This window comes from Rattus norvegicus, chromosome 7, assembly GCF_021556685.1.
Source record: "Rattus norvegicus strain SHRSP/BbbUtx chromosome 7, alternate assembly SHRSP_T2T, whole genome shotgun sequence".
NCBI classification, from domain to species: domain Eukaryota; kingdom Metazoa; phylum Chordata; class Mammalia; order Rodentia; family Muridae; genus Rattus; species Rattus norvegicus.
In genome coordinates, this window is record NC_141540.1 from 64,172,143 (window position 1) to 64,244,231 (window position 72,089).

Sequence of the window (72,089 nt, forward strand, 5' to 3'; positions counted from 1 at the left end):
TTCACGAGAGTGGTTCTAATCCACTAAGATTCAATGAAAGTCTCAAAGGAGCATCATAGGGTGCGTTTAGAGTTCGGCTTGTATCAAGGAGACCGCCTGGTGCGGTCCTTGCGGCTGAAAATTGCTGCAATTCAGATCTGAGGGACTAAGCAGTTAGACTGGGAAAACGGGTTCTGCTTCTCCAAGGAAGACTGTGTCCATGCAGAACAGGGAGAGGATAAGGTCAGGATTTGGTCCCCCTGACCACTATCTGGCAGCCTCTCCCCTTGGGTAGGAGGTGGGATCACTAGAGTCATCCAGAAGCCCCGCCCACCCTACTGGGGAGGATGTTTGGGTCTCCGGAGCCGCTGAGAATAAAGGAAGGATCCGGGACTCTGCTCTTGCTTGTGGCTAGCAGAGCTGCGGCTCTCCCCAACTTTCCAATCATTGCTGTGATCATGGTATAGTCTGCTGCCTGCTCTACCCAAAACGCTTTCCAGTGAGAAGACAGCTGTGATAGGTAATCAGCCTAGGGGAAGATCGCATCCTCTAACCAGAATAGCACAGGGTCCGTAAGGAGGGAGAAAGTCCAGGAAACCATCGATATCTCGGGGCATTAAAAAGATATGGCTTTCTCTACACAGCTAACTTGAAAATGCACAGTACTGAACCAAGAAAAATGAATATAAAAGATCCTAAGACGTTCTAATCCTTCCCCCTAGAGTATCAAATAAATCAAAAGGGAAAACAAAGTGCCTTTGGCTCCCAGGTTCCATAAACCCACTTTCGGTCTTCTACAGAGTGGCACAGTGCTCTAAGATAGAGGAGGCTCTTGTCGCAGTGGAACATGCCCAAAGTAGAAAACACTGGTGCACATGTTCTGGCCAATCAGGAGTGCTGGAGCGCGGAAAGGGGGGTGGGGAGGAAGGGGGCAGGGGAATAGGGGTGAGGGTTGCTGGTATGACACTGAAATTTTGACTTCATTTTCTAAACTTAAAAGCACACTTTTTAATAATATTTTAAAATATTGTATTTATTTTATATGTATGGGTGTTCTGCCTGCATGTATGTATACCCCATGTGTGGATTGTCCTCATAAGCCGGAAGACAGCATTGGATTCCCTGGGACAGGATTTACAGATAGCTGTGAGCTGTGATGGGTACTGGAAATCAAACTTGGGTCCTCTGGAAGAGCAGTCAGTGCTTTTAACCACCGAGCCATCTCTCCAGCCCTAATAATATGATTTTGTGGTGGCTTGGGGTACGAATAAACAAAAGGCTTTGATAACACCACCAGGACTGTGAACTGTGTTACACAAATGAGAAAACCAAGTGTCAGGGTGTTGGCTGGGGTTTATCAAGCAGCAGATGTCGAGATAATGAATTGAGAAACTGATTTGCTGAGGACAGGAACCGGAGTAAGCAGACTGGGCAGAATCAATGCAATCTAGCCACTGCAATGAGAAGAAGGGAGAGCAGTTGCGACAGAAGCTTAGCTGGACTTAGTAGGTACCCACAAGGCACAGTGGCCTATTGGAGAAACCTCAAGGCTTGTTTGCCTACACATTCTTCAGGCCACACCGTTAGTAAAGCTCAGCCTTCGGGCAGCATGGCTGGGTAGATGCAGGAGGGTCAAGAAGGAAGCAGGTGACAGCCCTACAGCGGGAGATATGAGGAGTATCTATGGCTGCTGCTCTAAGGCAGTGGATTGAGTGGACTTCCCACATGCTCCGCTCATTTGGTGGTGATTCCAATCCAGACAGTCTGAACCCAAATTTTATATGTTTCTCGCTATGTTAAGCAGATCTTTTATAGGTGATGGTGTAGAGCTATTTGAAACTTAGCTTCTGGGTTTAAAGGGGGAAAACATTAAGGCTTCCTTTTAATTTGCTGTGGTCAGCTTCCTTCCAAGTCAGGGAATTTTGCCAGCTCCGGGCTATTCCAATGTAAAAGCTTATCCAGGTTTCTGGGCATGAGCTTGTGCCAAAAGAAAAGATGATAACTTTGGAAAGTAACCAAGGTTCTCTGTGCCATGGGCATCTCTGAAATAGGACGTGCATTCTTTTTGGAGATACAGTGTCAAGCCCCATAAAGCGTCTTTTGGAAGCCCGGGGTTATAGAAAATGAACAGAAACACCAGCTTCCAGCAACGAAAAAGATACGCTTTCTGCCTCGCTCTTGCTGTTCCCTCTCCCTGCCAGAGAAGCAGTTTTGTAGCACAATGACCCTCTCAACTGTGCTGTGAGAAAGTGTGTTAAGCAGATGGCGTCCTCTGAGGAATCCTCCCAGTCCAGAAGTATATACAGAGCACTGTGTATACTTGTGTATACTGTGTAGGCACTAGACATGGAGCGGTGTCATGGGGCGGAAGGCTTCCTGATGCCACCAAGATCACTTCCTAGTGGGAGGAGAATAACAATAAATCACCAACAAACACTGCTGGGTCGAGGCGCCTGTGATGATTGCAAAGCAGAGAGGACTGAGTGGAATGAGAAAAGGAGATGCTACCAATGCCGTGGTGGGAGGGGAGCTCTGAGCATGAAAAGGTAACAATGGAAGCAGCTGTGTGGTAAAGCAGGGGAAGGCGGCCAAGGCAGAGAGGAAGTTGAAGAGGGAAGTTAAGGACAAGCATCTTTCTCTAGACATAAGGCACGAAGATCTGTATGGATGCAGCCTGCAGAGTCCTGCAATATAGCAGGAAAGGCCGACTCAGGTGGGGCCTTGCAAACCAGGGTAAAGACTGGGCTCTATTCAAGGTGCAGCAAGAAGCCACTGGAGAGCTTTAAGCAGAACCGTGCTAAATAGGAGGCACTCATTGTCCAGCTGTGGAGACTATGCACTGAGGGAGAGAGAGCAGAAGTAGAGAGGCTGTCTGAAGGAGATGACAGTGACTCTGGGGCAGAGGAAAGTGACAGTGGAGAAGGTGGTGGGCAGTGATTCGATTTTCAAAGGTCTTCATCTGCCCACACAGAAACCTGTAGAGATCTAATGCTATCTTCCCAGGATGGAGGTTGATATACTAATACCTTGGCCTTGACCACAGAATGTCTGCAGATGCAACTTAGGCCAGAGTGGAGCAAGGAAAGAGAAGGAAGAAAACAGTATATCTATACCTTGGCACTGCAGGATGCAGGGAGGCCTAGCTGGGTTTGGTAATCGATGCCAGAATACGGAGTAGGAGGTAGGAAATCATAGCATGTCTTATGTTAGTCTAGGGTTGTGTGGATCAATTTCAAAAATAAAATAAATAATAAATATTTTAGAGACTTGATCTCTTAACCCCAAAAACAAAAGCATAATACACACTCATACACACTACACTCACCACTCACACACACATACACACTAATACACACACTCACACATATATACACATACACTCATGCACACACACATATACACACATACGTACACACATATACTCACACATATACGTACACACATATACTCACACACATGCATACACTCACACACAAATATACATGCATACACATATTCACACATGTGTACATGCAAACACATACATACATTCACACACATACATACACACACACATTCACACTCATATATACACTTGCATACACACACACACACACACACACACACACACACAATATGTTCAAGCATCTTCCATAAATAAGACCATGTCCTTCTAGTAATGGGTCAATGGTAGATAACATTTCCACAGTTCTCCCTGTGTGGCTAGCACTGAGCTCTTTGTTTCTATTGCCTTACTTAGCTTTATAGCAACTCTACAATATAAGGTTATTATTCCCACTACATAGAGGAGGAAACTGAGGCACAGAGAGCCTACATTATAGAATATGATTGTTTTCCCTTTGAAGGTTATCTCCTTCTAGATAAAGGTTGGAGTTCAGTGACCCCAGAGACAGTGAATCCTTGCCCAATAAGCATGGGGTCCCACCTGTGGCTCTTAAGCTGAGGTTCTCATTGTTATTAGTGCCACAGACAGAGCCATGGCTCCACCCCATCTCCTACAAGAAGCTGAAAACTTCTCATTCTTCTTAGGGATTTCTGTTCTGGCAAACCTGGGATTCATAGCTTCAACAAAGAAAAGAATCCAATGCTAAGACATGAACTGGAGTTGGAGATCTGTTAAAAGATTAAAAAAATGACTTTATGAGTAAAGGTGCTTACTGCCAAACCTGGTGGTCTGAGTTCGATTCCCCAGACCCACACAGTGAAAGAATACCAAATCCTGCAAGTTGACCTCTGCCCTCCACATAGGCAGTATAGCATACAGGTATCCACATACTCTCATTTGCAGAGACACACCAATAAGTGTCAAGTTTCTTAAAAGATATTTTTAATGTAACTTGGGCACACAGATTATTAGCAAGAAGAGTACTCAGGGACAGAAGGAGATACACCAAATGTAAATATGGGCTTCTGGGGGAAGCATTCCCACTAGGATTCTTTATATATGATCTTGGTAGCTGCTCTCAAGATAAGCTTAAGAGGTTGCTGAGAAGACCCTTCTCTTAACATTGTTCAAAGTACGTAGCTTACAACAAGGTTAAAAGTTAAAGCGTTTCCTTCCAAAAACAATGTTGCAAGGCGGATTTATGAGGGAAGTGTTTACATTTAGGAATGAGAAGGAAGAACCAGAAAATCAATGTTATACATCGTTTTGGCCTTAAAGTAAGTACAACCAATTTATTTACCGTCCTTGGCAAGATGTCTTTTGGAACACATAAAATGTTCTATGAACATCTTGGTCTTTGTAAGTGGGATCTGAAGTTCCCCTACTTCTTAACAGAAAATGCATACGAGAGCCTGAGATGTAGGCTTTGTTTATTTGCTTTTGTTCTGACAAGCTGTCCTTCCACATCACAATCTGTATCTGGGCACATCACTGTGGAGTGAGCTTTCCCACTGTGTGCCTGACTGATCTATGGTTACAAGAAAAACCAGATTGAAGAAGGTGCCCAGGCCTCAACCATCAGATATCACTGGTCCACCCACTCCACACCCAGCTTGACAGCCAAGGAATGACCTGGTAGCAAATACAGTCAGCAACTGTATACTCTGCTTGAACTAGACTAGGTGCTGGAGGACCCTGGGGACAAAGTCACTCCATGATTTCAAAATTGCACAAGTTAGAGGGGGAATCCCAATAAGCAGACTGACTAAAGTTCACTAAGAGAAGTGGGAGCTTCATGGAACTAAGAATGTAGAAGGAGGCTGGTAAGGCAGATGGGGAAAAATGGAGTTAAGAGAGGGGGAGGGTGATTCCACCGGTCTCAGAGAAGGAACATGGGGTGCGTCTATGGCATTCAGAAACACTAAGAAGAAAGCATCCCGCTATGTTTCTGTAAGAAGCCCCACCTTCCTGTCAGGCTGAGAAGCAGAGGCTACCTGTTGATGAAGCTGTCTTAGCATGGAGGGACACTGTGGCCTGATCTCTGTTCCACCTGGGAAGAAATGAGCTAATGGCAGAGAATGCCAGGAGTGTGTTCCCTGGAAGCTCCCGGCCTGACTGACTGCTCTGAAAAATGTTCCATTGAGTAGTAGTCAGTCGAGAGCTGTTCTGTGCCCTCTTGTCAACCATGGATGTCCGGGGAAGCGGAGTGGAAAAGATGAGCAGCTGAGGACTTCAGGACCCTGATCCTGCTGGTCCTGCACCTACCCTACTCTCCGAGCTAGGAGAAAGACCAGTGAGTCCTCGAGGTGGGAGTTAGTCAGATGAGGGGCCAAAACCAGTTTGCTTTGTTTTGAGTCGCACCTCTGAGTCACAAGGCAGGTGTCAAACAAGGCTTTCCAAAGATGGTACCTAAAATCATTGTACTGAGGAAGATTGAAGGAGCCTCAAGAGTCTTTTTTTTCTTCTCAGCACACTAGTATGAGTTTTCTGTTGCCACTTTGGAAACAGCAGAGAGATTTAGGGATGGTGGGGAAGAACAGCTCTCTCTGGTAAAAATGGCTATCCTTGGCCCTAAGACTGAGCACATGTCTACCTTTCTGTTGAGTAAGAACTCTTCGTCATGCTAATATGGACTCTTCTGCTTAAATTAGAAATACAGTAATGTCTCAGCATCCTCTGGAGAAGGATCCCAAGACCTGGAGAGACTGTCAGGCTCTCTAGATGTTCAATCCTCTATGTAAAATGGTACAGTGTTTGCAAATAGCACATTCTCATGTAGACTCATGGGTTCACTCATGCAGTCATGGTCACTGCATTACGTAATTATGGGGAAATTACGAGGAAAAAAGCCTGTGTGTGTTCACTACAGATGCATTGTCCCTGAAGTATATCAGTCCTCACTGGGCTACCACACAGATGAGGACATACAGGCCCAGCTACCCTGTGTAACTGTACCCAATTAATGCTACTCGGTCTGATCCTGGCAGTAGTGGCAGTGACTGCAGTGGTGGTGGCAGCAGTGGCAGCTGAGGTGGTGACAGGACAGTGCTCAACATTCTGGGTTCCTGAATGAAACACACACACACACACACACACACACACACACACACACACACACACACACTTTCTATTTTGATCTTCCTAAAACAGCTCAATGGCTGGGCCACTTTCTAACCTCGACATGGCTAATCCACTTCCCTCTGATATCCCCGAGTTATTTCTTACTAAAATCTATATTCCGTCTTTGCTGTCCTGGACCCAGTCAGGCAGACCTATCACACTGTGCTCTCCTGGCTTCTACACCGTGGCTACATTCTCTTCCCTGTGCCTCTCAAACGTGGCATTTCTGTTCTCCTCTCGGCACCTGGGATCTCTCCTCCTCCCTCCTCCCTCCCCCCTCCTCCCCCCTTTCTCCTTCCCCCTCCCTCCTCCCTCCTGCCCCCTCCCTCCTCCTTCGATCCCTTGCTTGGAGAAAACTAAAAGTCCCACCTTTGTCTCCCTGCCTAGCCTGATTTACCAATCAGAACCAACTGTGGGCAGGGTACCTCAGTGTCTGTTAGGGACACTGCAAACAGGTTTTGGGGGAACATAATTAACATAAAAATACAAATAGCTACAACCCTGCCCACCCTTTGTTCCTGCCTCTTCGTTGGCTTCATCTGTGGACTTTCTTACGTATTGAAGACTCTACTTTGCTATATCAGCTGTACTAGATTGGACCTTTATCATCTCTACCTTTTGAAGAAGCCGTACAGGAGAAGGAGGAGGCACGGCTGTGGCTTGCCTAGCATAGGTGAGCCCCAAGCTTGCCCCATGCTCTCGCCCCAGCACTTTTCCCTCCCTACCACACACACACACACACACACACACACACACACACACACACACACACACACACACCAAAGATTAACAATTCCATGCTGTGGAAAACAAGAAAAGCCTTCATAAGCAATATTATAAAATAAATTACCAGTCTATATTACTCCCAATTATTTGTCACTAACCCATTGTAAGCTGTTTTTATATGACTTGAAGTCATCTATTATTTTCCCCAACTTTCCCAGAACCGTTTGTTATTTTGTCCATCCCTCAAATAATCTGAAAGATATCCTTATCGTATGCTAAATATTTTATACTCTTGGGTGTGGTCGGTTATGTTACCACACCCTGGCCAAGTATTACAGAACACTCCCTGTGGAAGCGGTCTGGCAAGGATCAAACATCTGTTAGCCTGGGGTGTGGCCACTTGGCCAGCGGTGGTCAGTGAAACCCAGCAGGAATGACAAACATCTCCTATAACCAGATGCTTTAGGGGCTCAAGTGGCTTGCCCGCTTCCTTTCCCTCTGGAACGCCATGGCATTTCTGGATGGAGGTTACTCCATCAGCATTGGCACCAGGATGAGGACAGTATGGAAAAGAAGTCAGATGCCCCACAAAGACTACCCTGTTTGAACAAAATCCTTCTGGCTTATGATAAACTATTGAGCTCAAAAGGCTTTTCTCTCACAAGAAAACCCATAAAAACCTAATCTATCTTGACTATGTTTCTGTTCCCTCTTTAGTAGGAACAAGGGGCTTGATTTAATTTTCATGTTTTGAGTCCTGGGGAATTGAACCTAACAAGTTCTCTACACTGAGTTAGATCCCCTCACCCTTATTTTTTATTTGGAGATGGGGTTCACTGCGTTGACCAAGCTGACTCAGGCAAGGCTTAAATTTAAAATCCTCCTGCCTCATCCTTATGACTTGCTGGGATCATAGGTCTATAACACCAGGCTGGCCTTCATGAGCCTTATTCTTATTTAATAACCACACCCACCTAAAATCAAAAGTAGCCACAAGTCCTTGTTTTCGAAAACAAGCCCAGAGGTGATCCAAAATGTTGCTGCAAGGGTTTTCAATGTTTAGTATTTTCTTTCTTCATCCAGTATTTTGGAATGCAGAGAGCGAGCCATGGGGACTGGAAAGGCAGGGAAAGAGCAGCAGAGCAGCTCTAATATTGTGTAACAACACTCGCTGGGGGGTTCTAGTGTTATTCTTTTCCCCCCACCAGGACAAGAGCCTTAACCACAGACTGAGTTGCCAGAGCTCACCGTGAGACCGTTCTGTCTGTGATGTTCACACCTGCCATCCCTCTGTGTGGGCCCGACTTAAATCTCCACATCACATTTATCTACCTCTGCCTGGGAGTGACTTGTTTGTGCCCAAGAGGACAAGTATAAATCTGTAATCTAGAATATCAGATAGATGCCTTGGAGGTCCAGGAAAACCCACATCGAGACTCTTCATGACCTCACATGTAGTCATGAATGAGAAATGATGGATTCTGGTTAAAAATCGCATGTGTACATGACGAGACCCGATGCTGTTCTTCTGCCCGGATTATGACATTGAATGGTGGCCAAACTTTGGCTTGCTCTTTGAGCCCAAAGTCAGAGAAAATGTTATCTTTTCCACTGGCATTTCTACTCTACCCTGCCTCCCCCAGCCACCTCCACACAGCTCATCAGAGATTCACAGACATATAAATCAGAGTTGGCTCTGTGTATGGAAGGATAGAGAACTGGACACCACCCAAACGGAGATGTCATTCCCAGAACGATTAGTCACCAGCAGCACACATTCCGTGCAGCGTCAGGAGCAAGAGCCTCCTGAAGTCAGTGCAGTCAAGAACCAGAGTGGTGAGGGAGAGAGAAAACACGGGTGAAGAGTCTCGCCCAGGGCCACAGAGTGGGAACTCTCCACACTGGGTATAGAAAGTCTGCAGGGGAAGCAGGGTGGGGTATCAAAGACTCAGCTAGGTACACAGAAAGGGTGGTGGGAAACAGAACAACAAGCCGATCTGGACCGAAGCTGGAGTGTTCTCTTCATCCTCTACTGGGAAGACATCTAAGGGCATATGCTGTGTCTGGTGATTATATGTTAGAGTTATGAGATGGCTCTCACTGGGAGATCCATAACAAGGCTTGGATCTGCAGTCTGTGAAAAATATCTCACATTTGTGATGGGTTTTCACCCTCCTCGTGACTATGAAAGGCAAGGAGGGAGCACGTTTCGCCCATAAGGAAACTGAGGCACAGCTGGGTAACAAGGCTGGGAGGTGACAACTGCTTTATCAGTGACAATGATTCTGGGGCCCTTCCTCTAGACCCTGGTGCCTAATTTGTAAGGTCCTTCAAGAAAGACAGACAGACAGACAGAAGGGAGGGAGGGAGGGAGGGAGGGAGGAAAGAAAGGAGGAAGGGAGGGAAGGAGGAAGGAAGGAAGGAGGGAGGGAGGAGGAAGGAAGGATGAGAGAAAAGAAAGAAGGAAGGAAAGAAAGAAAGGGAGGGAGGGAGAGAGGAAGGAAGGAAGGAGGGAGGGAGAGAGGAAGGAAGGAAGGAGGGAGGGAGGGAGGGAGAGAGAAGGAAGGGAGGAAGGAAGGAAGGAAGGAAGGAAGGAAGGAGGGAGGGAGAGAAAAGGAAGGGAGGGAAGAAGGAAGGAAGGAAGGAGGGAGGGAGGGAGAGAAAAGGAAGGAAGGAAGGAAGAAAGGAAGGAAGGAAGGAGGGAGGGAGGGAGAGAAAAGGAAGGGAGGGAGGAAGGAAGGAAGGAAGGCAGGCAGGCAGGCAGGCAGGCTGTGAATGGCTGATAGTCAATCCAACCAAGAAGGATCAGCCTGAGTCCAGTCTGAAGCTAGGCTCTTAGCAGCAGTGAGATGTCACTGCACACTAGGCTGGAAGGAGCCAGGCTTGGCACCTTAACCAACTTAGGCCACTCAGAGTTTATCAGCAATTAAAAGACAATGTAAAGAATGGAGAAGGTCACTGGGCCCAGGCTCCGAAGGGACAACATTCTCAAGCAATTCTTCTTTGACCCTGGAGAGATTCTTCACCGTGCATGTGAGATTTAAAATGCAATTCAGTTTAAACTGTTTTAACCTGGGGTCCAGTTCACCAGACTTCTCAGCACAGCCGACTGGTTGTTTTTGCCAGTGAGACAGAATACCTGGCTAAAAGACACTTATGGGAAGAAGGCTTCCCTTTGGCTCAAGACTTAGGGGGGACACTTCACCGTGACAGAGTGGGCATGGAGACATGAGCAGAGCAGGCAGTTTACACCCCTTGTATCTTGGACCAACAGGAAGCAGAGAGTAGACAGGAAGAGGGGCCAAGCTATAAAACCTCAGAGGCTACCCCCTGTGACCCATTTCTTCTAGCAAGCCTGCACCTCTTATAAGTTCTCCAATCTCTTAAATCACCAGCCAGAAACCATCAGATCAAACACATGAGACCGTGGAAGGTGCATCCCAGTCAACCCATTGCACCAGGCCTCCCTACCTAGCACCATGCACAGAAATGGAACCTTCTTCCCTTTGTGTTGTTTCACTATGTAGTCCTCATTAGACCACAAAAGCAGCAGTAAGGTACCAGAGCTTTCTCAGCCACACTCTGGGTCTTGAGCTCACCTTGTGTCAAACACTACATCTTGCCTTAGCCAACACAATCCATTGATTGTTTCCTGTGTGGCTTTTCTTTCTCCAATCAAAATTTGGAGCACTCTTTTTTTCTTTTGAACTACATTATCCTTAGATTCACCTTGGGGTGACCTTAGATGACCATGTAAAAACTTCCAGAGAAAGCCACACTTAGGTGCTTAAGGGACATGACTAGGCTGGCGTGAAGCCAATGAGATTGTGAAACCTCTGGTAAATCAATAAACTCTGAATGCTGAGACATTGCCAACTGCACTCAAGCCCACCAGCACCGGCTAATTGACTCCTACTGCAGATTAGGTCAGCCCTCATGCCACCTCTCTTTAGACTCTATTTGGACTCCATTTGGCAATACCCGTAATACCAGATAGGCCGGTTAGTAACACTCAGGAAGAGTGCTAATGAGATTTAAGCTGGCACAGGGAGCTATCAAAGAGAAACCATCACTTTAAACCTTAATCCTGTCCTTGCTTGGAAGAAAAGAGACTTGCTGGCCTGCCTTCTGCTGAGGCAAGGCTGAGAACAGTGGCCATAAAAGAGCGATAACAAGAAGGTTGCAGACATCGCTGGCAGGGCCCTGGAGTCCGCCAGCTGCCTGCCTGATGGCTCAGCAGAACCACAGGAAAGGAGATCCATCCCCCATGGACACTGAGGGAGGCAAATGATTTGCACACGTGCCTGGAAGACGTCATACGGAGGCCTTCTCCGCTCTAGGTGGGACCAAGCGTGGGGAGCCAAGAGCGTGTATTACGAGTCTCTGATGTCTACTTCAGCACGGCTACAGGTGTCCTTAATGAGATTTCCATTCAGATGTATTAGATTAACTTTACCAAAAAATAATCACTCACTTAGTTCAGTGTGGGAAGAAACTCTGATTCAGATCTGAGATTATCTACAGGTAAAAAAGCGTTAACCATCACATGGTTACCTAACCAACCACTGTATATAAGCAAAACAAAATGCCAGTGACTTTGTGATTCCTGATTTTAACATAAGTAGTATTGTGGCTGAAACTAAAGTGGTTTGTTTTGTTTGTTTGTTTGTTTGTTTGTTTGTTTGTTTTTGATATGATATGGAGAGGGAAGATGAGGCAAAGGACATGGATTCAGACTTAGGCTGTAAGCCTTTTTACCTCAGGTAGACGGATCAGCTCATTCGACAGGCAGGTAAGAACTGACGGAAGGAAGGCCTTTTGTCTTCAGATATATTTATGCACCAAGAAAAATCCCTACACCGGGATGCCAGAGGCTCAGGTGTGAGGCCATGCAGCCTCCTGGCTTAGATAAGCAAACCTAGAAAATACGCAATTCTGAAAGTCGGCGAGGTCTAGATTTCAAGTCAAAAATCACCTATGTAGAGCTATTTTCTTTATTTTTCATTCCCTTCCTAAAACTTGGAGTCAAGTTTATCTCTTGAATCGCTGTTCAAAGTGCAAACCCAGAGCACTGATTTATCTAAAGTCTGAATGCGTCAAAAGTTCAAATAGTCAGTTTTCACAAAGTGGCCTGCAGTTTTTAGCAATAGGCACTGTGCAGTACAATCTCTAGTTTACCTTCCAAATCACAAAGAGGGAAAACTAGCCTCTGCTTGGGGTCATGTTATGAATGTGTTTGTTCTTTTTCTTTTTTTTTTTTCTTTCTTTTTTTTCGGAGCTGGGGACCGAACCCAGGGCCTTGTGCTTGCTAGGCAAGCGCTCTACCACTGAGCTAAATCCCCAACTGCCGCCATGTTTGTTCTCTTGCTCTATTCTAAAGAACTTTCAGGGAAGTCCGAGAGAGTCAAAGGAGCTCAGAAAGGACGAAGCATCCTCCCTCACACTAAACACCATCCCACCCAACTCTGAACCTCAGCAGTGAACTCCTGTGGTTTGTGCTGACTTTCACTTGTACTCACATGACTTCCATCCCCCTTGTCATCCAGAAAAGGCTCATCCCCATCCCCACCCCACCCCCATCCCCACCTCCACCCTCACCCCCATCTCTACTCCCCACCCCCACCTGCACCCCCACTCCCACCTTGGGGAAATTAGATTGCTACCATGCCAGCACACGTAGAGAGAGATGGGTCAGTTTTATTTCTTCTTATCTTGAAACAACTGATCCAATTTGCATGGAAAGTTTTCTTAAATCTAAAGACATATCCTTGGTTTTACTTAGGGAACCCTGTGCCGACATTTGATATGTATCACTTCCTAGAGAGAATAGAGACATCTCCCAAGGACACTCAGAGTGCCTGAGCAGGATAGAGAGTTGAGGGGCGTATGCAGTATTGCCTAGCCGTTTCCTCAGAACAGATTGAGTCCCTTCCTGGAGAGTTTGTTCCTAAGCCTCGGAAATGAGCAATCATGAAATATAGAGACAATCCCTTCTACACTGTATGGAAGCATCATCTGTCAATCAAAAGCTGATTGGCCAATGCCCTGAGGCAGGAAATAGAAGGTGGAAGTTCCGAGAGAGAGAGAGAGAGAGAGAGAGAGAGAGAGAGAGAGAGAGAGAGAGAGAGAGAGAGAGAGAGAGAACACTCTGGGATAGAGAGTCAGGTGCAAGAAAAGATTTGCCCCGACCTCTGAGAAGACAGACTCATGAAACTGAAAGGAAGTAATCAGCCTTGTAGCACTCAGAATAAAATAAACTATTTAATTAAATCACAAGCTAGTTGGGGAATGAGCCAAAACTTGTGGTTGAGGCACTTATTCATATATAGTAAGTCTCAGAGTCATTATTCCCAGAACAAGGGGGCAGAGATGGAAAACCCTACAATCACAATGCAAGACCCAGGAAGTTCCTAAAATTTACAAGACTCCCAAGAACCCCTACTCCAAGCCTCTATGTGCAGTAACAATTGCTTGGCCAAGGGCAATCTGAGCACTGGATCTACCTGCCAGTCTTGCAGAGGCTTTAGGGATACAGCTTTTATTAGCTGTCACCTACACAGAGTCAACTGTTTGCTGCTGCACCTAATGCTTAGTCATCTATGTTCCCATAGCTAACTCCTCACCCCTGCTCCTGTGAGTAACCCCAATAAACTCACTGGATCATCAAGACAAACTTGGATACAATCTTTGACCTGTCATTAGTGCCCTATAGTGACTGGGTGGATATAAGTTTGTTCATATCTCCTGAGGAAAGTGAAGCAATATGCTTTAAAGTAATGTCTGGGGAGCTAAGAAAGTTCACAACTGACAAGTGTATGCCTGCCTCAGTGTACCAAAGAGAAGAGAACTGGAACACTGGTGGGTGGAGACAGCTCCTGAGCCTGTTTGCATACAGGAAAATTTTAAATGGGGTTTAATTTTACTTATTTATTTGCTCTCTTTTCTGGGAGTGATGGGTTCAAATCCTGACTTAGCCAGTAGTTAACTGAATAATTTGGGGTATGTTATTTGATCCCTTTGTGCCTGATTTTCCCCAGTGTCAAAGGGACATAGTAGAAATACATGTCTTAGGGTGCTTGTAAAGGTAAGTGTTTCGACCAGTCCCTGGCACATAGCAAATGTAGATTATTTATCCCATATATTTCAGATTTTAATGCCCTTTCCATTTAAAGGCAGAATGTATGCAACTTCAGTGTTCTTGCGGTTATTTCAGAAGGTGAGAACAGGTCTCCCAAGGCTCAGCCCAGTTTCCTTGTGACCCATCACCAATATACATACATTAGCCATCTTCCAAGCATGCTCCTCCCCACCCATCGCTCCACCCTTTTCCCTCACCCTTGCTCTACTGTGTCAGTTAGCTTCTTAACCTCAGCCTGCCTCTCCACTACAGACTTCTCCCTGTTAACATTTTGTCTTTTACTATATTGAAATGGTAGGACAAGAGAATCTGCACACTGACCCAAGTGAGCTATATGACCTTGCCTCCCACTTATTTCTGATTGGTGAATAAAGACGCTCACAGCTAACAGCTGGGTGGAAGAGAGACAAGCAGGGTTTAGGGTTGCTGGGCTTGGGGGGGGGGGGTCAGAGGAGAACACTAGCAGAACAGAAGGTGAAGGAGGAGGAGTTAGGAGTCAAGAAAATGTGGCCCCGAGGGCTGGCCAATTGGAGTTAAGAGCAGTGCAGATGAAACGTAGTAAGTAATAACCCAGGGTTATCCATAGGAGAGAAGAGTCTAGTAGCATAGAGGGTTGATATCTGTCCATCGCTTGTGCTACTTAAGGCTTATTGTAAATATAAAGGTTGTGTGTGGCTTTTATCCGGGAACTGGATGATCAAAGACAGGGTAGACACCTTAGGTCAGAATTAAATAATTTCTACAGCATCCCCCTGGAGTGCCCCCAAGACATTTCACCACTTAGGATGCTTTTGTATCCTCCTTACTGGAACACTTAGTACTTTATTACTTCCTTAGATCTCTCAGCCTTACCAGATTGCAAACTCCACATTTCAGTCCTTTGGGGGATTCCTGGGTTTCTGAATCCAACAATTTTCATATTGTCAGTCCTAAATTTATTTAGGAAATCAACACCTAAATTCTAAAGCATACGGTAAAACAAAGTCAGTTTTTTGAGTCAGACAGACTTTAATTCTGACCCTGTCAAAATTTGCTGTGCGGCTTTGGGCAGTAATCCTGTCAACCCCTCGTGGGCTGGTCAGGATGGTGGCGATTACCTGTAATACCTGCCCTAGAATGCTGTCGCAGTACTGAGTGAGGTCGTGCACACCGGTCCTGAGAGGGGCCTGGTATTCCGTAAGACTCCACAACTGCTGGCCATGCTGAGGCTGTTGTCTTGTTGCCTTCTTCATTATTTTAACTAATCTGGAGTTCTTTGGTTACAGCGAAATATCCTCCCAGCTACCAGTGGTACCTAAGGAGAAACGTGTTCTCTAATACGCTACAACCTTTAAAGGGAAAAACTTAGAAACTTGGATTATTTAAAAAAAAAAAAAAGAGGCCTGCTTTATGGAAGAGGGGGGTTGCATTTTCTTCAGTACTGTAGCCACCGAGAAGCTCTCTGTGCTCCGTAACTCGTTCTCCGTTCATGGTTATGCGAAGGATCCAAACTAAACTCAGCAGCAACGGAAGAAGATATGGAGACTTAGGAGACAGACGGGGGAGAATAAAGGGTTGCCTCTGAGAAGGGTGTGGCGAGAGAGGGTCACAGAGGTATGAACAGCTAACATAACGTGATTTATATTTACAAAACTGTCAGAGAATGAAAAAGAGCTATGAAATCACGTGTCCTGCAGGAGGCTTACTTTAGAAGCGGCGTTTATCTTTGAGAAAAGACTGATGTGCATCCACAATGTAAAATATGAATGAAAGATCGAAAGCCTCCTGCTCTGTGTGCCAGCAGTAAAGGACTCTGCTGCTAACCTGGCTTTTGAACTACTGAAAGGGGTGACTTGGCCGAGACCTGGAATCCCTCCCTCAACCTCCGAACCTACGCAAATTATTTTCTTTGCTCCATTCAGATTCACTGGAGACCAAGTCTGAGTTAATTGGGGGAAAAATAGCACTTCTGGTCACATAGTTCAGTTTGAAAATGATTCCTCCTGCTCCTGTGTGTCCACACAGTATACAAACTTGGGATGTTCTGATGAAGAAAGGCCTCTGATTCAAGGTGGTTCTTAATACAGGTAAAAAGTATTTTTAAGTCTGGTAGCTGTTCACCCAAAGTCCCCTGTCCTCTTTTGTGTGGCCTGCAGCACTGCGTCCTCAGCCTCCACTCACATGGCCTCGTGGTTACTTTCTGTCCTGTGAACTACAGAAGCAATGCACCCAGGTCCTCGTACATCACAAGCCTTCCTTCAGCTTTCCCCCTGACGGGCACACAAGGATGGCAGCGACATTGGGAGCTGCTTATCGAGGGTGTGTGGTTCATGGCACCCTGGGGTCCTAGGCAAGTTCACAGAACAAAAGTAACTTAGGTACCGGCTGCCCTGAGGACATCTGGGATTCCTCCAGACTTTCACAAGAAAACTAAGCTTCTACTGTGTTTAAACTCGCATGCTTTGGGTCTGTCTTCTATTAGGAATTTGTTATGGTTAGAAGCCATATGAAAGATCTGGAGTGGGTTAGAAGAGTCAGAACTTAACCGTGGTCTCCATCAATTTCCTGTGCCCCAAACTCACATGTATCATCTGGCCGAATGGGCCCAACAGTTCTTCCTATGGTCATTAGATCCTACTTCGTTGATGGAAAACATTGAAGCCCAGATTGGTTGTATAATTCCCCATACACCACACAGCTAATGATCAGCAGGGCCATGACTTGACTGTAGGACTGCAGGCATAAATTTCTGCTTCTCCGCCCTGAACAGAGAGCATAGTAGGCAGGTCAGGGAGCATAGGACATAAGGCTTTCATGAAGTAGTCTATTCTAAGCCTTTTACATCCGCATTTGAGTCTAATAACTCTCTCAGGTGGCTTCTGTTGTGTCCAGGCCATCGAGAGGTAGATACAGAGTACGCAGAAGTTACATGAATTATCCAGGAAACAAAAGGTAAGCCGGAAGCAGGTTACCAAGACGGTCTCTAGGGTCTGAGATTTGACTGCTGGGCTGTGGCACCCCGGAAAATTTAATACGATCACTGTGGCAGACTTAAATACAATTCCTCCCCATCAGAAAACACACACTCACACACACACACACACACACACACACACACACACACACTGCAGTAAAAACAGATCCTATTAAAGTCACAATATCTACCATTAATTTTAGCTTGTTTGCAGTTTCACAACTTTTTATTTGTTTGTTTTGTTTTGTTTTGTTTTTCCTGAGTCAGGGTTTCTCTGTGTGTAGCCCTGGTTGTCCTGGAATTCACTCTGTAGAGCAGGTTGGCCTTGAACTCACAGAGATCCGCCTCCCTCTAAGGCATGCACCTCCACGCTCCGGGCTAATTGCAACTATTCTATCAAGAGGAAAAATGTTGGCGTTTCAAATAATGGCGCCCCAGATGTCATCTGCAGAGTAGATAGACTACAGGACAGTCTTTAACAGAAATAGGATGCCCACGAAATAAATAGTGCTTATTCACGTTAAGCCTCTCCTTCTGGAAGAGCTAGCTATGTGAATCCAGTCATACTGAGTTACAGCCAACCCTTTAAAATACGGAAGAAAACAGGAACTGGAAACATTGTCTATTTAGCATGTTTCATTTTTAGATTAAACAGATTTTACTCCCTGTTCCCTAGTAATTATATATAATTAAAAGGCACCGAGGGACGTGTGTAAAGACACGGTGAAGTAATAACCATGTGAACCGAGTCTCATTTTAACTCGTCGCTGAGGGGAAGCTGCTTTTATTCAGATTAATTTGTGAAAAAGCCGATGAGAACATGACATGGGGAGACAGAAGAGAGCGTGTTCTCTCAAATTGCTCCAGTCAGAAAATGTGGCGAACAACATACATCGCATCGCATCAGCACCTCAGAGGGCACTATAGGTCGCCAAACTCTAAAGGGTTCACTTCTTTGAAACAGCTTTATCCTCAGGGGGAAAAAAATTCCTACTCTTCAGAACTGTTAGTGAAGGCATGAACTGAGTCATTGTTCCAAATCAAGAGAGGCCTCACGAAGGACCCCGGAGGGCCCGGAGCTGAGGTGCAGATGCTCAGTGGTCAGGCCCTAGTGGCACACTCCTATAATCAGTACTTAGGAGCAGAGAGACAGGGAGGTCATGAGTTCAAGGCCAGCATATGCTATCAGGTGTCAAAACCACAACATTAAATTAAAAACTAAATAAATGCTTGTGTAGACGTCGTCTTTAGATACTGTGGACTAGTGCTCGCTTCGGCAGCACATATACTAAAATAGATACTGTGGACTTTCCGAACAAAGACTAGCAGAGGCATGTTGGCGATGCCATCTTGGGTGTTGCCTTGGGGTTTCTGTGCTGTGATAAAAAACCCCAAAGCAACGTGTAGGAGAGAGGGAGTGTTTCTTTGGTTTTTGCATCCCAGCTCATGGTCCACTGAGGGAAGCTGAGGCAAGAACTAAAGTGGAAGCCCTGAGGGGAGCAGTTTACTGGCTTCTGCCTGACAGTTTGCCCAGCCTGCTCTCTTATACAACCCACAGCCACCTACCCAGGAGGGGCACCACCCTCTCCCCATGGGGCAGTCTCACCAGCATCCATCGTTAACCAAGAAGATGCACTCCAGACTTGCTTACAAGGGATGTGGCAGAGGCATTTTCTTAATTGAGGTTCCTCTTCCCCAGATAACGCTAGCTTGTGTCAAGTTGACAAAAAGCCCACGAGGACTGGTGTCCACTGCACACAAAACAATGAGCTCTGTGAGTCGGGGTGTCCGTGGCACAGTGATATTCAGGCCTCCTTGGGAGGGATGTAGTCTGCCTAAGCAAGCACATGTATCCTTCAGTCTTGGTAACGACTCTATGAGGTTAGTGCACAGTTACGTCAGCGCCTTTGCATCAAGGAGAGTGTGAGGCTTGCATATAGGATCAGGTGTTCGGGGAGAAAGTGAAGTCCCAGAGGGAGGCAAGAAGAGCTAGAACTACACTGTGGTTGTAGATAGGGTAGCCTAGGAGTGTCACTTTCGAGTGACACAAAAAAACTGCTTCCTTGCTTTCCCTCTTTCCTTTGAGCTGAGTATGGGCCAGCGCTCAGAAGACTGAGGTAAGAGGTTTGTGGAGTTCAAGGCCAGTCTGAGCTACCTAGTAAGTTTTGGGTCAGCCTAGACTACAAAGTAAGACTCTTTCGGAAACATGCAAAAGCTGGGTGTGGTTGTACACATCTATAATCCCAACACTTCAGAGGCTGAGGCAGGAGGACGACTACCAGTCAGAGACTAGCCTGGAATACAGACCCAGTAAACCCAAAAGCCAAAAATTTGTTTTGGCTCGGCTGATAATTCATACCTATAGTCCCAAGTGTTTCAGAGTCTGAGGTAGAAACATCCTAAGTCCGAGGCCAGGCTGGGCAACTTAGTGAGGATTCATCTCAAAATAAAAAGCCAAAAGAAGTCTGGGGAAGACTATCTACCTATCAGTTGTAAGGGCCTGCCTTCCATCTCCAGCACTGCCCAAACACTTTTTTTTTTGGTTTAAAAAAAAATGTCAACATAAAGATGGTAAGCATAGGAAGAAATGTCAAACTGAGCAAGAGGCCAGTGCAGTTCATCAACTGATGTGCTCGGGCCAGGAGAGCAGTGGTGGAATAAAAGGCAAGGTTCTTACATTGTATCTTAAAAGTAGAAACAATTGGAGTTCTGATAATTCCAGGCATTGTGTAAGGAAAAGTGTCGAGTCAAAGATGGCCTCTGACCTTTGGCCTGGATACTAAAAGAATATTCCTAAAGGAAAGACAGAGCAACAACCCTGTCTGGAAGCCCAGACCCGCACACTTAGGTGTGAAATAAGCATTAGATAACCAAACACCGTCCAAGATACTAACGGTTCTGTGATAAAGAGACAGAATATAATGGGTTCCTCATGTGCACGTTATCAGTATAGAATTGTGGTTTACAACCAAGGGAATGAAATCCCCCACCATGAAACTGAGTGTAGCAGGAGATGTTCAAAAGCTGTGTCCAAGGTTAGCCCTATATTTCATGGTTGGAAGATGCAGAGGAAACAACAAAAGGGAGGGCTAAGAGTAGCCAGAGAGGAGGCAAACCCGGTGAGTCTGGAGTCGCCAGGGAGGCTGGAGAAAGTCGCAGGACCCCAGCTCTACCTTCTCTGGTGCTGTTTGTCATCAAACAAGACCTCACATGGGAAATCACAGGCTAACGTGGTGCCTCCGAGATTTCTGAGAACTTCGCCCCAGTGCATGCAGACTAAGTGTTAGGATTAAAAAAAATACTTATTTTAATATATTTATTTAAAAATGCATGAACTTAAATGAAATACATAAATTAAAGTTCTTTGAAAAGCAAGTTACAGAGCCCATCATGGTTCCTCATCACTGCGAGGTTCCTGATGTCTGACCAACCTATGGCCACCTGTGGCAGGTTTTTAAAAGTTGCTTTCCATGATGTCGGTATTATACCGGATTGCACCTCTATTCTAGCCCTGTCCTTTGAAAAGTCAGGGACCAAAGCCTGTGGCTATAGTCCGGTGGTTCTCAACTCGTGGGCCGCAACCCCTCTGGGGTGGCACATTCGATATCCCGCATGTAAGATATTTGGATTTATGATTCATAAAAATTAGAAAAATTACAATTATTAAGTAGCAACAAAAATAATTTTAGGGTTGGGGGTCACCACCACAGGAGGAACTGTATTAAAGGTCACAGCATCAGGAAGGTTGAAAACCCCTGCTGGGTCCAGGGAACCTGCAGGACAAGAATCATCTCCAACCCGGTCCTTCTTCAGCTTGTGTGATCTCTTCTAGGTATTCGGACTTCGTTTAGTCTGATTAGTTGTGTTCATCGGACTTGGAGCTTATAAGGACTCCCAGTCTTAAGGTAAGGGCGATGTCAGAAGTGTGTTCACTTATCCAATAAAAAGGTGGTGGGTATGACCGCAGACAGCTGTCTGAAGCTCAGACACAGGATCAGGGTTCCTGGGTTCAAATCCCCACATAGCTAGGCCCTCAACAGTTTCTCTGCCACATGAGTGAACTTTCCATCGCTGCCAAAGTACCTGAGCAAATGCAAAAGCAAAATGCAAACAGAAAGGTTAGTTTGGGATCTCGTCCTCAAAAACTGTTTATGACCGTGCTATTGGCGTGTGGTGAAACGGACTATTAAGAGCCAAGGGGCAGGTGAGAGAGAAGAACGTTCACCTCACTAGAAAAACAGGAAGTGAGGAAGAAGGATCCAGGGCGAGTTATATTTTCAAAGGCTTACAGCTAGAAGAAGCCTTTCATCTAGTCAGGCCCCATCACCTTTGACTCCGTTTAGGATGAATTTATCCATTTATGAAACTAGCACACTCAAGGTCTAGACACCCCCTAAAAGAGCCACCAACTAAGAACCAAGTACGTGAATCTCCTGAGTGTATACTTTAGATCTAAACCACAGCACCCATCTACAATATAGAGATCGGCTTGAGGCCTACTTCATCCTCTTGTTGTGATGATTAAATGAGTTAATACTTTGTGAAGCTCTTAGGGTGGTACTCAGCATTGCTGAATGTTCTGGGAAGACTCAGGACACAAGGGAAAATATTTAATACCTGCCGCACCCCTGTTCCACATTATGCATTGGGGACCAGACTGTGTTTGGGGGCGCAGCACAAAACAACAGAGAAGTGAGACCATTCTCAGGAGTGCCCAGCACTGAACAGGCACGTACAGACCAGATAGGCATGGAGGAAGAAGAAAGGCCATCCTATGCCAAGAATGACCTAGGCTCCAGAGCACAGTGAGCAATGAGCTGCAAGAGTTCCCTTCAGCCAGGATCAAAGCAGAGAGAGAGCCATGAAGACGCAGCAGCCACACTGATCTCAGGAATGGAAACCATCGGATTCAAAGTGGGGAAGGCACATGGGGCGGACTCACCGTCAAAGCATCTATTCCGGAATCAAAAACATATGCACTCTTGGGGAATGCTCTAGAAAGGATCTTGGGAAATGTTCAGCTGGGCCAATGACACAAGGTGGGTTTACACGGAAACCCTACCCCCAGCCCCCAGCATATCTCACATCCAGTCCAAAAGGAGCAGCAGGATTACAAAGTAGCTCCGCCCCTTTCGCATCCACCGGCTCATTCACATTTAAAAAAATCTCAAGGAACCAGTAGTTTTTGCCCTGTGGTAAATGTCAGTCTTGTGTGACTCGATCTGTGCACCTAAACCTGCTTCTTCAAAGCCATGCTTCCAACCACTGAAGAGAAGGCAGGAAGTTAGACAACGGCTTGGCTTGCCTAGGTCCCACCTTTTGCCTTGCAAGAGTGAAAAGCCAAGTTACCAGGCAACTAGGAGACTCAGTAGGCCTTCTGGCTCCGCAGCTTCTGCCCTTCCTGCTCACTCTAAGTGCCAGATGATCCGAGGCTTTAGGCCACCCCAGCCCGGTGCTTTGTTTCCCTAGGGACAGCTAGAGACCTCTGCAGAGGAGCCAAACAGGTTTGGAAACCAGTTTGGGCTCAGCAGCCCTGCACAGTGGGCAGTCACCTGCACACCAAAGGATCTGGAGCAGAACCTGCCTGAACACCAGGAAGTCAGCATAGGTTTGCAGAGAGCTTAAGGGCATGCAGTCCAAACAGATCCATCAGTCTGCTCACCAAGAGAATAAAGCTGGCTCTCCCGATGTAATTACAGGCTGGCTGATTTGGAACTGTGAACTTTGGGACATGGCAGGGGTGCCGTGAGCTATGCCAGGTTGTGTATTGGGCCAAAAGATGAAATACCAAACTAATCTGGCTGGTTTCAAGAATCAGTTTGGAAAAAAAAAAAAAAAAAAAAGCACCAGCCTATGCCAATGTGTGCAGGGACTGTGTCACGTGGCTTTGTCTCACTGGCAAAGCTCTTCCACGAAGGAAATTACAAATCTTCATAGATTCAGAACCATTTAATAGCTGGCAAGCACCTACCAGCCACCAAAGCTACTGCCAGATTGACTGAAATCTCTTAAAGGGCCCTTTTCCTCCTCAGGTTATTCCCACAAGCAGCAGCTTCACCTGTCACCACAAACAGATGCTTGCTCCTTCCTAAAGAGAACGTAGTCATTATGTTAGCCCTTGTCCTTCTAGACACAGACTAAATCCCAGAGAAGGGAAGAACTTTTTTTCAGAGAAATTGCAGGAGGCCATGAGATCACCACCCAAGAATGCTGGCTTGAGAATGACAAAGACCAGATAAGAATATGGCTTTACCTGATAGTTCTCCGGACCTAGCAGACTCCCCCCACACCCCTAACCCCCCCACCCCCCACCCTGTGTCTCTGAATCTCTGTCATCCCATCTGGAAAGTGGGAATCGTGTGTCTGAGTGGTATCTATTTGATACAAGGCAGTCATTCCTGCGCAGACAAGATAAATTGTGTCGTTTTGTATTTCTATGTGCGTCTCTGTGTGTGACCCTATGAATGTTATGTATGCAGATGTATGTTCAGATGTATGTTAGATGTATGTTCAGATGTATGTTCAGATGTATGTGCATCTGACTCCGATAGTGGAAACCAGGGGTCAGCATGATATGTTCTATTCTATCTCTCTCTGCCTTATTTCTTTGAGTCATGGTTTCTCATTGAACCTGGAGCTAGGCTGGTAGCCAACAAGTTCCAGCAAATCCTCCTGTCTCCGTTCCTGCACCAGCAAAGGTACAGCCACCCCTGTCTTTTTACCTGAGAGCTAAGATCTAAGCTCAGGTCCACAGGACTCTGCAGCAAGTGGTCTTCTGCACATAGCCATCTCTCCAGTCACATGCCATTTTTTTTTTCAGAGCTGAGGACCGAACCCAGAGCCTTGCGCTTGCTAGGCAAGCGCTCTACCACTGAGCTAAATCCCCAACACCCCCCCCCCCATTTTATTTTTAACAGACAGAAATGAAACAATGTTTCTCAGAAGGCTGGTGGTCTAGGTGCTGACTCCCCTGTGCTTGGAAGACTTTAATGAACTGCCTTCACATTGATGCTTACCTTTCTCCACCGTAGTGGAAGAATTAACACAGTCATGTTCTGATCTAGCTGACAGGCCCACTTGGATTTGATTTTAGGACTCAATTCGGAATCTCTACTCGTGATTACATGGGCACCAGGTGGTGTTATTTGAGTGGCTATGAGCTGGAATGAGCAGAAGAAAAAACAGTGTTGATACAAAGCAAGCATTTGGTGCCAAATCGGGGCCTGAGATGCCGGCAGACTACGCTTCTAGAAGCTTCTGAGAGTTCAGGACAGGGAAAGGGAGCAGGAAAACTGAGTGACCCCCTCACAGCACGGCCCTCTTCTACTAAGAAGGCAGGGCGCCTGGCTCAGCCCAGAGAGCAACAATTAAATGCACAAAACACTGCATGTCATATTTAATTAATGTTGGCTGGATTTTATTTATCCTGTAGATTTATTTTAACAGGTAAAATTGTTTTGATTTCATGGCTGTTGAGAAGCAACAAAAAGCCTGGTTTTATGCTTTACGTACAAGGAAGGGCATCATGTTTCCGTACTAGATGTGGGAATATGATTATACACACAGAGAACTTACAGATTTAACTATGACAGTCATAAGCTCTTATCGGTAGCAGACGTTTACAATAAATTTTCCTGTAGAATGAGAGCACAGATCATTCAGCTTTTGAAAGCCCTGAAACAACTTTTCTCTGTTTCCATAATTATTATAAGAAAGAGAAGCCATGCGAAGAAAATATAGCCTCGTAATGAGTAGGAAAAGGGGGAGGGGCTGTATGATATTTGCATATATACATTATGATAACATTATGCTCAAGAAATTATCTCCAGAAGAAAACATAAAAATATATGAAAAAAGCTTATATGTGTGGATGATAAAATTATGCATGGGTTTTTTTTCTTAGTTTAAAATATTTTATCTTTAACAGACATAAATTTTATAGTTTTAAAATGCATGTCTTGTGACTTGTGGTGGATATGGCTGGTTCCAGACGGGCACATGAGGTGCTGTCAAGACCCACTCTTCCAAACTCCTCCATCCACACGACTCAGACCCTGCTTTCAGGGGGTGGTTACTGTGCGTGCTTCTCAGGTCCCTGCCCAGCCCCTGCCTCCAGCAGATGTGGTTTACAGGGTAAGGTTCTCTCTTAAAACACGTCTCTGCGGATGCTAATTCTTTGCAGTGCTGCTGACTTCCAGGAACCCTCCGTGTTGGGGATCATGGCCACCCTCTGTGGTCTTCATCTCCCTGGCCACCCTCAGCAAATATGAAACAGGGATCTGTTCTACACCTCTCTTGGCTGCCTCTGCCTTCTTCCTGGCTTTCTTCTCCGCACCTTAGCCATGGCGTGGTGCCAAGCCAGACCTTCCTTAACTGGGTTGCAAGAGTTGGCAGCCCTTCCTCCTCAATGCTCACCTTGGGAGACATAACAAAGAAGACCTACTAGTACCAGAAGCACTCTGGTTATCTAATACACAACCATTTCACAGATACACATGCACACACACACACACACACACACACACACACACACTACACACATCCATACACACGCAGAATGCATACATATGCCTCACCCACACCCTCACATACAACACACATTCATACACAACCCACTTTCATACACAACACACCACACGCATACATACACTCACAAAACACATACACAATAGCACGCATACCACATACATACCTTCACATACAACACACACACACACTCTCCCACACACGTACAGGTCACACATACACACACTCTCAACTATACACGCACCCACTCATACAACATATGACATAAATATAATTTAATACCCAGGTTACCCCAAACACAAAAATCGCTATCTTTGGGTGGGGAGGTAAACTCTGGCACTGATCATTTTAAACGCCACCCTGCACCCCAGATGATTCTATTGCACAGTGGAGCATTCTCAGATACAGGGCAAGATGCTAACGGCCCAATGACCCATCTTCTGAGGTCAAGTTGCGGGCAGTATATAACCGACTCCATTGCAAACCTGCTAGCCACATCACTTGTAATGGCTCAATGTATCCCTTTGCCCCTCCATCCCAACCCTGCAAAGCAGGGAGAATGAAGTAATGGCAACCACTCACCAGATCAATGTGAGGCATAAAGACAGCAATACCTGTGAAATATTTAGGGTAGCCTGGCATCCAGTAGATGCCTTGTGCAACCTGGTTTCACTCATCAGTCATTGTAATGAGATGAGGGGTATCACTTGTTGGCAACACATTTGCCTACTGTGTGAGAATCCCTGGTTACATCACCAGTACCAAAATCCAACCAACCACCACCAACAAAACCAAGCAGTCATAGTATGGCCTCGATCAAGCCTTTAATTCAGAATCAGTCTCCTGGTTCAGGCAACTACCAGGATGCAGCTTCCCACGAAAGACACAGAAGTCTCCCCTTATCCACCTAGAACTGTGTTGGACACAAGGCTGTTAGCAAGGTTTGAAAAAAGCCACACGTTTTCCATTGAAAGCTCTCTGAAAAATCTCCTGACCTTGGTCAGTCTTTGGTCCCCACCAGGAGCTACAGCTGAGGTCAAAAACACTCACCTGGGCCTCTGCTAAGAAGCAGCGGTCTTTAATAAGTGCCCTGGACAGAAACTCTGAGTGTCCTTGCCAAAGCCTATGTGTTTCTCCTGCCCTCTCCCAGGTGGGCCTGGTGTGGGAGGCACCCTGGCAGCCTTCCCAAGCCTTTGGCAACCTCTCCTGTTCCCCTGTGTGTGGGAACCCAAAGGGCTGGCCAAATCAGAATGGAGTTTTTCTCCCCCTCAGTTTGCTAAACCCGGCTCTAGGGTAAACGCCCTCCCTAGCTCAGTGTGCTCCGCACCTGTCAGTGTTTGTTTTTAACTGACAGTGTTGATTTAGCATTAGGCCCAGCAGGGGATGTGGCTATGGGCTATGATAAGGATTCGGAGGAGCTCTGTGTACAAGAGAAAACACCGAGTTAGGAAGTGTTCCAGCTTATAAATATCTATCAAAGCCATGGATGTACCACAAAGCCGAAAAGCATGTCCCTTTCTGAAGAGCGGGGCTTTCTTGTCCCTCCCCTTATCCACCTACAATTGCAGAAAGACGGACAGGAATCTCTATAAAGCTCAGGTACTGAGACATCTGTTTTATTAATATTTCCAACTCTCCTATGCCTCTGTCTCCTCTTCTGTCCCAATAATTGTTCCAGTCCTCCTTACATCGCAGCAGGAAAGATTGGGTCGTACTGATGGCTACGTACCCGTCTGGTACCCGACCCTAAGGAGTAGTCCCTTTGACTGCTAACTGAAAACTGTGCACCCCACAGGGGAAAGAGAAGGGATACCAGAGCAAGCCCGGTGCTGCCACAGGAGCATGTATGTATACACATGTAATAGCATACGCAAGGGGTTTGTAAACACAAGTCAGGATCCAGAGTCTTCATAAAGAAGGTGACTCTTAAATTGAGTGTTGAGTAGTGAACTGGGGTTTGCCAAGGGAAGGCTGGATAAGCGGAATTCTGCAGGCAGAAGGAAGCAAGAATCAACACAGGCTGGGTTAAAATGCAACAGAGAGTGTCCAGGCAGTCTCCAGGGAGAGCGTTCCAGGGAGATGGGAATCTAGACTGTAAGGAAAGGCAGGAGTCATCTCTCTTCCTTGGTCTAGTCTCTGTCTCTGACTCTCTGTGTCTCCGTCTCTGTCTTGCTGTCTTGGTGCTATTGGGTACTTGGTCCTATGGGTACTTGGTGCTGTCAAGAAAATCTCATCCAGAGTAGCGATACATGGAAATGATTATGGGGCTTTGCATGTCCTTTACATTGTTAGGAAACCTACTATGTGAGTGTATGGTCCTGGTTCCTGGCTTGCTGCTTAGAGACAGCCTGCGTTTCCAAGCTTCTGCTTTGACTTGATGGCTTATTGCTTGGACTCCCTCCATTTGGGCCCTGCACCTGGGTGAGCTGTCCACTGGGAAGTGCTCCAAGCTTGTTTGCACTGTCCTCTTAGCTGCCCTAACTCTCTTCTCTCCAATTATGATTTTTTTCCTTCGCCTTCCCTCGCCTTTGATTCTCATCTGGCAAGCAAAGATTCTATCATGAATATTTTATAACTTTGCCGTTCCGGCATAGACAAGGTCATTAATAGCCAAGCGACTTAAAAGATTGCCCCTCATACTTAGCCCATGGCCAATCAGTAGAGTGCACTTCAGTCATTGGAGACGATTGGCCGTAGGTCACTTAGTCTTTAATGGTCCAGTAGGTCTGGCTCCTGCTTCCAGAACTTTCCCCATTTTCCATGAGGAGGAATTGAAGACAGAAAAAGACTTCAGGAGAGCAAGGGGACAGTTCCACTTGGCTCTCTTTCCCTTTTATCATCAAAAGCCTTTCACTCTACAATAGTAGGAGGGACCATCTGATTTGTATTTCACAGAGAAGGTGAGGCTTCTGATAATTACAAGATCCAGATACCAGAGACACACAGTCAGACAGGCACAGACGGCACACACATACATATATACACATATACACATACAAGTACACACATATACATATATACACACATACACACACATATACACACAAGTACACACATACAGACATACATAAATATACACATATGGGTATATACACAAACACACACCCACATACATGCACACACACATATACACATATATACACATACAAGTACACACATATATAGATATATACATACATATGCATATATACACATACAAGTACACACAAATTCAGATATACACACACATATACACATATGGATATACACACACATATACACATACAGGTACACACACACCTCCTGGCTGCCCCCAGTCTGGCATTTTTCCAGAGGTCCAGCTCTTTGACACTTCTAGGATGCTTGCCTGGATGGACACTGGCCTCCAGCCAAACCCAACTTATCCCAGCCTGACTCTGCAGCTGCCATAACTCTGTGGGTGCAGAAAGAGCACTTTTCCTAAGAAGAATGATGCTGTGGGATCTGGCATGATTTGGGGTGCCCAGAAAGGAGCACAAAGCAAGGCCCACTCTGGAAAGGCAGAGCGAGCCTTTCAATGTAGGGCTTATCTGTAATTATTTTCACAAGTTCCTGAAAAAATCTCATTCTACCAAAATAACTCTGCCTTGCTGGAGAAGGCCAAAAATATTCCACCATTTTTAGTTCTGAGCCCCCAAGCACCTGCTAACTTGCAAAAATGCTGATCCTCAATCTTCCTTCAAAGGTAAAAAAGGCCTGCCTCATCTAGTGATTCATCTCATTCAGAGTGCAGAGTCCTGTGAGAACTGGAAACAGCCCACACCTCAGGAAAATGTACACACACACACACATACACACACACACACACACACACACACACACACACACACACACACACACGGTGGGCTAGACCGTTCTCCCAGACACCAGAAGCCAGCGCTGGCTAATTTAAGTACAAGAAGGAATTAATGGAAGGAAATAGAGCAGGGGAAGGAGCAGAACTGTTTGGTATCTAGATGGCAGGAATGAATTCCTGGCATTCATAATTGCTGTGTGCCCACAGTAAACCGTGGCCACCGAGCCATACTTCCTCCTGCTGCTCCTCAGTCCTCAGGGCTCCTGCAGGGATCCAGTTAGGCCTGGCTCAGAGCTCTCCAGCTCCTCCTTGGCTAGGGAAGGAAGTCTTGGTGACCAACGTTCTATGAAGAGGCAATACCGTGGAGATTGGAGCCTCAGGGTCCTGACACTCTCAGGAGAGAGAAAATAATATCAGCGTTCTAAAAAATAATAAAACAAAACAAAACAAAAGCACATAGAAGAATAAAATAAATTCAAAATTAAAAAATACAAATGCTCACTGAGAGAAGTCTGTCCATGTTAGTGGAGTGGAGTGGGAAGAACATGAACCTTTATCATGGACCCAGCTCTAAAGTCTTAAAAACCCCATATAGGCTACATCCTAGCACCTTCTAAAATATGTCCTATCCCCAGGGGTCTGTGGCTTTGTTTGTGGTCAGGAGACCTGGAATGAAAATGTTTTTCTGATAATACCAAACAAAAGGATGAAGATACTTAGATCTCACAAAGCCAATGATGAAGCTAGGAAAACTGGCAGAAAGGAGACTGTCCTGAACCCGACCCTGGGTTCATGCATTGCTCTGTCAGAATATACAAACCTTTATGCAAGCGAGAGACTCTGGTATGATCCTACCTGAGCTGGCCCAGGACCAACAAGCCTTCCAGTGACACAAGTCCCGGCAAGAGGACAGGGAGAAAGCTACTGTACAGAGAAAAATGCTCTTGGGTACGTGGGGCTATAGCATTTGACTCCCAAAGACTCTAATGTGAGTTCAGCTCCAAGCAGATCTGCAAATATCCTTTAGGTATGTGGTGTTGCACTGAGTAAGCTTACTCAGAGTAAGTAGCAGGCTTACTCCGCCTCTCTCTGAAGCTACTGCTCAGAGCAGTATGGCTATGGCTGTTGCTAGGATGAATTTCCAAGCTGTGCAACTCTGTCCCTGGGGAGACAAGTAGAGCCTATGGAGGAACCGCCATGACAGTCCCCTGCCTGCTTCTCTAGAAGCATCTCTAATCCCTATCACCCTCACAGGCTCACCTCAGCCCACAGCCATCTCCTTCTACCTCCTCACCCTCCCTAAGAGCTTGAGGCGATCATGAATTTTGATAAAGGGCTCTTTCCCAATGCTGCGAACACCAACTTATTTCCAGTCCCAGCTCTTACATTTTCTGCTTTACAGAAATCTTCATGCAGCCAAATTATATCTGACACCCACTCGGTGGCCGATGGTTTTCTTTCACAGTCCCTATCATTTATCATGAGTCAGTGGGCTCATGTACCATGTTCTGTCTCTCTTGTCAACAGGACGAATTCCATAAGGGAGGGGAGCATGGCCGTCTCCCGTGACTTTCTAACCCCAGTGTCAAGTACAAGTCAGGTGACTATCAAGTTTATGTTGAATTCATCTCGCTTTGTATCATTTGTATAATTACAGAAGAGGAGAAATTAGTACATCTAAAGAACAATGTATTCACTGATAGTGTGGTGATAAAAACAGATAGGAAACAGCAGTTCCTGGCAGAACCATGGAATATTCCTCATTCTTTTAACCTCAGGAGTAAGGAGAGCCAAGAAAGTGTGTGGAACATGGCCAAAGATGGGCTATGGTTTCAATTAAATTGAAGAGCTCATGTATCACTTTTGGTTGCTACAGTAACAGAACTCCGTCTCACAAGAAGAGCTGTATAATATGATAAAGCCAGTACAAATAAATTAATAACTTATATGGATGAGGTAAGAAATGATCTGGTTAGCTTCACTTTGGAGAATAACCCAAGTTGGAGTCATGGAAGGCTCTCTGTACTGCAGAAGATTTGCTTCTCTGAAATTGGGTTCTGGAGAAGAGGGTTAAATCAGGTCATGCTATGTGATGAACCCGTTTTACAAATATACAGAGAAGTGTATGACTATGATCAACTGAGATGCTTTAAAAAGCAGAGTGAGGGATGACACTGGTCCTATATTGTGGAACAAAGAACCACCTAAGCCAAGAGCTTTCTTCTAGCTATGAGTCCATGAGTTGACTGCATTTTTTATGGTCTGAATCCAGCATGGCTATTTTTGACGCAGCTTGCTCACACAGACAGCTGGAAGGTTGGCTAAGCAATGGCCACTCTAGTACGGTCTCCACTTGGACTGGCTCCACCTAGTTTTGAGGCTGAGTTCCACGGAAGGGAGTGGAAACATGTAAGCCTTGAATTCTATGTCTAGAATTGACGCTGAGTCACTTCGGTCACACTCTAATGGCCAAAGCAAATAGAAAATCAAATTCTGATTCCAACGGTGGAGAAACAGACTCAAATTCTCAGTGGCATGAGCTTCAAAGTCACTTCATTAAGTCCACGGGTACAAGGAAGCAATTAACTTAAGTCACCAATGCAATACCTCCCACTGCAGAAGTCAACATATCACAAGACTATAGCAGCTAATCCAGTATGACATTGGTTTGAAAATCATTAGGAGAATGATATGACGCTGTTATTTAAGGGACTCATATCAAATCAGGGCTGGTATTTCAGATTCCGTGTGGGACATGATATCCTGTTCCACAAACTGAACTATGACACCAAGCTGTGCATCAGGAGACGAATCAGGAAGTGATTTTACTTCACATCACTCACAGAATTAATTCAACATTTATTAAGGATTTAAATATAAAAGGCAAAGCAGTGTTTGGAATAAGTGATGAGTAACTTAGGTATTGAAAATGAGCTATTAGTAAAATATATTAATCAGAATGAACATATATATGTATATACATATAACCAATAGTATACATATACATGTAATCATATATACATTTATATCTGTATATATTTACAAATAATATGTAGTTTTCAACTTCTACACTAAGAAACCTCCAGAAAATGAAAGGAAACCTGTGTGCTCAGGAAGATACTCAACGGTATTTGAGAAACAGTAACATTGAGAACTAACCAAGAACTTCCAAGACTCAACATGAAAAAAGGAAATAAATCAATAGATAAAAAGTGGGGAGTGTGTGAAAGAAGAGGAGGCAATTCTCGATGATGAGGTCTAAATGTCCAACGAGTAAATGGTAGAGGGTTCACTCTTCCTACACATTGAACAGCTGCAAGTGAGACTCACAATGAACTGTCACTTCACATTCATCACAGTGGCAGGATTATGTAAGCTAGCAATGTCAGCAGCTAATGTGGGGCTGTGACATTCTCGTACACCGTGGGGAGATGCTGAAACCAGTGTAATTACAACCAAGAAAGATACCCAAGGTCAACTTAAAACACACACACACACACACACACACACACACACACACACACACACACACAATGCCCACACATATGCCAACACACACACAGAAAGACGGACAGGCAGACAGACAGAACTTTTCCCTGCAACACTTAGGAGAGTAAATACTCTGGGTCCAAGTATGAGATGGAGTAAGATGTCTTAGTTGACCAAGAGAAGGAATAGGTCATTTTGTCTTACAGTTTATATGAAAGTCAGGACAGGAACTCCAACAGGGTAGGACCCAGGGGCATGAACTGATACAGAGGCCATGGAGGAGTACTGCTTACTGGTTTCCCCACCCAAGGGCTGCTCAGCCTGCTTTCTTATAGAACCCAGGACCAACAGCATAGGGGTGGAACCATCCACAGCAGACTGGGCTCTCTGACATCACTCAGTAACTGATGCAGTGCCCAATCTTATGGAGGAGTTTTCTCAATTGAGGTTTCTTCTTCACAAGTGACTCTAGCTTGTGGCAAGTGGACAGATCAGCAGCCCGCTGATCTGTGTACTCAATGTACTTGCACTGAGTGACTGGAAGCATGTTCTCATGCAGTGTCTTAGTGCTTGGGTTTTCTATGATTTTTTTTTCAAATATATGCTCCAAAATATTAGAAACATGGCAATAGAACAAAAGTCCCTAGCTTCTTCCCCTAGGAATTAATTTGCCCAAAATTCCACTTCCTTATCACTTTCTTACTACTTTCATTCTGTCTTGGCAGCAGTCACGCAAGTCTTTGTCTCCCTTTCCCGGGGTGGGGGATGGGGGGCACACAGCAAGACACTCAGCAGCCTGAAATCCACCAGGAGTATTGCCCTGGGTCTGCTTAGCTATAGGACCCTGGACAGGGTCTTTGACCTCTCTGTGTGTTTGTAAGTATTTTCATAAGGCAGGACAGAACCAATCCCTGAGAAAGTTGTATTTAGTTCATACCTGATGGTTTTATGAACTTACTAAGTGCTAACTATCACTCAACTGAGCCAGTAAAGACACAAGCTTTGTGCTTTAAGAGAAAACTTTGGGAGACTGTATTCATTCCCTACACCTATAACCAAGAGACTGAAAGGCCAAAAATAAAGTGTGTTTTCATAATGCTGGATACCAGATGTCTAAGCAGGGGGATAAGCAAAGTCGACTTCTGGTGGTGCCTGGGAGACCCTTTCCACATCTCCCCTGAGCTGTGGGAATTTATGACAGTTTTTTAGCATTCTTTGGGTTTTGATAATAAGCCATGATCTCTGCCCTTATCTTCACATCTTCTTTGTGTGTGTGTGTGTGTGTGTGTGTGTGTGTGTGTGTGTGTGTCCTTCTGTAGGCATCCCCTTTTTATGAAGATACAGGTCATCCTGAATTGGAACTCAGTTTCCAATTAAAGTTACATTCTGTGGTATTGGACTCTAACATAAAAACGTTTCGGGGCTGGGGATTTAGCTCAGTGGTAGAGCGCTTGCCTAGGAAGCGCAAGGCCCTGGGTTCGGTCCCCAGCTCCGGAAAAAAGAACCAAAAAAAAAAAAAAAGTTTCAATAACACAATTCACCTGGCAACAGAGTCCAGTAGGAAAAAACAATCAATAAGAATTAGTTTTAGAAATGTATAAAGTCTTACAAAATGCAGTGCTCTGTTCTTATCACAAATTGCCTTCTCTTGAAACACTTAGTATCAGATCTTATTGAAGCACACAGTCGAAATTTGACCTGAGACAGTGTTGGGGATGTGACTGAACAGCTTGTCACCAACTTTTAAAGTAGATGCCCCCAGGGCTAGAGAGATGACTCCTCTGTTAACTGCACATACTAGAACTGCACCATGCTAGAAACTCTAGTTCTCAACTACCTGTAAATCCAAGATATCCACTGTATGTACTTACATGTGTAAAAACACGCATATTTTACACACATATGTAAAAATACACAGGCACACATGGATAAGCACACAGAGGTACTCGTATGCATGCATGCATGAAAAAAAATCTTTGAAGTAAATACTGTCTATTAGAGGCTAAATGTATTCCTGATGACTAAGTGGCTTATGTTGGCTAACAGAGAAAAGCCTCTCTGTTCCCAGGGTGCCTGGGCTTTACATGCTGAAGGAGCTGTGTAACTTTAATTTTTTCAAATGACTATTTTTGACAATGGCTCTCAAATGCTTTAACCTCCTTTGTAGTCCACTACTTAGCAGAGGTAATGGAAAAGAAAGGATACTGGGGAAACGGACCTGTTTAGAAAGAGTTCTTTGAGGGCTGGGGATTTAGCTCAGTGGTAGAGCGCTTACCTAGGAAGCGCAAGGCCCTGGGTTCGGTCCCCAGCTCCGAAAAAAAAAAAAAAAAAAAAAAAAAAAAGAATAGAAAGAGTTCTTTGGAGCAATCTCTGTCTGTGTTGTCTGGAAATAGGCAGTTTAGTTCATAGGTTAGCAGCAGCAGCTCGATCCGTTCACAAACACTTCACTGAACACCAGCAGTCCAGGTTGGTAGAGTCAGGAGAGCAAACACGAGTCAGCAGTGATGGCATTACCTAGCAGAGACAGCCATGCCTCAGCCTTAGCATGAATCAGCAGGAGAGACCTGAAAGGTCACCAGGAGAAGCTCTCAGCTGTGCTCTCTCAGCAGAGTGAAGATCAGCGGAGACTCAAGACCCACAAGCATTCCTCGTCTAAGCTCTATAAGCAAGCCAAGCTCAGCCCCTGTCACGGTCCGTGAAGCCTTTTACATAATCTCTCCAAACATCTCCACAGGTCTTGCCTGAGCATGTGCATCTGACTCAGCTGATATCTCTCTGCCAATCATTCTGAGTCTGTGGAAAGGGCAACAGACTGCAGCACACCACCAGAAGTTTTCTGGTGCGCTTCTCTCCATGGAGTCTCGACAAATGCGGTCCAACTATGCAATGTGAGGTGAACAAATACATGTGTGTTGTTAGTGCAGAGTCCTTCCTCACGTGTCCTTTCACATGCTTTCTTTAGCAGAGCATCCTCTCTCCTGTGTCTGCTTCAGCACAATGTTCCTTCACATGTTTGTCCCAGTGACCCACAGTAATTATTGTCATCCTCAGTGAAGCAATGGCAGCCCTGAGAAATTACTTCGAGATAATCTTTTCCTTTTAAATTCCAAAAAACAAAGATAATATGCAGTCAACAAAGCCACTCAAACTTCTGTATGATTTCCTACTCCCCGAGGATACCCAGAACATGAATACAGTTTTTGTATTGTGCTATTTAATGTTAGCAACATCTGCGTTCCAACACAACTGTTCTTAACAGATCTATCAAATTCAATTGAATTAATCTACCAGCTTTTACCAGGCTCCTCTGGCATGATCTTTGGGCAAGCTGCCTTTTCTTATTTCTAGTATGACTAACCAAAACTACTTGGTACAAAGTAGTAGAATTTTTACCTTAAAGCAAATCAGGCATTGTGATCACTCACAAGTCTCTACCTAAGAGTCTTTGGTTTGGTTTATAACTCCATTGTAAAGTTCTGACTTTCCGTGATCACTTTTGTGATCTACTCTGCTCCCCAGGCCTTACACTCAAAGTCAAGACTCCATCGCTATAGGCTCTAGACCCCTCTGACTGTCCCTTGCCACATCGTCAACCAGGATCTACGTCTTCCTCATGTCTACACCTAGATACACATAGCCACCTTTGAACACATCTACTGGGATCACAAGTGTAGAGCACTTGTGCTTCGTCATGCTTTCCTTCTTAAACTAGGCAGGTACCTTGTTAGAGTCTAAGCCTGGAGCAGTAAATCTACTGAGACTATTATCTCTCCTGTGATGCTTGCTACATTTATTTGTCCTTCAACACTCAGGCAAAACATGAAACTCGCCACCCCCACCCTTCCCCCCAACCCACCACCAACCTCACTGAAGCTCTCCTCAAGACATAGCTCACCACACTAGTCTCTCCGATCCAGTATCCTGTTATGCTCATACCTAGCAGTGACGACACATCACGAACGCTCAAAGTTGTTTTGTGAGTAGACAAGTGATGGACAGATCTGTGTGTGAAAGTTGGAAACTGCTTAATTGCCTGTTTAGTACACTGTTTTAATTAGGAAACCTCGACAAATGTGAGGTAATGTCTATGAGTCTCAGGTTCCTCGTTTTCCAAATGGGGTATTGTCTATCATCAACAGACTCAGAAACACCGGAATCAAATGGGACCACAGATGTAGAGCACCCCTGAGAACTTGTTTAAATGACAGCTAATGATGTTAGCAGAGGGAGACACTGACAAGCCAACTTTGCCCAAAGTACTGTCCATGACTAGGCTTCTCAACAACCTCCAGGTTCCGGTCTCTTACAACCTGAGGGCGGAGTCAGTACCAAAGGCCAGGAAGCCATGTTTCAATGGTTCTCACCTCAGAGCCAGGACCTCACTGTCTCTGCTGGTCTCTGCAGAGATAATGCTTCATTGCTTCAGTTTCACACCTCTCGCCTGGTCTGAAGTGCTTTCAGGCAGTCCGGCTAACCACGCAAATTCAGTGTGTGATCCCGAGGGATTTTAGTGTATCAAGTCATGAACAATTGTAACTCATTTGTTATAACTGATAACAATTAATAGAATAAACAAAATTAGACCCCAAGGGACAGGCCACTCAAGAGACCTGTTATGTACTTTCCTGTTACATACAGAAATGAGAAGTGGAACACAGTAAATGGCCCCAAAACATAGCCTGGGGCAGCCAGAGAGTGTTGTGTGTCTTCAGCTGGAAGGGAAGGGGTGAAGGTGGATGTTGTGTGGGAGAAGGAGGGTTAGCAACTAGAGTGAAGCTTTGCCAGGATCAACCTCCCAGTGCACAACATTAGATACTCTTCGGCAGGGCAGGTAGCCAGCCTGTAATTTCCGAATAGATAACCAAGGATGGTCAAACTCACCCAGTCCCTCTCTAGTTTCCATGCTATCCGGCATAGGAGACAGGGGCTGCTATAGCAAGTGCATTAGTGGATCCCATACCTTCTAGAGGCCACTGGACATGTGTTTGATGTCCTTGCAGAGGCCAGACAAGAACTCAGTATACACATAAGTTCATAGACTAGAACGCTAAGCTGGGAAGCAATGCAAACACCTTTAATCCCACCACTCAGGAGGCAGAGGCAGGCAGATCTCAGAGTTCGAGGCCAGCATTCTCTACAGAGTGAGTCCTAGGACAGCCAGGACTACAGAGAGAAACCCTGTTTGAAAAAACCAGAGAGACAGAGAGAGAGAGAGAAAGAGACAGAGAGAAAGAGACAGAGACAGACAGACAGACAGACACAGACACAGATACACACACAGAGAGACAGAGAGACAGAGACAGAGAGACAGAAAAAGATAGAGACAGAGACCTAGAGAGACAGAGACAGAGAGACAGAGAGATAGAACTAGAGCAATGTCAAAAACTCTACTCTCAGTGCAGACAGGGATCCTGAACTGCTTGCTTGACCCATCTGTCTGCAGAAGAATGCTTGCCTTTAAAACAAAACAAAGCAAGCATGGGGAATTCTGAGAGCACTGAAAATGAGTGCCAGAGACAGTAAGATTTTCTAATAAATCAATCAAAGGTGCAGTGTGGAGGACACACCAGTAGAAATCATGGGGACGGGGGTGACCCCTGACTTTAGCAAGGCACGATAGAGCCAAGAGGGAGCTCTTTGAGTAGGAAAGGGAGCTCGCTGATCTCTAGATAATGTAGAGATGCTCAATCCTCTGTGAGGCATGCTCTTCCCCACTTAAGGAGATAATAACCTGGAGAGGAAAGAAAGGCACGTACACAGCCTGATAAAAACAAGATGGGTGGTTATAAAAGCTATAATAAAAGTAATAAATTATGACTGACAAGCAGTACGTCCCATGAAGGAAGTATAATTCACAGTGCACTTTGAACCTGTGATAGAAGGAGGTGTGAGGGAGTCACTTCGAGCAGAGAAACATCACGCACAAGGGCGGGGAATAGCAGGCTGCTGCACGTGTTCAGGGCACGTGGACCTCTCTCACTTTCACCTACTCAAAGGTCACCCTCTATTCTCTTGGTAATAGGAACAAGATTCCCTTAAAAATCCATCTTGCTTTTAGTGTCTGAACCCTGGCGTGGACCTTGCTTCTGAAATCAGAGTAGGACCTGTCTGGAGGCCATACCCTGACCCAGACCACTGGATGAAATCACTGGTTTAGAGTCGAGCACCAGGCTCAAGTCAGCCTGAGCTCTAACACACATTACAGTTGATCCCCATGATCTTGTGGTTCTGAACTGGAGTCCGTCTCTTTCCAAGCAAGTGGCAAAGCCTGGGTTTTCATGTGATTCCCTGAAGAGAGTGTCTGTCAGAAGGAAAGGTCAGAGCGCCACACCGTGGGTCCTACCATGACACAGGGACAGCACATCTGCATTTGGTTCATGGGTCCAAATCACTTTCCGACGCCTGTAACCACAGGAATCACACCCCATACCTGAGAGCAGCCTGGAGAGAACCTTGAAGCATCATCAACACACGTCTGTCTGTAACGTCTGTCTGTAACCAAGAAAGAGGGTCACAGGAGACTTTAGGAAAGTGGGGGGTTTTAACACAACCTAACAGATACGCTGCTGCAGGCAGGGAGACCAGTGAGAGAGGGTCACAAACCAGCCCCAGGGGTAAAATCTGTCAGCATTTCCTCATGAGGTTCAGAGACTGCACTGCTGTCATTTCTGAAGCTTACTGTGCAATAAGCATTAGCCTACGCTCCTCATACCTGTTCCCTCACTTGCTACTCACGCAGCCCTATGAGTGAAATCCTCTCATGCCTATTAACATTTACTTCAATCTATAAAGAAAGCCCAATTTTGCAGAAGCTATAATTAGGTGTTAGCAGGTTAATAAATTCCCACTACTCAACAGCTAGTCAAATAGTAGTACAAATTTCAAATAAACAGCAAGTCCTTTCCAAGAGTCTGTTCTATATACATACATACATAGTGTGCATATTTACTTTATGCATGTGAGTGTTTGGCCTGCCTGTGTGCATGTATACACACTATATTTATGGTTGGTACCCCAGGAAGGCAGAAGAGGATATCAGGTCCCTTGGAACTAGAGTAACAGAAGCTTATGAGTTACCATTTAGGTGCTGAGACTCTACCCTGGGTCCTCTGCAAGGGCAACAAGAACAGATCCTATTCCTGCAAGAACACTGTCTTATAGGGCAGCTGCCAGCACCACAGAGACTTCCACAGGCTTTCCCATGTGTGCCCTTCCCACCTCCCACTCTGTAATGTCCGTATGTAGAATCAGTTCTTTGGTTTAGGAAACAGTCGAGCGTATTATTTCTAGAGGACCCCCATTGTACAGTCACTTGTGTAACAGAAGGGGACACTGATGTTCTTCCCACTGGACCACAAGCTGGACCTTAAAGGCAGGTAGATTTGGAATAAATAAGCCGTGGAGAAAACTATTCAGAAAAATGTCACATCTCAGTAGTGTGGGTGAGGAAGGAAGGGAGCAGAGAAAACTCTTAACAAAAGCCCCACGTCTCCTTCTGAACGCAGATCTCTATCCAAATGTCCAAAAACGCACCCATGCACACTTCCATAAATGGCCACTGCCTGTCCTGTTCTAGCCAGTCCTTGGAGACAGGGAGATGAAGTCAGGCCTCCCAAGAACTGTCACCGTCGAGTCCTTCTCTTTGCCAGACCTTCCCACAGCCCCAGATGGTCTAGCTTCTCCTTCCTTGTCGCTTCCTGAGGGTGTGGGAGAAAGAAAAGAATTAGAAGGGAAGCAACTAGCGAAAGAATTTTCCAGTACTAGCCCGGTAGGGCGGGTGCCAAACAGACTCGGGGCGGTGTGTGGTGGAAATGGCTCTGTGCCTGTGCTTCCCCGATGCCCACCTTCTCCTGGTAGTGTCTACAAATTCCTACTCACTGACTCTCCAATTCTCCTAGAAAGTCTGTCTACAAAACAAATGATCCATCAGGCCCTCCTGGGTGACGCAGGTGATCATGTTAATGCTAGCGTTTCCGGGAAGAACTTTATATGGGGGTAAACCATGCTTCCCAGTCATTCACTAATTGAGAAAGTGTAACACAGCAGTTCTTCCCAATGCCATGACCCCTTTAATACAGTTCTTCGTGTTGTGGTGATTCCCCAACCATAATTTTTTTTAATTGATGCTACCTCATACTTGTAATTTTGCTACTGTTATGAATCATAATGTAAATATCTGATGTGTAGGATATCTGACATGCAACCCCCAAAGGAGTCACAATTCCCAGGTTGTGGTGTGCCTGAGACCTTTCATGGTAGTGTGGGCAGAGTCCTAGTCTGCTAGCTTCTGGTGAGAAAGAAGAACAATAAACACGTCTATAAGCATAGGATTCATGACTGAGAAGGGGGGGGGGGGCAGAAGAGGAACCGTGGGAGGAGGAGTGGGGAGGAAGAGGAAAGATAAATCTCATTAAAGGTAGGAAGAGAGTAGGAGGCACCACAGGAAGTGAACAGCTAGCCAAGGCTCAAGGAGAGGGAAGAATGTGTTGAGGATAAGACCACCCACATGGCTGGCGGAGAGAGTCAGGCGCTGGAGAGGGAGTGGTAGGCAAGAAGGATGTATTCTATATCCTTTCTTTAGGATGCTGGGAAGCCAGGGAAGGGTTTTTCGTGGCAGCATGAGCTGGTATGTGGATTGTACCTTAGGAAATGCTTGAGGCAAAAGCAAAGGAAGAAAACACAAGAAACAGGACCAGTGAGAACAAGCAGCAGAGGGTGGCCAGGCCCCTAGCGATAGTCACAGGAGTGTGGAGGAGGCAGAGGGCTCAAGATATATTTGGAAATCAGAGCCCTCTCTCTCACTTTGCAGCTGTACAGTGGACACTCTGGTGGCTGTGCTCTTTGTGGGCTCGAGTCTGGGTTCAGTCTCACAACTGGATGGACAGCGCCCAGGAGCTGCAGCCCTCTCCTGTGTTTCTCCTGTCTGGAACATGTCTTCTTGTTCACAGATAAGCACAGGCTGGAGACCTCTGGTCCAAGAGGCACAGCCAACAGTGGGGCACTGGTGTTGGAGGGGCATGTGTCCCTGTGCCGTCATGGAGATAAGGGTTTTAAAACTATTCTAGATACTTCTTGGGGGTCCCATCCCTGGCACTGTTTACTGTTTGTCCTTCTCAATAGACATTTAAAATCCATTACCAGACTCCTACTACCATGAAAGGTTTCAGACACGCCATAGTATTTCCCTCTCCTCGTACCTTCCCTGACTTCTAACCACTTGCTTCCACCTCTGTTGTGAGGAAACTGTCCTTTTCTCCCACGGCTGGTAAAGGGAATGCCAAAATCTTCATATGACAGTCTCTCCTTTCCTTTCACAAAATTGTTCGGTTTATAACAAGAAATGTGCTTTTCCCTCAGCTCTCCTCAAACAGCCATTACCCGACTGCACTTGTCAGATTAGCATCGATAGCCTGGCTTATAGAGAGTCAACTGGAGAGTAGTCATACAGTAAAGGAAAGACACTTAGAGATCTCTTCCGAGAAAGCAAACACCGTTTAATCTCAAACTACATAGATGGCCCTGTAATGGGCCAGAGTAGACACCGACGGTTTCATAGATGGTAAATAGATGAGGATATGTCTGGGCAGTCATTCAACAAAAGAGTCAATGCTTAAGTGAGATTTGGTGAGAATCGCTTAAAGTACTGAGGTTGCTGGGTGCTAAATGTTCTTTATTAGAAGCGACTACTGATTAAAGAGATATGAGATGAGTGGAAAATAGAAGGCAGAGGAATTCTTTAAGTCAAAATAGACATTTTAATAACTGGGCTTTAAACATATCACACACACATTCACACACACACACACACACCCCTCCCGAAGTCATGTGACATTTAACAGCTGTGAATAAATATGACACAAGCTAATCAAAATGCTTGAAAACACGGGAACCAAAAGAACACAGGGGAATCTGAGGCATCCTACCTTCAGCTCCTCTGACAATGCAGACCACCCCACCCCCCGCCGTCCTGTCCCCCTTCTCCCTGCCACCCTGCATCCCAGGATCCCACAGCCTGACCAGGCTGTCACTGAAGCCCGAGGAGAAATCCAGGCTGGGTTTGACTCTGGATTGTGAGGTTTCATCTCTGTGGGCCTGGGCAAACCTCAGTATGGATGGTTATAAAATGGGAGTGAGTCACCCTAACAGGGTCGTTCCAGGTGTTAAGTGAGCTAATGAGAGTGAGAGCAGAGGTACCACTCAGGAAAACACGTCTGCTATCTCTACTTTGCCAAGAGAGCATCAGACAGCTGGAGGACAAGAAAGAAAAAGAAGAGGAGTGGGGGGAGGGGGCATCGCACTAGGGGAAGGGTGCCTCGGAGCAACTAGACCTCTGCTGTCCAAGCCCTGTACCCAGATGGGCTGGCCTCGGTTCAGAAGGGAGGGAGCTAATAACCCCACCTGTTAATACACTGTGAGTACCACCCCTGCCTCAGCGAAGGCAATTCAACCATTGCGAATCACAAGGCGTGCTCTACATATATCTCTACTGATCTTTAACAAATCAGTGCAACAACTCACGCCAAAGGCCCAAAAAACTGTTAATATTCTGTCTCATTCTGGGGAATTTATTCAAACACACACACAAAAAGAGTCTACTATAGACACACTGAATCTCCCAGAACCGGTACCTCTGAAGGGAAGATGCCAGCAATTAGAGGCCGGAGGCACAAGGATGAGAAAACTGGCAAACCCCATTTTCTTAGTGAAGGTGATAAACTATTTAATTATAAGTATGAATGCTGGAGACCTCTAAAATAAGTGCTCGTGATTAAAAAGAACCTTCAAGGGCCCAGAAAATCCCGAGTACATTCTAATATGATATGCAAATTACAGATGGTGTGGAACAACAGAATATGCGAGAACACTGTGAAACTATTAAATTTTTTAAAAGTGTATGTTTATTATATAATATTCTAACAATTAAAAGAGGTTTGAAATTGAGAAGTGGCTCTCCCAGAGTCACATGTTCAGAGACACCAGGCAGCACAGAAAGCACCAGGAAGTCTTATCTTTCCTACAAGTACTATAAGCCCGCCTCGAGTTTATGTGCAAATCATACACTATCTCCCCCACAGAAACATGTGCTTCCAATAATATAAACATTTCCTTTGTACCGAGATCTCTTCAAACCTTCACCTCCAGCACTGGAGGCCAGATATCTTGGCAGAATTGCCAAAGGACTGCTGCTACGGACTAAGATATTAATTATTTTAAACATCCTGCTGGCGAGAGTCAAAACCATGGCCATTGAGTAAGATGTGATTCCTGTAAAAGCCAATTTGGCAAAATATACAAACTAGCGCTCTCTCCTTCTAACATCAGCAAGCATCTGACTTTCTAAGCATTCTCTTCATGCCTAAAACTATATTTAGATTAAGCCAAGGAAGATATCGCACCCAAGATCCCACCAAAAAAAGCTTGAGGAGTGAGTTCCAGATATAGAAAAACCTTTTCCAAACCACGTAGCGTGTTCCCTCACTGAGATGGGGTGACACTGGATTCCTAGCAAAGGCGTGAGATACTTCTCTGTAGATGTTGCAGCGTGGCACCCAGGTACCAGAGCCAGAATCCTAGGCCTCCACAGCTGCAGCCATTGGTAGCTATCTTATGCCCATTTGTGTGGAAGACCCCATGATGGATCCTAGGCACCCCATGAGAGAGCAACGTGTCTTTCCAAGAAGACTGGTAACATAAGAAAATATTCCTGAGCACGGAAGATATCTTCTGTACGAGTGAATCTTCTCCTTTGTCTCCAATTGTTCAGGGACTGGCTGACTATTTGAATCTGTCCCCAGGAAATATCTGAGCAGTCGGACCCTTCTGGGTACTGAAGAGAAACAAGGAAAGTAGTTTCTGTTGTAGATGAGAGGTGAGAAAGATCTTCCTCCATAGCTTGTACACTGGATTTACATCTGGTCAGCTGTTCCTTGGCGCTTTACACTGGCCTCCTTGGCGCACTGGTTCTCAACCTGTGGGTCGCGACCCCCTTGAGGGGGGTCAAATGACTCTTTCACAGGGGTCACATATCAGATATCCTGCATATCAGATATTTACATTATCATTCATGACAGTGGCAAAATTACTACTAGGAAGTAGCAACAGAATACTTTTGTGGTTGGGGGGGTCAGCACATGAGGGTATTAAAGGGTCACAGCAGTAGCGAGGTTGAGAACCACCTAGTGGGTGAGTGAAACCATGTAGAGATGGAGACAGCTACCCAGTGGTTGAAAGTCAACGCAGAGTATTATCTCTCTGAAACGGTGGCTACATAACTCCTGCTGGAGTGTCAGAGACAATGGCCTCCACTGAACCAGAAGGTGTGGTTTATGTTTTGTTTGTTTTTTCTCTCAGAGGACTTGAAAGTTCATACCTGGCCAAGCCCCACAAGGCTCCGGACAGGGTGGTGTCATCCTGGGAAGTAGCCATCTTGGCTGGCTACCAGCAATTCGGGGTCATCCACATGGCTCTTTGCCTGCTCATCTTTAGTTTGTCATGCTCAGCCTCCTGATGGAACGGGATGCCCTGACAGGAAGAGGCCCCCTGACCAGCCAAACCTGACCAGTTCCCCAACCACAGGGTAAATGGTTTATGTTACTAACTGATGTGACAGATCCTTGGGTCCCAAACCTGAGCAGGGGGCTGGGGGTGGAGGAAGAAGGGCACACACCTATTTAAGTTTTTTGGAATGGCTCCACCCACCTCTGGCTTCAGATTTGGTAAACAGAAGGCAGCCGTCAGGAAGTCACTAATACAAATGTCACTGCAGAAGTCACTCTGCCACAAACCCAACAGCATGCCTGTTCCTGTGCTAAGGAGACTTCAGCGAGGAGACTGGGTCTTCCTCTTCTGGGGATGGAGTGGTGGGGGCTGCAGTTAGCTTCTGCCCTGGCATCCCCAACACACACCCCCTTCACCCCCAGATGTTTCCTCTTCTGAAGGTGCTCAGAACCCAGGCTAGGATGACTGCACTTCCTGCTCGTTCCTTTCAAGACTTCTGCCCTGCTCTGCTCTGAAGGGGGAAGTCATAAATAAAGCTCGTGACACCCAAGCACGTGTCCGCACAATGATAGGCCTGTGTTCCGAGGTAGGCGTGTGGCTATCGGTTAAACATTAAATTTCTCATCATCGACTGCACAACAGTTTTATTCTCTATTGCTTCCAGCTCTGGTAGATGTATGCAAGTCTTTTTCAAGATGTAAATGTCTCCCTGAGTGGCAGTTTGGAGACAGCATGCCAATAACAGCTAAAGCACACTGTGGTGTTCTGTTCCTCTTGCCTTGGCACAGGATTCTTCCTCTGCCAAGGAGAACCACCCACCCATCCTCATGGCCAAGACTAATGCTCCCTCTAAGATTCAGATCTTATCCCTTCTCTGACAAATATGGATGAAGCACTTCCGTTGTGAGCCTGAGAGACGTGCTCTGTGCCGTCACGGAGCTCAGCCTATCAGAAACGTGAGGGGTGAAAGACTTCTGAGCTTGGCCTGGGGGGGTTTCTGCTATGAGCTAACTCCACTTGGGGAGGGACTGGGGGGATCATGTAGAAGGCTAGTTCTACCTCACCCCTCCTTGGCTTTCCCTGGGTATCCTTACTGTCCTGTTCTTGCATTCTCTCAAAAGCACATATACCATCAGCTCCCGAAGACATTTCTACATGATGTCTACTCTCTGTCCTCACCATTCCTGCATTTTCTTAGGTCTCTGACTTTGTGGACTGTCTTATGAATCAACTAGCTAGTAAGTAGCCAATGCTCGAAGTAAATAAACTTCCACAGAAGCAACAAGTCTGCCGGACACCACTCAATCCGTGATTGTTTTTAAATCCCCAGCAGTCTTGCGGTGAAGGCATGTTGTACAGTTTGGAATGGGAGCTTGTAGATGAGCATGAGAGTCATTGAGCAAAGCTGCACTAGATAATGTGCTGGTTTGAATGTGCTTGGTCCTAGAGACCTATCACTATAAGGAAGCGTGGGGTGGGTGTGGCCTTGTTGGAGGAAGTGCGTCACTGTAGGGGTGGGCTTTGAGATCCTATGCTTAAGCTCCGCCCAGTTCACAGAGTCTCTTTCTGGCTGCCTTGGGATCAATCTGGTGAACTCTTAGCTCCTCCAGCACTAAGTCCGCCGGGATGCTGCCATGCTTCCTGCCACGATGATAATGGACTTATAATGAACTAAACCTCTGACACTATAAGCCAGCACCAATTAAATGTTGTCCTTTATAGGGGTTGTCTTGCTCATGGTGTCTATGCACAGCCATAAAGTTCTAAGACAATAACTAACACAGTATTGGTTGCCCCTAGAAGCAGGGGTGTTTGTGTTTGGGGGGATAAAGTCTGGTTTTTCAATGATTTTTGCTCAAAATTTAAGATTAGATTTAGCATTGGTTTCTTCAAAACTTAACTTGGTAAGTATCATAATGTTCTGCATGCCGTGGAGCAACTTACAAAGTATGGATTCAGCTTGTTCTTGTTGATAATACATAAGTGTATCTCACCAAGGAACTAATTTGGAGTCTCCTTCTCTCACAAATTCCAACCCATAAATTCAGTATGAACCCTACCTCAGATCACCACTAAGAAGGTACTCTTACAAGAGTACAACACTGCCCTTAACTAATTATCTATTTTTTATTTGTTTGATTGTTTATTATATGGGATATGTGCTTGCATATGCATCTACGTGTATGCAAGTGTGTACAAGGCTGCATGCTTGTAGAGGCCAGAGGCCAATCACTCTCCACCTTAGTTTTTAAGACAGAGTCTGCTTCAAGTGGGTGAAAAGCACTTGCCAATTTCCACAAATTAGACTGAATAGAATTATCAAATTGTAGTAGGAGGCCTGACATTCCAATTCCATGCCACTTGATAGAGTCCCTAGAAGCAGTTTTATATGAATTGGACCATTGCCATTTCAATTCAGAGTGAGAATTCAGTCCTCGAGAATTGGAAGACCCTCACGCATAAAGGTTCCAACCAATGACTTCTCCTTGGGAGATTTTATCAAGCACCTGAAGATCCTCACCTGTACTTTGGTAGCCGCAACCTCTCCCAATTAACCTTGTTTAATGTTTGAGTAGAGTAACTGGAGTGAGCTCGCTGGGTGTCAGTCTTTTCCAAAAGGGCTGAACCCCTCTGCTCCTTCGGAAAGGGCTTGGGATCTTGGTGAGCTTCTCTACTGCAGCACCAACGACCAACATCAATCAATACCAATGAGCTCTCACGATCTTCTTGTCTCCATCACCTCAGCACCAGGATTGCAGGCATAGAGCACTCTCTATGTGGGTGCTGGTGAGACCACTCTCAGATGCCATTGCTTGCAAGGCAAGCACCTGGCTGACTGAGCCATCCCTCTGTCCCCAACACTGTCCTTCTCTCTTGAATCTCCGGTGTTTTCTAACTCTGCAAATCTCCGTGAAAGAGTAATCTTTCCTGCAACAGTAAGCTGGTAGGAATCACTTGGCAAAGGGTGGGTTGAATTCAGAAGATCTGAAGGAAGGTAGGAGGAGCTACTGTTAAAAGAACTGGCAGAAACTTTATCTCCATAGCCATACCCCATAGATGCTACAGCCCCTCCCATAAAGGACTCCATTTCTGCCACTTCTCCTTACGTCCCCAATTCCTCTGTCTAGTCACTCTCCTCCCTCCCATGTTGTTCCACCACAGTCTTCTGAGCATAGAGAAGATAAACTTATAATTGTGGATTTGTTTTAAATCAATAGATAATGGTGTACTGGGACCATCCTGGAAAAATAAGCCTTTGACCTCATCTCTAGGGAACATAGAAACATCCAATGAGAAACAGTGACATGGATCTCATCTCTGGGACTCCTGGATGAAAATTGTCAAGCATGGAATTGGGCTAGGAGAATGTACTGGCTGGTTTTATGTGTCAACTTGACACAAGCTGAAGTTGTCACAGAGAAAGGAGCCTCAGTTGAAATGCCTCCATGAGACCCAGCTGTAAGGCATTTTCTCAACTAGTGATCAAGGGGGAGGGCCCAGCCCATTGTGGGTGGTGCCATCCCTGAGCTGATGGTCTTGGGTTCTATAAGAGAGCAAGCTGAGCAAGCCAGGGGAAGCAAGCCAGTGAGCAGCATCCCTCCATGGCCTCTGCATCAGCTCCTGCCTCTGTATGAGTTCCTGTCCTGACTTCCTTTGGTGATGAACAGCAGTGTGGAAGTGTAAGCTGGATAAGCCCTTTCCTCCCCAACTTGCTTCTTGGTCATGATGTTTGTGTAGGAATAGAAACCTGAATAAGACAGAGAAACTCCAGTTCTATGAGTGTGTCTCTCTGGGTGTTTTACACAACAAACCACCCCAACATCAGGCATGGTTTAATAAAAGGTAAATAATTATTATTTGCCATTTGTTATGAACCAGATTGCCGGACAGTCCTTCTGGCCTGGACTTTAATGATTCAATCTTTGCTGGACATATCCACGTGTCTATGGTATATTGGCCAATTACCTGGAGGCTGCCTCATTGACGACAGCCTCACTAGAGTGCCCCCTTTCGGCTACCTGTGGTCCTTTTCTTCTCATACCTAGCCTAGCCATGTTTCCATAATAAACTCAGGGCTTGAAGAGAGAGAGGAGAGCAAGACCTCTGTGTACAGGAGTGTTAGCGGCTGATGGTTTGGACACAGCTTGCTGTCATTACACCGGGCAAAGCCAGAGTCATGGATGAGTTCATAAACAGACGTAAATAGAATAAAATAGACAAGAGAGGAAAGGCAGGCAGGCAGGGAGGCTGCTAAAGGGAGCTGTTGTTGCCTCAGTTGCTAGACCAGGTCTGACTTAATTGTGAACGCCGAAATGACTTTCAGTTGACCGATGCTCACTGAAGCAATGACATGGTGACAGAACCAGGACATGCCACCTCCAAATCTTATGACTTTGACACAAGCAAGATGATATACCAGGGACATATGATATCTAGCAGACACAGGGGAAGTGTTTCTTGAAAGCTTGCCCTCATCTATAAAAACAGAGATTTCTGGGAATTGTGGCTGTCATACACTTCCCCTTTAGAATGGCTCTGATGCAAGAGCAGAGCTAAAGTAAACCTAGCTGTGGTCCGTGGTGGATATCCATGACCATGAAGAAGATGGAAAGACGGGACCTAGACAAACTAGGCTTCCCACTTGCTCTCCTACAGATCCACAAGTTTCTTAAAAACGTGTTTGATTTTCCCTCAGCAGCTTCTTCTCTCTGTCTTCTAGTCTCCCACTGAGTTAAGTTCCCAAGATCCAGGGATCTTCCTACTTATCCTATTGGAGTTACTCACCAAAGCATGGTCCCGCAAACACATGACATGTAGCATCCAGCCCCTTCTCCTATAAGCTTGCTTTTGCCAAATTGATCCCCAAATACCCACCATTAAACATTAAAGGGTAGAAGAAAAGACACTTCACCTCTATTACCCCAGCCTTGCTTCAGAAACCACACTCTGCAGAATGGCTTAAGTCTTTTGAGGTAGTGTCTTCTGTTGCCTACAGTCATCCATGTTTTGTTTAGGGATTTTGAGGGGGGAAAGGTGTTCAAGGATTAAACCAATAGTCTTGGTGTGCTAGGCAGGATGTCTACATCCACAGCCCAGGACTGAGCCTGGGTGGCCTCTCAGACAGCTAATAAAAGTGGTCAAGGGGTCAATTAGACTTAGGAATCTGGATGTGTGTAGAAATGTCAAGGCAATGGATAAATTCCGTGTGCAGGGTGTAGATGCTATTTAAAGCCCTGTGATTAAATTAAACCACCTTATAAATGTGAACAAATGATAAGAGACATGAAGAGCCGGGGTGTAAGACAGCAGCATTAAGTGTTAGAGGGGAGGAAGACATTGAAAACTGGGATATGAAGAATAAAAGATGGGAGCCAAGAGATGGGGTTCTAGAAACCCAGAGGGGATAAAGGAGGTTCACCTGGGGAAGGACTGGCTGCCCTCAGCAATTTGGAAAACTCACACTCCTTCCTATGACTGTCTTCCCAGGGCTGATTGTGCCCCAATCGACACCTTTGCCCTAGATGCTCTGAGACACTGAACTTTTCCTCCTCTCTGTGTATCTCCAGGCTATGTCCCCTCTGCCTGCAGACCTTCCCTGCATAGCAATTTAGACCTATCCTCCTATCTCCCCTCCGGGATCTCAGGGCTCAGACACAAGCCCTACATCTGGGTTGGGTGTCCCTTCCAGAAGTCCAGTTCCTCCCTCATGCAAACACTCACTGCTGCCAGCACTGCTCCTAAGTTCTTCAGAGGCAAACACAGGGAATGGTTGTTCCTTGTTTTCAGTTGTCATCAGCATGTCTTGATCTAGAGAAATATCTGTGGGCTAAATCGATGGAAACACAGGGCAGGTGCCAACCCGAATTGACATCTGGCTGACCTAACTGTGTAAACCAAGACTCCAGGGGACTTCTGCTTCCAGTAGACTCCGGTGTTCATCTACAAAGTCTCACCTGTTTGAAACAAATGGTAAAAAGTCTCAAATGAATTAGTAAGTTGCATTAGCATTTTAAAGAAGTTTTGAAGCATTCAAGAAACACTAAAAACACCCACCCACCCCCTTTCCTGTCTGAACTATCGCTTTGAACTCACTAGGTAATAATTTGTCTGTAAATAATAGTAAAGTCAGCTTAAATGGGATAGACGTCTTTTCTCAAGTACTGCACGCACCAGAAAAGAAAGGGCCCTTAGATTTTGTCTTTGCTTGGGCAGTGAGGCTCTCTAGAGATTAGGCAACCGTAACCTAATCCCTCACCTGGAGGGAGGGGTTGTAAAAATCACTTAAATCAGGGTTCCAAAGGTCCTCATCAGTTTGGTAGCAAATGCCTAAGATGTGGAGAGTAAGGGAGGTCTCAGAATGCTGCATCCCTTGACATCCAAGTAACATCAGAGTTCTAAGCAGAAGTCTAGATACTAGCAGACTATCTTTAGAAACAGGAAGTCAGGAACAGCCTATAAATATCTTCCCCTTTCTTCCTGGAGATCACACACACACACACACACACACACACACACACACACACACACACATTTTTAAAGATTTAGAAATAGAGAAAGTGACTTATTCTAGGCACTTCCTTTCTAGATTTTCCTAAACTTTAAAATGTGGGGGAAGGGAGGAAGAACATTACTTCAGCATTGTGGGTGTCAACCCTTCAGAGATGGCTTTCCTCCTTTTAAAACATTTAGTATATTGAGGGAAATCATGGCGTGGGGTTGATGAGAAAGTCCTCGTCACCCCTAAAAAGCGGCAGGGCCCTCGGCTGTGGCTGTCGGGTTTTGAGTGACTCTGCAGCAGGATTAGGCAGCTTTTATCTCACCATTGGCCCAGTTGTGTCTGAGTGAGCCTCGGGGACACGTGACATACACTCTGACCTCAGCCCTTGCTGACACAGACAGTCTTAACAATACCACTCCAACAGATCCACCCCAGGCTGCTCCTCTTTCCAGCTCTAGGTGTGTCTGGGGGAAAATGATCCTGAGGCCAATGCACTGTCTCTGTGGGTCCCAGAATCATGGTGAGGAATCATTTCCTAGAATCACCACGGGAGAGATGGAGGCTGGGAGAAACCCGTATTCAGATACCCATCCCACTAAAACACAGCCTTAAGGAGTAGTCCTTGGATTCTCTTTGGTACTTGACACGAACATAGATTTGTGGTGATTTTAAGTTGCATTGTGAGTTCTGACAACATTTGTGAAAAGGAATGGATATGGGCCAGAGGTTTGAAGACAGCAATTCGCAAAACGAAAGGGTACAGTGTGTACTTGTGTCAGAGATCCTTCAGTATGGCCTCTGTTTGACAATTTATTGATAATGGAATACAGAGGAAACCCCTGGGGGAAAAAGACCACAGTAGAATAAATGCTTTGATTACCAGGCAGTTCTCCAAAGTTCCTGAACCACATAGGCTCTGAGTTATGAAGAGACTGCCTTCTGGTTATAATACAGACATTGGAGGGAGGCATGGGTCATGCTGGAGCTGTACGAAGGTTGGGGAGCGAGCAACTGAAGGCTTTGATGAGAACGTGTGAGGGCTGAATCATCTCTTTTAAGAAAGATTTATTGTATTTATATGTGTGCATACCTACATGAGTTTATATGCATCATGTGTGTCTGTGTATGTGTGTGTTTGTGTGTGCATGTGTCTGTGTATGTGTATGTGTGTGTGCATGTGTGTATGTTTGTGTCTATGTATGTGTGTATGTTTGTATGGTGTGTGTGTGTGTGTGTGTGTGTGTGTGTGTGTGTGTGTGTGTGTGTGTGCATGCACACAACCGCCTATGGAGACCGGAAGACGGCACCTGATCCCCTGGAACTATAGTCATAGATGACTGTGAGTCACCACATAGGTTTGAGAAACTGTCCTGGGCCCTCTGAAAGAGCAGGAAATAATCTTCACCAAGGAATGACCTCTCTCATCCCTCATGATCGAATGTGAAATGTGAAGTGGTCCTAACAAAGTCCAAGCAGGACCCACGAGAGGATTCAGAGCCTCTCTATCAGGGTAAGGCAAGGAGCATATGCTTGGGCCTGGCACTAACCCACTAGACTTGCCTGCTTTGCTCTGACTGGATGGTGAAGAACTCAGCAGGACCCAGAGCTTACACAAGTGTGTGCACACATTCTGAACTTCGGTGTACCCTGACCTAAGGGAACGATGAAAACAGTGACTTTTATTCTCTTCTCCTTTGGGCTTGCCCATTCATTCCTGCTCAGTAAACTCACTAACTGAGTAGACTTTCTGGCCTTTATTTGATCTTGCTTATATGTGGAAAATCAAAATTATTTTCAAGGAGCCTGATAGTTATCTCCCCCTTCAGAAATAGCACCTTGGGATTTACTGGAGTGACTCCAAAGATGTTTCCAGGATTGACTGGCCTTCATATTTTCAGTATGTGGAACCCAAGTGTCTTCAGCTGTGACATGGGACAGCAATGACCTACTCACGAAGTTGTTATGAAGCTGGAAAGAAGAAATAGTGACAGACTTTATAGCTGGAATATATTAAATAGAGTGGAGCCATTGTTAAGATCTGCTCACTAACAGCAAATTGACAAAGAGACAAGAAGGGACTCTGAGAACAAGCATCTCCAGCAGATTTCTAGTTGTGTGGATTTAACCTAATCAACCAACTTCATGCAGCCTAATTTTCCAATCTGCTGGACTGGGCACCTAACAGATTCCTACAAGGCTTCTGTAAGAACTTAACGAGTACCTCATATTGCACAGCACAATGCCTGATGTGAGGCGGGAGATTTTAAAATGACAGTCCTATTATAGTAGCGGTAGAGGGTATTAAGGGAAACTCCTTCTGTTCAAGGAAACAGATTATCTGGCCTTGGTGATCTCTTAACATTCCAACTGGACTGGGACAATGCCCTAATTAAGAGACCTACCCTCAAGATGGTGAGAGCATCCCAAGGAAGTCAGCCTCGTCTTAAGCCTTGGTAAAACAAAACCAAAGCAAACAAACAAACAAACAAACAAACAAACACATGGGTAGAATAATTATTCTTTTCATGAGATACTATACTTTTGCTTCCCAGAAATCCGGCCCCCAGTGCAGGCCCCACAGGCTGAGCAGCCTTACGCTTTGACTGGTTTGCCCATCTTCTTTGACTTAGCTCAGGAAAGTGCAACTTTCTCTTTCTTCTGTCTCTTTCTTTTAGATGCTAACTAGCGCCTAAACCAGTGGTTCTTAATCTCCCTAACACTCCTACCTTTTAATACATCCCTCATGCTGTGGTGACACCCCCAACCATAAAGTGATTTTCATTGCTACTTCATAACTGTGATTTTGTTACTGTTACTGGTCTGTTGTTATGTATTGTAATGCTAAAATCTCTACCCTGAAAGTCGGGGCCTATATCGAATTCTCACATTTATAAGCTTTTGTTGTGCAAAACTTGTTCCTTAATTTAAAACTACTAGTTAAACAAAATTGGTAGGTTTTGAGTTACCTGATTGGGAGTGGAGAATGAGGTGGGCTGGGACCAGGAGGAGAAGGAGGAAGAATGAGGGGAGAGGAGAAAGCTGCCAAGAGAAGAAGAGAGGGACCATGAGCATGGCCAGGAGAAACAGCAAGTATCTGGGGCATATGGCTGGGGAGGTAGCCAGGCCAGCAGTTAGAGGAGTTGATTAGGAGTGAGCCCCAGTGATTGTCAAAGCCAAACAAAATGACCACAGTCTGAGTCTCACTTATTTGTAAGCTACGTGGGGATAAGCATATGTGGTTCTACTACAAATGTGAAATGCAGGATTTCTGATACATGACCCCTGTGAAGGGGTTGTTAGATCCTCCCAAAGGGACTGCGGCCCATAGAGTGAGAACCACTGCCCTAAGTGTGCCTATATCTGTACACAGACACACACACACACACACACACACACACAGACACACACACATACAGATACACATACACACACATACACACAGACATACACATATATACACACACACATACACACACATACACATACACACACAAACAGAGACACACTCACACACACATACAAACACACACATACAAACACACACACACACACACACACACACACACACACACACACACACACACACAGTACTTTGGACTTCTATGCTCTTTCTAAAGCCCACCCCCCCAACTTCCCTTTTCTCCTACATTCTCCAGGCAGCTTCTGGAATTTATAGTTGCCTGCTGTGGGGCTTTTTAAAAAACACTAATAACTATCCTTGAGCTTCCTCTTGAGGCCATTCTTCAATTCTTTCATTGAAACTAAGAACCCCAAGGGGGAACCCTGATTTCCCAGTATTATCTAGGGAGCACAAAGGACTCCTGGAAATCCCAGTAACTGCTACAGCCATTGTGATAACGTGAAAGACTTGTACAAATGGCATGCCATTTCCTCATAAAAACTGTCTAGGGAGATGACTTGGTGGTTTAAAGCACTGACTTCTCTCCCAGAGATCCCAGGTTGGATTCCTAGCATCACATGGTTGCTTATGACCACTGTAATTCCGGTTCTCAGGGATCTAACGCCCTCTTCTGGCTCCCTTGGGCACTGCATGCACATGGGGCACAGACATACACAGAGCAAACATTCAGCCATATGAACTAAAAATGAATCTCTTAAGAGTAACCAAATGTCTACTCCAGTTACCGTTAGGACTACACAAGGGAACAGGTGACTGACAGCACTGATAACCAGGGAAGGGAAATGTAGAAGACTTGACTCTGAGTGTTCAGCTTGTGTTTATGCATTTTAATTTCCTGGACTGAGAAAATGATTTACATGAGAAAGCTGAAAGCACAACATGGGGTGGGGGTTGGGGCTACTAAGAGATAAGATCCCGATGTTACCTTTAAAAACAAAAGAATAAGATCTATAGAGATGGTTCAGTGGGGAAAGGGCTGGCCACACAAGCCAGAGAACTAGAGCTGGGGAATCCAGTGCCTGTGAACATGGCAGATGGGTAAAAATCCCAGCGCTTGGAAGGTGGAGACAGGCTATCCTGAGCAAGCTGGCTGGTAAGATTAACAAAAGTGCTAAGCTCAGGTCCAAGTGAGAGACGTTGCCTCCTCAACAGACACAATGGAAAAAGCCATCCAGAACTACACCCAAGGTCAGCCCCTGGCCTTCACATGCATACATCTGCAGGGACCTGCACATAAACATGCATGCACACCTGCATGCACCTTGCACACACACCTGAATATACCTTCATGCACCTGCACACACCAGCATGTACCTGCATGCACACCACACACTTGTAAACATGCATACAACATGGATGCATGTCATGCATATGGACTCGTACCAAAAAAAATGAAAAAAAAAACAAGTCAGCTTTTAGAGCCACGTTTGGGTTTATCTGGCATGAAGCGAGGGATTCTCAGAGAAACAGAACCTACTAAGGAGAACAGCCTTAGTTAAAGAAGCTCTATCACTAGAGCCTGTGAAATACAACCCTCCTGGCCACGGTCACTACAGGCTTCCTCAGGGGTCTCCTCACTCCGCTCTGTCTTTATGGAATAACCAGAGGTAGACATCCTAAATGTGCAACGCCACAGGCCAGATGGAAAGAGTGCTGTGTATGCAGCATCTTGCTGTAGGTGAGCACCGAGATAAGGGACCTTACACCAGTCAGCTGTACCTGTCTTCTATCCGTGCCCCACCCCCAACACACATTGGCAAGGCCAGTGCACACTCACTCTTGCCAAGACTGCCTTATTTGGCATCTTTCTAAGCCTAGGTACTTAGCAACATGGCCAGAACTCTGGACAGTTGGTCATCAACTGTAATTTTATCAAGGGGTGGAGCGCTTCCAAGCTTGGTCTCAGACGAAGTGAGGCCACACCCAACACAATTGTTCCTATTTTAACAGCTCTAGAGAGAGGGAGGGAGGGAGGAGAGAAGGAGGGAGGGAGAGAGGGAGGGAGGGAGCCTTTTTATCTGTCACTTCACAAACACAAGGAAGAAAGTAAAGTCCTGGAGGAGCTGCGAATACACATTGGTGCCCAGGCTGCTCCTGGACACCCCAGACCGCTCCAAATGTTGTGTTGAGAATCTTCCAAGACCATGCCCAAGCTAGGAAATGCTGTGGCCAGAAAAGAATACCTATAGCCCACAGAAGATTTCTATAGCCCAGGATGGCCCCACCCACAATGGACTGGACCCTCCCCCACCAATCACTAAATAAGAAATTGCCGTACAGGTTTGCCTGCAACTGAATCTTACGGAGGAATTTTCTCAACTCAGGTTTCCTGCTCTTCCGTAGAAGACTTCTACCAAACTGACACAAAACTACGGCAGCACAACTGACCCCTCGTCACCTTGGCACTCAGTCACGCGTCACTGTCAAGCCACAACCTTTCCTTTCTTCTTCACCCCCTAAATCACACATTAGTATCAACATCACAAAATAACACATGTTATAAAGCCTCCCGCAGCCTTACTGGCTGTGAGACGCAGCCATCCTCTTTGAGGCACACACAACAGAATCACAACCATCTACCGCCAATTTCCCTGTCTCCTGAGAACCGGCGTGCTTGCTCCTGTCTGGTATCAGCTGCTCCTTGGTTCACACAGTCACCCCTATGTGAGGGACGACACTCCCTGAAGGTTCTCACACTGTCCTTGCACTGGATGGAGGTTGTGTACTATCCCTCCAGTTTGACTGTTTGCCTACAGCAGTAATAATTTTCCAACGTTACCTTTGCATCTTTGTATTAGCATAACCACTCCCAAATGGCCTCATTGGGCCAGAGAAATACGTCCTACTGAGAGCAATAGCGTCCTTTCTAGAACTTCACATATTTTTCTGTTGGCTCCATTGATCTCACATATCCCTCATCCACTCAACCCCCCTGACCCGGGTCCCACTTTTCCTATCTGACACCTCCACACCCATTTTCCAGATTGCAACTTCTTTGACCGTTGGGCCCTACAGTAGTAAAGCTGAGGTCCTCGGGTTCATTCAGATTCGCACAGTGACTTCTCTATCTGCAGAACTTTAGCCTCCTGGCTGCGGTCTCCACGGCAACCACATCCACAGCTCCCTGCAGTCAGATGCTCCAACTTCTTTTGCCCAGGAGGAGCTGCCCTAGGATGACACCTGGAAAACTAAACTTGGGAGCAAATCGGTAGTTTGTGTCCTTCAGAAAGCTACCCATTGAAGAGCGTCCTCTCTTAAATTAAAACTAATGCTAGTTCCAGATTAAAAAAAAAGAAAAGAAAAGAAAAAGGAAATAGAATAAAGTAAAATTTTTTAAATCCCATTGGGCCTTCAAGCTCTTTTTACTCTAGCCTTTCTTGGTATGGATAACACAACTCACCATCACCGCTTCCAAGGCAGAGAAGACACACGAGAAGGGCCCAGCAGAGATGAAAATACTTCCCTCATGCTGCAGTGCTGCCTGCTGTCTCCCTTCATCCCACTGGGCCCCTGTTTGGTCTCTGACACCAACCCCGCTCTGCCCCATCCACATTGGACTGACAGAAAGACTTCTCCTCAGCATGTGGAAAATAAGGGGATTTTGTTGACAGGGGAGACATGGAAAGAAAACCACTTCTGCATCATTCTGTGTGGCTCTAACTACTTGGGGACCTGCCCCCCAGCCTTTTCCTGAGCGTCCTTCATAAGAGTCAGCCACCATTTGATAAACTGTCATTGCTACCTTTCCTCTCCCTCTCCCTCTCCCTCTCCCTCTCCCTCCCCCTCCCCCTCCCTCTCCCTCTCTCTTTCTCTCCCCCCTCCCTCTCTCTCCCCTCTTTCTTGCTCTTCATCCTCTCCCCATCTCTTTCTCTCCTCTCCTCTCCTCCCCCTCTCTCTTTTCTCTCTCCCTTTCTCCCTTCCTCTCTCTCGTGTTCTCTCTCTCCCCCACCTCTCTCCATGGAACCGCATGTACATGAAATAGATCAAGTAAGAATGAAGAGTACAAGTAACACATTCCTCACCATCTGCCGGGCATCCGGGAAGGCGCTGGCTTCTCCTGTGCAGATTGATAAGGCACCACCACAGACAGACACAAGAGCTAGGTGACAATCTCCTTCAGGGACGAAAGGAGGTATGTTTCTTACTTAAGATAGTTTGCCTTCCAGCTGCCATTCGGGAAAAAATACATTTTTTCTTTTCTTTCGTGGTTCAGGTGCTTGTGGGAGTCTACGGTCTCAGATCCTATGATTGGGTTCAAGTACTCTAAAGAGGCCTCAGGAGACTGAGCCTGACTTCCACATCCTGGCACTAATGTTCAGAAATTATTCTCTTGTTCTTTCCTAAAATCAAGGGGAGGGGGGTGTGATTGAATCTTGATTCTTAGCTGTATTGGTGTCTGAATTACCATGATTTCCAAGCCTAAGGACAGAATATCTGCAGAAAAAAAAAGCGTAGAATTGGTTCTAGTTTGCTTAAGTGGATGGAAGCCCTGGGATTAAAAAAAAACAAACTACTGTGACTCTTAGAGCCAATCAGTTATCCTGGGTACCAGTGTTTGGCAAACAGGTTTGCAAATACTAGAGAATCATAAGCCACTGGGTCATATAAATTCACTTGCAGGGAGCTCAATTGGGCTTTCCCCATGCACACTAGTATTCAAGTCACATATAAATCCAACGTGCACGTCAGCTCTCCAAGAGATGTGTTGTGCCATGCCCTCCAAGAAGGCACTGTGGGCTCATTAGAAATTTAAACAGCCTTTAATTGTGCAGATCGTGCCTGCACTCACAGCTCCTCCAGGAGTAAGACAAAAAGGAGGCTCGCTGTACCCAGCACCTGATCAGATCCAGCCTGATTGGGAATGGAGTCCCCTCCAGAGGAAACACAGCTACAGAGCCACAATCCACATGCTAGAACTTGAGTTTTTACATTTTGGTTGTTTGTTCGTTCCTTCGTTGGTGGCTATGTTCACACCACGGTGCTCTTGAGCGGGTCAGAGGACAGCTCTGTGGGGGTCCGTTGACCCTTTCTACTTCTTCAGTCCAGGAGATCAAACGAAGTCCAGGGATCATCAAGCTTGGTAGCACGTTCTTCTGAGCCACCTTGGCAGCCCTCGGAAGACAAATGTTAATAGATGGTGTCTTAGTTGGAGAATCTTAGCTTTGCTCTTGTGAGACATCACAACCAAAAACAGCTTGGGGGAAGAAAAAGGTTATTGGCATACGCTTCCACATCACTGTTTACCATGGAAAAAGGTCAGGACAGGAACCTGGAGACAGTAGCTGGTGCAGGGGCGATGGAGGGGTGCTTCTTAATGGTATGCTCCTCGTAGCTTTCTCAGCCTGCTTTTTTAAAAAAAAAAAATTTTTTTTATTTATTCTATATAAGTACATTGTAGCTGTCTTCAGACACACCAGAAGAGGGCATCAGATCCCATTACAGATGGTTGTGAGCCACCATGTGGTTACTGGGATTTGAACTCAGGACCTCTGGAAGAGCAGCCAGTGCTCTTAACCACTGAGCCATCTCCCATGGCCTCAGCCTGCTCTCTTGTAGAACACCAGCCCAGGGGTGGCTTCACCCACAATGGGCTGGGCCCTCCCCCCATCAATTACTAATTAAGATAATGCCCTACAGGCTTGTGTACAGTCTGATCTTATGGAGGCGTCTCAACTGAGGTTTCCCCCTCTTAGACTTCTATCAAGCTGACATAAAACTGGCCAGCACAACTGACTCCTTGTCATCTTGACACAGACATCACTATGAGGCCACAGACCTCCTTTCTTCTTCTTCTCCAAAACCACACATTAATATCAACATCACAATATGAAGCACTTTTACAAAATCGAAAAGCCCCACAGTCTTACAAACTTTAAAAGTTCTGCTTCCTTTTTTAAAAAAATCCAAAGTCTCTTTTAAATTTCTAAAGTTTGAAACTGCCTCAACTGCAGGCCCCCCCATAAAAATCCAGAATCAGCTACACACTCTCTGATTTCAAGAGAGAAGAATCGGGGTACACTTACAGCCCATTCAAAGCAAAACAAAACTCCAAGCGTGTAAATAACCCAGTGCCCTGTGTCTGGGATTCGCTCACTGTCTTCTGGGCGCCTCCAAAGGCCTTGGCTCACTTCTCCAGCTCCATCCTTGGCAGCACACACAGCGTGTCTCTAGGCTCTGACTGGCTCCACTCCATGGCTGCTGCTGCTCTTGGTGGTCGTCCCGTGGTATTAGCATCTCCAGAATGCTGGGGTCGTCTGATGCAACTGGGCTGCACTTGCACTGATAACCAGTTCTGAGCTCTCTTCAGAGATCCCTGTCCTGCCCCACAGTGCCAAGCCCCAGTTTCTTTCCCTGTCCCATTCCTACCTTCAACACCAGTACTATCTGGGTGGCTCTGAAACTACCAAGCTCATGTGTCAACATGGTACAACCTTGGCCACTCCTAGAGCACAGCTTCTGTGTGCTGGCTCTGAGGAAACACTTTCCAGAAGATGTCACCTTAATGATGCTGGTCTCTTCTTAATCACAGCTAACTCTTCAGCCCCAGGTGACCAGCTTCCACTGTGCCAACAAAACAAAGGTTTCACTGTAGTAGTTCTGGTCCCTTGCTAATCACAGCTGATTCTTCAGCTCCAGCTGACCATGTACCACAGATTCTTCGCACAAATGACCCAGAAGAGTTTTTGCTTCCCCCTGGAAGTTTCCAAGCTAGGCCTCCACCATCTGTGCTACTCCCAACATTTTTATCTTCCAAGGTGCTGCAGAGTAGCCTACTGAGTTCTCAACGCTCAATGGCTTTTCTACCAAAAGTCCTTCCACGGTCCTCCCAAAAACAGCACAGTCAAGTTTGTCACAGGAATCCCCCAATGATCCCAGTACCAGGTCTTAGGTCTGTCTAAGATTCCTATTGCTATGATGAAACACTACAACCAAAAACAACTTGAGGAGGAAATGGTTTATTTGGCTTGTGTCCCACATCAATATTCATCATTGAAGGACGTCAGGGCAGGAACTCAAAACAGGGGAGGAACCTGGAGGCAAGAACTGATGCCGAGGCCATGGAGGGATGCTGCTCATTGACTTCCTCCCCGGGACTTGCTCAACCAGCTTTCTTGTAGCGCTCTGAACCTCCAAGCCAGGGACCGCCCCACCCACAATGGGCTAGGCCCTTCCCATGAATCGCTAGTAAAGCAAACACCCCACAGACTTGTCCTCAGCTGGATCTTATGGAAGTCATTTTCTCAGTTGAAGCTCCCTCCTCTCGTGTCAAGTTAACAGAAAACTAGCCAGCACAATAGGGTAGTGTGCCTTTCCTCTAGACTGTGTTGGGGGTTGGCCTTGTGCACTGTATATTCAGTTGCTGATTTCTGTGCCCAGAGATCTGGTTGATCTTGAGGCCAGCATTGTCATGGTTATTGAACCATCTCCTGTATCAATGTTGTATAAAGAATGCTCCCCAATTATTTCTGCTTGGTTAATAAAAAACTGATCAGCCTATGGCTGGGCAGAGGACATAGGAAGGCTGGACTTCTAATCCCAGCCAGTGGTCCCAGGAGAAAAAAAGAAGAGGAAAACTGTGAGGAAAGGAGGTAGAGAGACCACGTGGAAAGACTATGAGGTAGTGGGTCCAAGAGGAGTCATGATGAGAAGGTAGCCAAGAGATTTGCCATAAGGGCACACATAGAGCAGGGCAAGCCAGGGAAAGACTGGAAATGAAGGTACAGGACCTCATGGCCGAGAAGGAGATAGCTTAGAAGGTTACAGTGGATGAGTATCCGCCCAGTCATAGTGCTTAAAACTTGCTAATAAATTTAATAGGTTCTTGAGTCAATTATTTGGGAGCAGATAAGGCTCCTGCTTAAATTACAGTCTAGAACATTGACCGTGAACACTGGTCCTATTCTATTAAGCAGTCTCAATCTGAAAAACTGCAGGCGACATTCACGTTATAGACCTGAGGAGAGGTCATGCTAGGTCACTAAACCCAGGCTTAGTGAGAACAGTCCATTCTTCTGATTGTCTGGCACAAAGATTAATTAGGCTATTGACTAGTTCAGCGTACTATAATTCCGTAATATTCAGTACAAGTTAAACTGTCAATTCCCTATAGGCAAATATTACTCCCACTCTGTAGTCTGCGCGGTGTTTTGTTGTTGATGACGGAGAACCGTCTTTAATATTTTACTGAGTACCCCATCAAAGGGAATTTTACATTTTAATTTAATTTTGTAATTTTATGTGTTCAAGTGTTCTGTCTACGTGTGCGGGCAACACATGAACGCCTGGAGCCCATGGAGGCCTGGAGAAGGCTTCAAATTCCCTGGAACTGGACTTGCAGGTGTTTGTGAGTTACCTCGTGGTTGCTGGGAAACAAATCCAGATATTGCGCAAGAGCAGAGAGCGCTCTTAACCACTCAACTGTGGCTCCACCTTCTCTAAAAAGACCTTTGAAAAGAGAGCCCAAGCACTGTATGTTTGCAGCACTCGGGAAGTGGACACAGAAGAACCAGAAGTTCTGAAAGGATGATGCAAACCCCATTTGTCTCCATTTAAGGAGCAGGCCTGATTTTGAAAAGAAAGCCCTAAGGTGCCAGCTCTAGGGGCAGACCATACGTCCCAGAGACTAAGCCATAAGGCACCAGCTGCAGGAACAGACCGTAAAATCCAGATCAAGATCATAAAACCCCCTCCCAGAGAACAGCCTGGGGATAACCACAGGAATGGGGAAATAGCTTATCTCAGGATGGGTCATCTGTGCTGGGAAGTCCTATCTCATCCCGAAACTTTCATGACGTAGAAATGCAGACCTCTGACCACCTGGCACAAGCCAATCAGAAGCTGACCCCTGTGACCTCCGCAACACCCACCAATGAAATTTTAGATTACCTAACCCATTCTCTAAATACAGAAGTAGTAACATAGTAGCCAATCAGAGCTGTACTAATGTCACCTCTTTGGCCCCTGCCAATCACATTAGAGATTACCTAATCCTTCTAGAGAGTTCCCCTGGTTCCCTATAAGAAGGCCCGCAAGCCTTTGTCTGGGGTTGCCATTTTGCAAAAGGGTTGACCTCCCACATGCTGGTTGTTTCTGCAGAATAATCGTTCTTTGTCTTTGTACAATACTATCTGAGTCAGGGCGGGAGGTGGGGAGTGTCTTCCTTTAGCGATTTTCAGACCCTTAGAGTTCAAGGTCATCCTCAATGACACAGTAAGTTTGAGGTCCACCTAGATACACACATGACCCTGTCTCAAAAAGTAAAAGGGTTAAAAGATTTTCTATGACATGTTACGAGATTCACAGGACACTCGGCTCTCTTTTACTTTTAACAAATATTAGTAGAAAAACCCTCAAACCCAAACAGCAAGATGGGGCTTGGATTCAGCCATAAAGACAAGAGGACTAATCTGGAATGGCTTCCATCTGCCTACCATTCCGGGTATAAGAAAATGGCAGGGAGACCCCAGGGCGGAATGTATAAATTCCCTTTTCCATCTGAAAAGGGGCATGGGTGGATCTTCTCTGGGGTACTCCAGCACAAGGCGAGTAGAATTTATTTGACGTTTTTTAGAACTGCAGATTCCCTGGCCTCCATCAGTCTCACTGATATTAACTGGAAGTGTGGGAATCTAAATCCAACACAGCCTAGGAGGATGCAGGCCCTGCTCTGTCTTAATATGGCTGCACCGCTCTTGCTTGCCCAGAGGAGGCGCACAAGCACTCACCCACGTGCTGCGCGGGGAGAGAACAAAGGGACAAGCTCTGGAAACAAAAATGGTTTCAACTCGGGGCTGTCCTCTGACAAGAGACTTGAAGAAAAAGGATTTCAGATTCTCTTGGTGTGTTTGCCTGACTAGAAAGAACACGCCAAGGAAAGTAGGTAAAGACCTCCCTTGCAAGAGCTTTTCTGAGTGTTCACTTCAAAGGACACCAACTTCTCCTTTCTCCCACTCCAACCACAGCGAGTGGCTGTCTACAAAAATAACCCATAAAGAGTGGTTGGGAAGTGAATCCGATGCCTCCCGTCCCAGGCTGGTACTCGCTCGCGCCCCATGGCTTGGACCGTCTTGATGACTCAAGGGTTCCTGGGCTTCATGACCCTGATGCCACTGTTCTATTTCTAGGCCTCGGTAAATAAGAGTCATCATCCGACGCTCACACCAGTCCTCATCTCTGGGGAGGCCATCAAGCCCCATGTAGAATTTCACCCTAGTGATAGCACTTAGAGAATGGAATCTCTAGGGTGTTTTTGTTTTTGTTGTTGTTGTTTTCTCTCTCTCTCTCTCTCTCTCTCTCTCTCTCTCTCTCTCTCTCTCTCCCCCCCCCCTCCCTCTGTGTGTGTGTGTCAGAGAGAAAGAGAGACAGAAAGACAGAGAGAGTCCGTGTAGAACCCAGAGCCTTCCCATGCTAAGTACTTGATTCACTACTGAACAATATCTCCAGTCTCTCAAGCTTTATTTTTAAATGTTAATATTACCATTCAACAAAGAGAAAAAAGGAAAGAAAGAAAGAGAAAGAAAGAAATAGATGTAACTTTTAACAAATGCAATCACCATTACTTGGAGGTAGGGAATAAATCATTATCAGTCAAACTTTTGTCAGCCAGAGCCTGCGCAAGTGGGAAAGCATCAACCTTCAATCTTTAAAGGACATTCCATGCTTTAAGTATGTATATATGGCCTTGGGTCTATGGGTGGATTTGTGCACTTGTGTGGGGCTGCCTGTGTGGTCTCGGGTGTCAATCTCTTGGATCTGGAGTTGTAGAGGATTGTAAGTCACTCAGTGTGGGTGCTGGGAAGCAAACTTGGGTCCTCTGGGAAACAAACTTGGATATGTGTTCTTAAACAGTGAGCCGGCCTTCTGGTCACTATCCTTTAATCATTTTGTGGATATTAACTATTTTTTAAAGTAATAGTATAAAACTCTAGAGAATGAAAATAAAATTGTAAACTCACTTCTTCAGTAGGAAAAGTGAGACAGGGAGAGGCAAATGATTAGTTTAATGAAATCATGTCCAGTTTTCCTGTATAATAAGGCACCGTTTACTAAATCAGAAGGATACCTTTATGTATCCTTGGTGAATAAGTTCATGGCTCTTTTATGTAAATCAGTGAAATCCACACCAAACTCCAGCTCTTTCTTGAGGGAAAGCTCCTGCCTGCCCTCTTCTGAGCAGACATGAGCTGCCTGTGTCAACAGGGCAACAGGGAAAAGTGTTGTCCTGCTTCACAAAGAGAACAAAAGGAAGGATTTGTCCTGGATCAAGCCTTTCTGGAAAATTCTACTTTAATCCGTGAATCAAAGAAAAAACACTGGAGCCTGGCCCAGCCTTTGCGTACAGCAGTTCTTACCAAGGGCTGAGCTCGAGAGTCTTGTGGTCCCTGCAGGTGGGAGCTATGGAGTCAGTCAGCTGATAAACTAGGTCTTGCTTCAAAGGACTGCTGTGCCAGCCCTGGTGATTTCTTGGTTCTTCCGGGACTTAGGGAGGGCTTTGAGGAAGAGAAAAGACAAAAGTGCTGAGCTTGAAACTATTCTGGGAGTAAGTAGCATACGATGAAAGAGGGAGGAATGCCCCAGTCTCTCTACACTCCCAGTCTCTCTACACTCCCAGTCTCTCTACACCCCCAGTCTCTCTACACCCCCAGTCTCTCTACACCCCAGTCTCTCTACACCCCCAGTCTCTCTACACCCCAGTCTCTCTACACCCCAGCCTCTCTACACCCCAGCCTCTCTACACCCCCAGTCTCTCTACACCCCAGTCTCTCTACACCCCCAGTCTCTCTATACCCCAGTCTCTCTACACCCCAGCCTCTCTACATCCCAGCCTCTCTACACCCCAGTCTCTCTATACCCCCAGTCTCTCTACACCCCAGTCTCTCTACACCCCCAGTCTCTCTACACCCCAGTCTCTCTACACCCCCAGTCTCTCTACACCCCCAGTCTCTCTACACCCCAGCCTCTCTACACCCCAGTCTCTCTATACCCCCAGTCTCTCTACACGCCAGTCTCTCTACACCCCCAGTCTCTCTACACCCCAGTCTCTCTACACCCCCAGTCTCTCTCTCTACACCCCCAGTCTCTCTCTCTACACCCCCAGTCTCTCTACACCCCAGCCTCTCTACACCCCAGCCTCTCTACACCCCAGCCTCTCTACACCCCCAGCCTCTCTACACCCCAGTCTCTCTACACCCCAGTCTCTCTACACCCCCAGTCTCTCTACACCCCCAGTCTCTCTACACCCCCAGTCTCTCTATACCCCCAGTCTCTCTACACCCCAGTCTCTCTACACCCCAGTCTCTCTATACCCCCAGTCTCTCTACACCCCAGTCTCTCTACACCCCCAGTCTCTCTACACCCCAGTCTCTCTACACCCCCAGTCTCTCTACACCCCCAGTCTCTCTACACCCCCAGTCTCTCTACACCCCAGCCTCTCTACACCCCAGCCTCTCTACACCCCCAGTCTCTCTACACCCCCAGTCTCTCTACACCCCAGTCTCTCTACACCCCCAGTCTCTCTACACCCCCAGTCTCTCTGCACCCCCAGTCTCTCTATACCCCAGTCTCTCTACATCCCCAGTCTCTCTACACCCCAGTCTCTCTACACCCCCTAGTCTCTCTACACCCCCAGTCTCTCTACACCCCAGTCTCTCTACACCCTAGTCTCTCTACATCCCCAGTCTCTCTACATCCCCAGTCTCTCTACACCCCAGTCTCTCTACACCCCCAGTCTCTCTACACCCCCCGGTCTCTCTACACCCCCCGGTCTCTCTACACCCCAGCCTCTCCACACCCCAGCCTCTCTACAACCCCCAGTCTGTTCTATAACCCCCAATCTGTTCTACAACCTCCAGTCTGTTCTACAACCCCCAGTCTGTTGTACAACCCCCAAATCTGTTCTACAACCCCCAAGTCTCTTCTGCAGCCCCCAGTCTCTTCTACAATCCCCACTCTGTTCTACAACCCCCAGTCTGTTGTACACCACCAGTCTCTCTAAACCCCCAGTCTGTTCTATAACCCTCCACTCTGTTCTTCAACCCCCCAAATCTGTTCTACAACTCCCCAAGCCTGTTCCACAACCCCCAGTCTGTTCTACAACCTCAGAACATGTGAGGCTTCCTTTTCTATTTTTGTTACTTTTAAAAACTTAAATTGTGGGGTAGGCGCACATGTGGCTGGTAAAGGACAATGTGTGGGTGTTGGTTTCTCCTTCCACTGTGTGCGTATTCCAAGTCTTGAACTCAGACCCTCAAGACTGGAGGCAACACCTTTGCTCACTGGGCCACCTCGATGCCCCAAACCTGCAGCTTCTCACTTTAATAGTCTCCATCCGGAGAAGTCCTGAAGGTCACCACATCCTCCATTATCCCGTTTTTCTGTGCATCCCGAACAACTACATGGACTTAAGCAAAGGTTGCCAGCAAGGTTGTCTAGAAACCGTGCCCATTGTTGTTCTTTCTTTTCAGCACTTCCTGACCTTTCCCCTAGTAGGCAGAAGTATCCACTTTGTCTGCAGAAGAATTCGTGTTGTTATGACTAGAAGGCGATGACGAAGAAAAGGTTACTTTTTTTCCCCCTTAGAATGTTTATTTCCATGCAGGCTCCAAACAAAAGACAGATCAGGGAGTTTAGGCTAAGACAGAGATCGGCTGGCAGCCAGTGCAGGGAGACCTGCCGCTGGTCTAGCTAGCTCCTGTCAGGAGCGTGGGTCTGATTATTTTTCTCTTCACAGCTGCATGGAGAGGTGGTCCAGTGGGCAGGTTACCATATATCTGCCCAGATGACGTTTCCCTGATGGAAGATTCTGAGCCCATCAATACTGCTCCTTTTTCCATAGTCATATGTGTTTCCAGAGCCAACTTTCCACCTCTGGAAAGAGAAAGCTGAACTTTGACCCTCCAGGGGTAGCAAGAATGAAGAAACCCAGCAGCAGGAGAGGAGTGGAGTCCTGTGGGAATGGGAGAACTTAATGCCCTGGCAAATAGTACATTCATATGATGATCAAAGATTGGTGCTCCAGGTTCAGTGAGAGACCTTGTCGTGTGTGCGTGTGTGTGCGTGTGTGTGTGTGTGTGTGTGTGTGTGTGTGTGTGTGTGAGAGAGAGAGAGAGAGAGAGAGAGAGAGACTTTTGTGTGGATTTGTGGATTGCCACCCTCGACACACATATGGGGGGGGGTGTACACATATGAACACCCCAATAGAAAAGTGGAGATGAGAGGACACACCAAAAAGAAACACACGTGCCTGAAAAAATACCCAAAGACTCTGCAAAGACGCTTGCTAAGTGGATTGGGGTCCGGGGGTGTCATGGAGGAGCCTGTTGCCGAGCAGCACTGTGTACCTGTCAACCATTCCTTTATTTTGATCTTTACAACGACTCAGTGGACTCTCTAATCATTGCATGGGCCAGGGAGCACTTGGGTGCTTCTGACCTTGACCAATAGACTATACCAGCTTACAACCCACAGGCTTAAGAGAGGACAAACAAGATACTCATCCTTGAATGTTCTATTGCCTAAACTGTAGCTGTCCCTCCAGCACATTCTATTTTGAAAAACTAGGAAACCCTACATTTTCAACTGGGCCTTCTTGAAAAATCTTGAAAATGCTAGGTGCATCTCCCCTGTTCTGTGTGCTAAAATATTTAAAAATTCTATGAAAAATGCTGGTTTAAGACTGTGTTTCCTAAGTTGGCTAATATGTTAATTTAATGCATATTTATGCATGATAAATTCTCCTTTGGCCAATCAAATAAAAGCTTGAGACTTAGGAACGATCCCTTGAGGAACCAAAGGCCAAAAGCCTTGTTTAGCTCCCTTTGAGGACATCAGGGTGACATTAGCTACTTCTTTTACTCAGTACCACGACAAGACTGATGGACGTGGTTATGGGAGGGACGGTTTCTTTGGCTCCGTTTCCGGGTGTTTCAATCCATAATAGCCCGTAAGGCATAGTAGGGTGGCTCACACTGAGGCAAGAGAATCATAGAGAAAGTGCTGTTCACAGGCATCCAGGAAGAAGAAAGCATACCCAGAATCACTGGCTGTGCGGAACCTTCAAAGGCCACTGCCACCGATGTGACTGCCTCTACCACCCAAGCCCCACCTCCTAATAGCTGCACTCCTCCAAATATCGTCGCTGTCTGGGAACACGCTTACAAAACATGAGCCTGTGCGGGCGTTTCAAATTCAAACCCTAACAGGAGATCCCAGACCTTATCCTCCTAGGGAATTGGCCTCTGCTCCTTCCTCGGGGAACCCCAAGAAATTCTGAGGTGCTTGTGAAGAGATTTAAGAAGGAACAGATGGGGGCTGGGGATTTAGCTCAGTGGTAGAGCGCTTACCTAGGAAGCGCAAGGCCCTGGGTTCGGTCCCCAGCTCCGAAAAAAAAGAACCAAAAAAAAGAAGGAACAGATGGACCCTTCATTAGCGACCAAGTCCTCTCCTATCCAGTGAGACTTGCTGGACAATTTCCTTTCCATACTGTTACGGCTGGTTTTCATCTTCATCAACTTGACAGGCTCTAGAACCACCTTGGAGACTAGCGTCTAGGCGCAGCTATAAGGGATTCTCTAGACTAGGTTAAGTGAGGAAGGAAGGCCCACCCTAAAAGTGTGTGACACTATTCTTTGGGTTGGAGTCTTGAATTGACTAAAAAGGAGAAAGTCAGCTGAGCGGAACCCTTTGCTCCCTAACTGCAGACTCCATACTGGCAGCTTTGCTGCCATGAGGGACTGTGCCCTCAAACCGTGGGGTTAGACAAGCCCTGCCTTTCCTTCCTTACGATCTTTTGGTCAACGGTATTTTTTTTTTAATCACAGCAACAAAAAAAATAACCGAGTTACAGCCCTTAAACAGGGAGAGAAGATCTCCCAGGGCCCCTCTCATTTCAATACAGTTACTGTAACACAGAGAACAATCTAAGCAAATTGGCAGGGTCTCCAGGTTAGTCCAATTTTAGGAGGCTCGGGGTATTTTCAAATTAGGGCCTCCAATTCGATTTTCCCTGTGTCTGTAAAGCAACAGATTTTTGCACCCTTTAAAAGGAGGAAAAAAAGAGAAGTTAGTGTGAGCCAACAGCTGGCTGGTAACCCGGAGCACTGGGTAAGCTGGAGCCGTTCCATATTTTGCATAAGGAGTTCATTTTGGGTTAGTCAACAAAGGGAAGGAGTTGGCCCGGATCCTGTTGCACAAATTCAGGAACAAGAAGTTGTGATTCTCTTTAGAAATCGCTGGAAGGTGGCTCTCAGGTCTCTTTGCCAAAGCACAGTTTGACGTCCATTTGTTTCCGTTAGATGCAAAAAGATGTTCACCCGCCAGGATTTCCCTCTGACAAGCCACCAGCTGACACAGCTGTGAAGTTCGGTGAGGTGAACTCCCCCTCTCTCTAACTTTTTTATAAAAATCTACTGTCTCTGCAGACTCCAGTATTAATCTTCCGTTTCTTCTGTCTCATAAATTGTATTCCTCCTAGCCTGAGGCTACCTTTGTGGTAAAGGATTCACCTGTTTTGTTAAAGAATGAAAAGCTCTTACGTCCATAAC

General features: G+C 46.0%; 2 long non-coding RNA genes across 3 annotated transcripts; one reads left to right on the forward strand and one right to left on the reverse strand.

Moving 5' to 3' along the window:
- Nucleotides 1-20,603: 20,603 nt before the first annotated feature.
- On the reverse strand, nucleotides 20,604-26,969 carry LOC148004702 (uncharacterized). 2 transcript variants are annotated; one of them, XR_015624698.1, is made up of 2 exons: nucleotides 26,878-26,969; nucleotides 20,604-21,384 (listed from the first exon to the last, which is right to left on the reverse strand). It is a non-coding gene; the product is annotated as an uncharacterized LOC148004702 (long non-coding RNA). The 2 variants fall into 2 exon arrangements; XR_015624697.1 differs by lacking the exon at nucleotides 26,878-26,969 and adding an exon at nucleotides 22,244-22,887.
- Nucleotides 26,970-27,218: 249 nt separating this feature from the next.
- On the forward strand, nucleotides 27,219-36,427 carry LOC148004703 (uncharacterized). The gene is made up of 3 exons (XR_015624699.1): nucleotides 27,219-27,426; nucleotides 31,169-31,241; nucleotides 35,865-36,427. It is a non-coding gene; the product is annotated as an uncharacterized LOC148004703 (long non-coding RNA).
- Nucleotides 36,428-72,089: the final 35,662 nt, after the last annotated feature.